We start from the raw sequence: 72,089 nt of genomic DNA, 5'->3' as shown, positions 1-72,089 counted from the left end.
TCCCTCCCCTCCCTCCCCTCCCTCCCCTCCCTCCCCTCCTCCCCTCCCTCCCTCCCCCCCCTCCTCCCCTCCCTCCCCTCCTCCCCTCCCTCCCTCCCCTCCCCTCCTCCCCTCCTCCCCAGCAGCCGATCACCAAACCAATGGGAAGGTAACAAGATAACGGCTCCCTGACACCTGCTTTGCTAAAAATGCTCCCATGCCCCACCTAAATATGAGAATAGCACTTAATAGGAAAACATCCAAGTCCAGTCATGGCTTCCTTCAGTTACATGGGAGTATGAGAAACAATAGGTTACCAGAAAGCAGTGAAGATCCGCTCGTTTCGCAAGGTCGCATCAACGAGCCGATGCGGTCCTTGATCCGACTTAATGTTTTAACCTACCCAATCGATATCTGGCTAATTTCAGGCAGCTACAATCGGCCCGTGTATGGCCACCTTTAGGCACAATGCACTGAGATGGCTGCCTACACACCAATATTACAATTAAAAAAAATGTTGGTTCAAGAATACAATTTTAAATGGTGGAGTGAATTATTTGCAGTTTACACAGTGTAATTTAGTAATGCAAATCATTCTATAAAAATCTTGATAGAATCCCTTTAATGATTGTTTTGGTATGTTGGGTTCCCCACTTAAATCTTAAATTAATGCTACTAAAAAATCGGTTTTTCACTAAATGGCATATTTGACAAAATCATGAAACTAAACAGGTGATTTCTTGTAAACAACTGTAGAACAATCTTCATTAATATAATTGTTACTTTTAACGCTCGGGGGGCAGCACACATGCTTCACTATCCTTTACATTCTAATTACAGCTAAGTCTGATTAACCAGTGCTGCTTTCATTTTTACTTTTGCTACTTTAAGGTTACCTTAATATGTAATTACATTTGTTTCTATTGCACTTTCCCTTCTCCCTCTGTATTTCACTTCTCTCACTAATTATTAGTGCTACTCAGTGCTATGTAATGTAACCTAACCAGCCATACTTCTGATCTGCTGCCGCTCAGCAAAGTTGTCAAATTACAGATGCTCTATTGGACTTCACGTTAATATAAAAATCAATGTTTTATGTAGACTGTTTTTAAGCAGAGTAGAATATAGAAAGATGTGTGATTAGTAGTATGTGGAATCAGCTGCCCTTTGTAACATGTATCTAGCGCTAACATGTAGAATCTTTGACAGTTTTTCTCAGTCTAAAAAATAAAGACAAGATGATAAGAGTATTGTCTTTCCTTGTTTTGAAGGCACAATAAACATGGAATGGCAATCGGGGGTCAGTTATTTACTTTACATGTTCCTACTTGCATTCAGCCACATTACTCTGGCAGGTGAAGAGACTTGGGTTTAATCACTGGAGAAAGGTATCCCCTGCATCACATATAGAGACATTCCTGCTGAATGCAATGAAAGTGTCTTTATGTGCAGGTTTTTATTCAGTAGATAGAAGACATCTCAAGAGTTGCTTAAGTGTAATGCCAGAATAACTGATCTCATCACAATGTTGTGCTGCCCTCGTTCTAGATATAAAAGAAGTCTCTTCCAGTCACATAGAACATGCCATGATTCTTCTCATAGACCTAATTTATAGGTGTCTGTTTTTCAGGATTTGAGCTCTACTCCATGGTGCCTTCCATATGTCCTTTAGAAACACTTCACAACTCCTTGTCCTTAAAGCAAGTGGATGAATTCCTTGCTGCCGTGGCAGCTCCCTCGAGCGACTTCCAGATGGACACACCTACTGCTTCTCCTTGTAGGGCTGCTTTAATATTTCATGCTTCATGTTCTATGTTTTATGTTTGTAAACATCTTGGCTTTGTAGTCAGACGTGCCATTTGATTGATGTAAAGACTGGACCTTAAGGCCTATAGAATTCCCTTTTCATTAATGTTTTTTTTCTGCAGTTATGAAGCATCTTCCAGAAATGGCAGGTCCTGTATTTAATTCGGCTGAAAGGGTCAATGGAAAAGACATTTAAAACTGCACAACACTCCCATGGGCTGATTGCAACTACAATAACATGCTGCATGTTATTCAGAATAATTTTTGTACTAATGGGTTGCATGTATCTGATACTCAGAATATAGGGAGCCAGTGTGCATTATCCTGCAGGGAAATGTCCCTCCAGATATTATGGATGGGAAAAACATCTATTATCATTTAAATAACTGAAAAACCCACTGCTGTTATCACCAGCCCCAAATGTGTTCTGTCATAGCTGCTATTATAAGCATCACTTCAATCTGGTGTTGCTTCTGGCAAATCAGTCCCATGAAGGTCTCAGAGTTTGTGTTTCATTCCCTTCCCTTTACTGGTACTTACGATCATAGAGGATGCTTGGAAAGGAAAGCAGTGATGTTCTCCTATAGTTTTTCTTGTATTCTATTTAGTATCTTTCTGTTGCATTGGGAAATGGATCTGTGTATGTCATTTTTTGCAGAGCTTTTCTTTAACACTTTGCTTTTTAGGATTTCATGTGATTGGTTCTGTAAGAGGCTTTGTTTGATAACATTCATTCCTTTCCATGTGCTATAAATCTATACTGTAATATTTATCTTTTCAAACCTTTAAAATTGATTTAATTGGTATTATCAACTACTAAACGCCAGAAAATCCCCTGCCATAGACAATACTGAGAATTCCCTCTGCTAAAACACATATAGAAACAATTATCAGTTAATGATCAGCATTGTCTATTTTAGTAGCCATGACAAGTAGCTGCTACTAGTAGCTCTGTGTGTCTTCACCCTTAGAATAGGCATAATCTGACCACATATGGAGTGATCTAATCAGCAAATTCTGCAGTTTGTTATTGAAACATTAAATTCACCAGTTAGAAAATCCTGATGGGGTGTGAACTTCACTGGCACATGAGGTAGGTTACTATGGGCAAAACCATATTGTGGTAATTACATTGGTGGGCAGATTTCATAAACCACATGTTCTTTTGGTCAAATAGTTGAATTGCTCAACAATTCCATCAACTTTAGCTACCCTTCAGTTTTAAGGTGTTTTTCTGCTACAGTATTGCTATCTGTTTTATGGCACAGGGCGGTTCTATATTCTAACTTATTTGATTTAATCCTTGCAGCCACTCCTGGATTCTACACTCATGTCGGTGGCAGGAAAATATCCTTGAATACCTATACCCCAACAAAAATACTCCCACCACCATTTTCCCTTTCTACAGATGTTGAAATGTCAGATTCTGTGTTTCGTAAGTAAATACAGCCATAACAGTTATTCAGAAATAGTTGGTTATCACAAGGGTTAGTAATTCCCCATGTTTCAAAATACTTCTACATGATGTTACCATGGAGTTTCTGAGTAAAACCCACTCAGCATCTGAGTCTCATTGGTTTTGTAGCCTGTCATGCTTTGTGAAATATATTTTGTTTGCACTGATTGATATAACAAGTATAATTTTAATGTGAGTCTTTTGGAGAATTCCACTGGCTTTCATACATGTGCTGCAACAAAACGGATCCCAAATGTCAATTCCCCTTAATGAAATTGTTGAAAAGTTATATGTGCATCTTTGGTCTATTTCCTCTCCCATGACTACAGCAGCCGTCTCACTATACTTAGAATCATTGTTACTAAACACAACTCCCTTACAGTGTTCATGTTTTTGATAGAAGATTAGGGTTCATGTGATACCTGCACAGGCTAAGTGGGATTGCTTGCAGCAGCTCTTGTAGGTTCTGTTCATCAGGTTTATATTTTAGGAAAGCTTGAAAAATAATCAAGATTAGTTTGTTTTTATTAGAAACACAAATTGTTATTTTTATTGTACCTGTGTGTTACTTAACAGTCTTGTCTCTTCTTAGAGAGCTGCAGCTCAACAAGTATGGCGCCAAGGCCGGATGATTCTGCTGATCATAATACAGAGGAAACACCATCAGGCACAACATGATTAAAGACCACTGTGCTCGACCAAACCAAATCCATGTTCCGGGGCCAGGTTGCTTCTTCTAAGAACCACGGAATAAGAAAGAGTATCATTGTTGCAGGTTTTTTATATATATATATATACTGCTTATTGTTTTGTATATACAGATAAAATGAATAATTATTAATTTTTGTTTACATTGTAAATAACTTGCAATTATGCCAAGAGACACAAACACATGCCAATACTTTGCTGTTACTTAATTTTAATCTGCAATGGAGAAACTGTAACATTCTCCACATTTACAATAAAATATTTTATTGTATATTAAGCTGCTGGTTGCCAGAGTCCTAATATGATTAGCTTATATGTCTATGAAAGTTTACAGCTAAAATTGTATTCATACTGAAAATTATAAATGTGAGAGAGTACCCTCAATGATTGGTTGCCCATAGTGACCAGTCAGAGAAACCAAGAACGTTTAATGGTCTTATGAAATGGAAGTTATGGAGTTGAGCTCAAGGCATGCTGAGGTTCACCAGGGCCAACCTTTATATAAATGATATTGCAATCCTGCCTCTCCGAATTCTTTCGTACGGTGTTTGTCAAGCAAAATAAACTTCACCTACACTATATAAGTAATATAAATCTTGTTCCTTCGGTCTTGGAATTCACAATCACAGCAAGCAGGCAGGTGCCATTTTGTGGGCACTGTTATTAAGGCAAGGTTCTTTATTTGCCAGAATGTGGGACCTGAAGCACATGTCCATGCACTGGCTACATAATTAGATGGTGGGGGGGGGGGGGGGGGAGTGAGAAGTGTAGTGACATCTTGGAGTGCTGAATGGAAAGTGTAAGTAATTATCTGCCCGCCCTTTCTGCCTAAGGCATAGAAGCGGGGCAGGCAAAATATGACTGACAGCTGGGATTTTTAAATAGTTTGATAATGGGTATAAATGTGTAAATAAAAACAGGAATTTGGATTTTGTCTGGATGACAGGTCCCCTTTAACATGGCATTTCGTACTTTAATATTTTAAAATCTGTGGCATTCCTAAAGTGTCAGTGCATGGAAGGAGATGTACAGCAAGAATCACTCTGAGTTCAGGATTTCTGCGAGGACTGAAAGTGGCGAAACCCAAAAGCAAGGGCGCGAGCTTTTTAGCTGCCAAAGGAGCCTGATTACGTTAATGAAAATGAATGTTTATTTTGAAACTTTAAACATGAAACTCCATGTGGCTGATTTATTCATGGTCAACATCATGTTTTAACAGCCAAAAAAAAAAAGAAAAACCTGCAATTGCAATTTTTTTTCAAGTCATTTTTGCCTTGATCATTTCCTCAGATTTTGTAGTTCCCATAAAGCTTCATTTCTGAAATGTGACCTCAGATTATATCATTTGTGTTTATGGTGATCTAAATGCTTGCTCAGCTCAAATGTTAGATATTCTAGCAAAGGCATTAGAGAATATGACTTGTACTAGATCAAATGCATTAGAAAGATGTAGATGCAAAAAGCTCATACTGAGTTGGTCCCTCTGAAATTTGAGGTGTGAAGTGAATGTGTAAAATCACACTGCAATTTTCCAAGCCAGACACGTGTGGATAATTTCCAAATCATAATTAAGCTGGGGTTTTTCCCAGGTGCCACACCGGCTGCTATTTCATATATTTTGGTTGCCATTTAAACTGCGTGGGTGAAGACTATGAAGAAAGGCACAGGGTTTGGATACCTTCATAAATAATATGCTTTCACTCCTTTTAGACATGTGAATATCAAGCAGGAATCATCAGTATAAAATTATAAGAGAACCAGGGACTGCTATGGACTACTGGGGAGCCCATTCACTTTTAGCGAGGACCAAGGAGGAAAGGGCCCTGGGAAATAAGAGGTGCTTGAAAAAGAACAATTTTATTAACACAGTGGCAGGCACCACTCCATTTCCAAAAAAAAAAAAATGGAACACTGCATAAAATATAAATTAAAAAAAAAAAAAAGGAATGGTATGATTTACAAATAATTTAAATGCTGAAACAGAAATTTCTCCAAAACTAGTATTTATGAGTTAAATGGTTATGATTGCAAGCTCACATGCCATTTGCACTAATCCCATACCATTACAGATGCTGGCTTTGGACTTACCCATATTCACTCAGGAAACGGACTCTTAGGGGCTGATTTACTAAGACACGATTTCGAATCCGAATTGAGAAATTTTCCGATTGGAAACGAACATTTTGCGACTTTTTCGTATTTTTTGCGACTTTTTCGTATTTTTTGCGATTTTTTCGGCGTCTTTACGATTTGTGCGAAAAAACGCGAGTTTTTCGTAGCCATTACGAAAGTTGCGCAAAGTCGCGTTTTTTCCGTAGCGTTGAAACTTAAAAGGCGCGACGTTTCGCGCAAGTTTTAACGCTACAAAAAAATCGCGACTTTGCGGAACTTTCATAATTGCTACGAAAAACTCGCGTTTTTTCGCAAAAAACGTAAAGACGCCGGAAAAATCGCAAAAAATACGAAAAAGTCGCCAAAAATAAGAAGAAATCGCAAAATTAACGATCATTACGAAAAAAACGCAATCAGACGCATTCGGCCCGTTTGTGGGTTAGTAAATCAGCCCCTTAGTTCTACTATAATGTAATTCTTTTGGGTGGTACTAACCACTTGCTACACACACAACTCTCTGCTTCTGTGCGCAAAGACTTCCTAAAAAGAAGGTTTTTAGTTCTACCATAAGCCTCCAAACTCCCTCCGCCATTTTCTAAGAGACTGAACTGATGAACCAGTGGAAGAGTATTAGTTTGTATGTACATTCGGCAAAGGCAATTGCATGAATATAATATTACATTTATTAACACATATATAGCAAGTAAATCAAAAACTCGTCTTTTTATTCACAACTTTATAAATAGGCTGCTAAAAAGTGTTTATTCCCTGCTAAGTGTTGTCACCCCTTCCTGCACCTCCTCATGTGAGAAATGAAACACATCTGGTATCCTTCTACTCACATCTCCTATACCAGCAGCTTGTGCTTCAACTGCCCCAATTTTATCTGAACGGATAGTGACGTCCCCAGATATCACCAAAGGGAAAGTTCAGCTCGCTCAATAACAATGCAATGACGGTTTGACCACAAAATTTTAAAGCTTTATGCATGCAATGTATTAAAGAGGGGAAAGTACCAGAAGCTCGAAATGAATTGAATATACAAATAAGTGCTGGTGTATTCAAATTTGAATTTTTTTGGAGTTTTTTTTTATTCAAACGAGTTTTCCTTATTAATAAATAAGCGAGCATTCAATATGTGAGTTTATTAAACTTAAACTTGAATTTACAAACTGGAAAACTGATAAATAAGCCCATTTCATACCTCCCAAACTTGCCTCCAAGTCAGAAATTCAAAAATAAGCTCCTGCTTTGAGGCCACTGGGAGCAAGAGCCAAGGGGTTGGGGAACAACATGTAGCCCCTGAGCCACTGGTTGGGGATCACTGTGCTTCAGTGTAGGCAGCAGATATGGGAGTGGCTATAGTAATGCAAAGAAAGTAGCTGTACTGGCAGTTAAAGGATACTGACACCAGAAAACTTGTTTTTTCTAAAACTATCATAACATTGGCTTTGCATGCTCTTTATAATTTTAAGGGGGCCACCATATTTCTGTAGCAGCCCTTTGCGAGAAGTGAAAGGTTTAGGAACATCAAGTAGCAATTACTTACAAAAGTGACCTTATTAGCAAAAAACTATCAACATGACCTATAGGTGACTTATTGTACAGCCCTGTTATATACAGGTATGGGATCCCTGTATTTGCTTTGCCCCAACTTTTCTGGAAATGGGGTTGGACATGAATAAGAGTAGTGTTTTAGGGGGGAATTTATTAACGCTTGAGCATTCGGTTCCTAAAACCATGTGTAAGTTCCTACACTCACATGTGGTTTTGCATACAAATACATTGGCTTGCTACTGATTTGGGTTCCCTTCCACCCCCAACAAGAGGAAAAAAAAACTATTTGGACGCAGAAACCATGCCTGATTTTTAGGAACTGCTTAAGCCCAGAGGCTCGACAGCTAATAAACTGGACCCAAAGAGTGCAGCCAGATATGTTGTTTTTGTGCACTGAGTATTTTAGCTACAGAATGTGCAAGGATTTAGGGTAAGTTCAGGCTGGAGAGTACATTAGAGAATATACAGGAGCAGCAGGAACAGGCGAATAAGTGCAGGAGGGTGCAGCTGCCGCTATAACAATGCCACGCACTGTGACTGTAATATTAAATACGGCCACTGAATGAAATGTGATGCTTACACAGCACAAAGTCAGCTGCAGGCAATTTTCTTCTGCAAAGTAATCAGCTCTCTGCAACTTCCAATAGCCGCACTCCCATTGCAGCTGCCAGAGAGTGCAAAGAGCAAGCACTCAGCCCGCACATGGGTTTGCCGCAAACATGCACATACATACTGACTACATGCGTGGACTGAAGGGATCATAAAACAATCCAACTGATGCTAACAAACAATCCCTTGTATTAGCAACAATCCTCTCTCTGAATAGCAATCTCCTTTCTTTTCCTTGTTTTTCTTTCTTTCTCCTTGAAATAAAATATACAAGACATTGCAAAATGAGTATAACATAAAATCAAAAAAGCTAAAAGGAATTAAGCAGCTCCAGGCAACATTTGAAAACTGCAGTGAATTTAATGGCAGTGTCAGCACACTACATGTTTCGGGCAGAGCCCTTTCTCAAGTCACTTGAGTGTGCTGACACTGCCATTAAATTCACTGCTGTTTTCAAATGCTGCCTGGAGCTGCTTGATTCCTTTTTGTTTTTTTGATTTTATGTTATACTGTTGGGGTGGTTCACAGACACCTGGAATCTGCAGCTGTATACTACTGATTACTTGTGCTGAACTATAACCCAAAATGTTGTTGTCTGATCTCCTAGGGTGTGGTCAGATTTGAGGACATCTGCAGTGTTATGACAGTTAATACAACCTTGTAATATGTAGTCATTTTTCCATAGATAAGGGGAACTTGCAGTCTTTAGGGTGTGGGGGCTTGTTTGACAGTAGTTTAGAGTGTATGGCCTATTATTTCAGAAGGCACACGAAAAGCTTCTGGGATGAAAATACAGACTTGAAAGGGGCAACCTATTACTCAGTAACAACCTTCCGATAGATCCATACTGTTCGTCACAGGTTGTAGGAGTATACTAGTATACTAAAAGGGATCCTTCTTAAGATTTGGTTTAAGTCTGGAACCCCCACTTCTTTATCATCTAGGTACAGATATATTGTGGCCCTTGTTCTCTTCATAACCTGGGCTCATGTGGCCACTCATAGAATGTCATAGGTCCTTGCTATGTGTGATTGGTCCAGCCTGCCCAGTTGAACATGCTGTTCAGTCTGTCACATTGGGATCTTTTTATTTATAAAGCTCATAAACATATTCCGCAGCACTGTACAATAAGTGGGTTTCATACATTGGACATACAGAGTAACATATAAAGCAATCAATAACCGATACAAGAGGTGAAGAGAGCCCAGCCCAAAAGAGCTTACAATCTTAGTATGTGATATTTGTAGCTGTCTATTAAAAGAAAATAATTCCCCCAGAATGAATACTTAACCAACAGATAATTTATATCATATTATGTAACCTATTAAAGGTACCAAACTGGAATATATATCTATAGTAAATATTGCCCTTTTACATCTTTACCCTTGAGCCACCATTTAGTGATGGACTGTGTGCTCCCTCAGAGATCACATGACCAGAAATAATGCAGCTCAGGAAGAATGTGGGAGTAAAAGACAGAACTCTGGCCATTAATTGGCTGGTGCGGCCTGACATGTATGTGTGCCTTGGCCTGTTTGTGTGCACCATAAATTGCATGATCCCAGGGGTGGCCCTTAGTAGTTTTCTATTTAGGAGTACCCAATCATTGCACATACTACTAAAATAGTATATTTTTATAAAAAAATAGATTATTTAGATATATATGGTTTATTGTGTTATATTTTTATAGAAACCTAAATTGTTTGGGAGTATAGTTTTCCTATAATGGGTTTTATTGTTTCTATATGGTAAGTAACCTAGAATGCCCCTATAGGAAACAGTAAAACATAGAGCGTCAGACTGATCAGGTTTATACACTGCTAACCCTACAGAATGTAACTTGTGGATAAGGACACTCTTCTATATTATTTCTGCAATTCTGCCTGCAAATTCCTGACTCCTGCACCCTGCACTTGTCACACAATATTGATAAAAACCAGCAAGGGCCCAGTATGGGATCAGAGCTTTTCTAGCAGAGTTGGTGAAGAAGTTTGAATGCCTGTGCATGATGAACTATAATGGTCCAGAGTGATCAAGGGAAGATATCTATCTGTGATTGCAAAAAAATAGCTTCTGAAACACCTCTACTGAGAAGGAGAATCCACCCCTGGGCCAGTCACATGGAAATGGTTTATTATTAATATTGTAAGATCAATAACATTAGCAGTTGGAGTTAGATGGCATGGGGATTACTAGCTGGCAGTTCTGTGAAGGAGTCAGCGGCTATGGGTACTGTGTGTTGCTCTTTGCAGTGCCACTCATAGTGTGTAGGAACATTACAGAGAGAAAATTCTGATTTGCCTCAGTGCCACTAGTAACACTGCACCATCACCACCAACATAAAACTGGCACATTGGCACTAGGTGGAAGTAAAAAGAGCCTGTACAGAAATACCTTTGTTAATGTGCCCTCTAATACAATGATGATTTAGGGAACAGACTGACTGATATTTTAAAAGGCCCTTGTCAACCAAATTGTTGGAAACTTCATATGACAGATGGCAGAGAGCAATTATTTGAGCAAAAGGCTGAACTTGATATAATAAGTGCCAGTGCACCAACCTACTGTTATTGTCCCCATTTACATACAGTGGAGTCCACTGGAGAACTTGCAGCTTACACCAGCATGGTGAATATGTTCCTTGTAATGCATTTACGCTTTCATATCTGCAAAATAACATTGTACCTGCACATCATGAAATCACAACCCGCATCCATGCATTATGAGCGCTGAAGGAGCAGCCAGAATTTGAGAAAAGGATATCAGTAGTGCCCACTGGTAATAAGCACAATAACATACCTCCCAACTGTCCCCATTTCCACAGGACAGTCCCAGTTTCAACAGCTCAGCTCACAGTTCCAGATTCTTATTGAAAAGTCCCTCATTTCCCTTTGATCTCCTGTGCTGAACACTAAAAGTACAAAGTAAAAAAGATACAAAGTTTCTTAAACTTAATTAGATAAGTAGCTTTTGGCAGAGGCCAGAATACTCAACACCTACACTGAGATACAACTGTAACTAATAAGCTAAATAGGTTTCTTGGGGGAACTGAGACTTGCAGCTTAAGCTAGCAGCACAGAGGGCAGGTACTGCTGGGTGGCTGGAGAGATAAATAGGGCAGTAAATAGCACTCTCCATAGCATGGAGCACTACATTAGTCTGCTGATAGGACCCCAGTGCCACAGGACAGCAATGCTAACGACTGCACCCTGGGCACTGTGCTGCCGTATCAGCCCTTGCACTCTGGGGCACTGTGCCGCCATATCAGCCCTTGCACCCTGGGCACTGTGCCGCCGTATCAGCCCTTGCACCCTGGGCACTGTGCTGCCGTATCAGCCCTTGCACCCTGGGCACTGTGCTGCCGTATCAGCCCTTGCACCCTGGGCCCTGTGCTGCCGTATCAGCCCTTGCACCCTGGGCACTGTGTTGCCTAATCAGCCCTTGCACCCTGGGCACTGTGCTGCCGTATCAGCCCTTGCACCCTGGGCACTGTGCTGCCATATCAGCTTTGCACCCTGGGCACTGTGCTGCCATATCAGCCCTTGCACCCTGGGCACTGTGTGCCGTATCAGCCCTTGCACCCTGGGCACTGTGCTGCCATATCAGCTTTGCACTCTGGGCACTGTGCTGCCATATCAGCCCTTGCACCCTGGGCACTGTGTGCCGTATCAGCCCTTGCACCCTGGGCACTGTGTGCCGTATCAGCCCTTGCACCCTGGGCACTGTGTTGCCAAATCAGCCCTTGCACCCTGGGCACTGTGCTGCCATATCAGCTTTGCACCCTGGGCACTGTGCTGCCATATCAGCCCTTGCACCCTGGGCACTGTGTGCCGTATCAGCCCTTGCACCCTGGGCACTGTGTGCCGTATCAGCCCTTGCACCCTGGGCACTGTGTTGCCAAATCAGCCCTTGCACCCTGGGCACTGTGCTGCCGTATCAGCCCTTGCACCCTGGGCACTGGGAGTTGTAGTACAGGGATTACAGCTGGCCCAGGCTGCCTATAACTGATCTGCCCTCTGACTGCAATTGCCTGTTTATTTCTAAGAGTGGGGGGAGGATAAATGATCATTATAAGGAAATCTTCAATCCAGAATGGCGATGCCCAAAGTGTGCCCCCCCCACCCACGAATCATTTGTATGACAGTGTAATAAACAGCAGGGAATCATTATGCACAGAGGCATCACCCTCAGTTGGGATTAGTGATGGGGGCAGGGGGGGCTGTATGAGACAATGCGCTTGGCTGTGGGCACAAAGCATCACATCCCCATAGCAGCCCTGCCCTCAGGGACCCAGCGCAAGGTGCCCACCAACGGGGAGGCGGCGGGGGCAGTGAGTGGCAGCCCGGGAGGCTGTGGGCGGCTTCCTCTTCCCCTCACTCCTCCTCTTCCCTGTGTCTCCTGCCTGCCCTCGGCTCCAAGCCCTGCTGCTCGGCTGCTCGCTCTCTCGGGCGGAGGCTTCTGCTCGCTGCGGGAACAGGTACAGCACCATGGGGGGAATGGGGGCTCAGTGCTGAGGGCTTTGTGGCGGCCACACGGGGTGGGAGACGGGGTTGGATGAAGGGAAAGGGCACAGCAAACTCATTCAGCCCCGGGGGAGGGAGGGGAGCGGCTGCCGGGCGGGCAGGCACCGGGGATGCGGGATGATATGTCGGTGCTATTGTGTGGGGCATGGGGGGGGGGGGGGATTGTGTGCCGGGGGGGGGCATGGGAATATGGGAATCCTTAGCTCCATCTCTGTACGCATTAATGCATTGTCATGTACGAGCCCTAATCTCCAGCGGAACAAGTTCCAGCATGCACCTGGGGCAGCAGGGAGGATGCTGGGAGGTGTAGTTTGACCTAAGCTACAGATTGCATGCTGGGAAAGCTTTTCTGTTCTGAAATGCAAAGAACAAACATTTCCACACCCCTGGCATTATTTCTGCATGGAATGAATGGGGCCCTTTGGGGCCAGACACCAGCTGGGGAGATGAAGTCACAATGATAAGGTTCCTACTGGTTAATTACGTACACTGAATGGATGTATGATGATGATAATAATGAAGGGCTGTACCAATGCTAACAGCATCATGGAATTGTGTGATAGTTGAGGCAAAGTGCAAACACATTGGCACAATCTGCCCTTTTCCCTCTCAATGAAAGTTATTTCCCCAGATCTCCTTTATAATTGTGCCAGTTAGTAAATCACATGCAATTGTATGTGCAACATAATGGATATGACACCTTTATATGCCCGTGTATTTGGGCCTCTTGTTGCTAGTGCCCCACTTACATAGGCGCAATGGGCACATTGGCACCAACTGCAATAAATCTGTGCTTCATCTTACTGTGTGTCCAACTGGCATGCATCCCTGTGCCCAGCGCTGTGCCACTGTACAGCCTGCTCCCTCACACTGTTAGCAGGAGTCCATTATGCAGGGGAAACTGGGAATCTAATTTACCTGCGAGGGCCAAACATAGAGTAGCTTCAGTATCCCCGTTTTCCTGTTTAGCTCAAGAAATAACGAAAAACATAGATTTTTTTTTTGTTTTCCTATTCATTACATTCATGGGGTTTTACTGCTACTTTGGGAATTTTCCTTTGGTTAGTGGAGCCGTCCCTGCTTATTTGCACTCGTTTGCATTAATATTGTGTAACAATATGTGTGAGTGTGAGTAGCACGGAATGTCCATATGTGAATAGAGTGCAGTGTGAGTAACACAGAGAGTGTCCAAATGTGAATAGAGTGCAGTGTGACTGAGTGTGAGTAGCACGGAGTGTCCATATGTGAATAGAGTTCAGTGTGACTGAGTGTGAGTAGCACGGAGAGTGTCCATGTGTGAATAGAGTGCAGTGTGAGTAACACAGAAAGTGTCCATATGTGAATAGAGTGCAGTGTGACTGAGTGTGAGTAGCACAGAGTGTCCATATGTGAATAGAGTTCAGTGTGACTGAGTGTGAATAGCACAGAGTGTCCATATGTGAATAGAGTGCAGTGTGACTGAGTGTGAGTAGCACGGAGTGTCCATATGTGAATAGAGTGCAGTGTGACTGAGTGTGAGTAGCACAGAGTGTCCATATGTGAATAGAGTGCAGTGTGACTGAGTGTGAGTAGCACAGAGTGTCCATATGTGAATAGAGTTCAGTGTGACTGAGTGTGAGTAGCACAGAGTGTCCATATGTGAATAGAGTGCAGTGTGACTGAGTGTGAGTAGCACGGAGTGTCCATATGTGAATAGAGTGCAGTGTGACTGAGTGTGAGTAGCACAGAGTGTCCATATGTGAATAGAGTGCAGTGTGACTGAGTGTGAGTAGCACAGAGTGTCCATATGTGAATAGAGTTCAGTGTGACTGAGTGTGAGTAGCACGGAGTGTCCATATGTGAATAGAGTTCAGTGTGACTGAGTGTGAGTAGCACGGAGTGTCCATATGTGAATAGAGTGCAGTGTGACTGAGTGTGAGTAGCACGGAGAGTCTATGCAGACTGCAGGTGAATGTTTATTTGTGATTAGCACTCACATGAAGAGAATGTTAACCAGCCATGTACTGTAAGTAGCTTGTAGAGTGCTAGTAGATGTCCATTTGTAGGCAGCATATCGGTCAGTATACCGGTTATGTGACACTGGGATAACAATTGTGTGCATATACAGGTATGGGATCTGTTATCTGCAAAGCTCTGAATTAAGGGAAGGCAATCTCCCATGGACTCCATTTTAATCAAATAATTTAAAACACATATTTTCTTTTTCACTGTAGTAACAGTAACTTTTACTTGATCCCAACTAAGGTATGATTCCGTATTGGATGCAAAACAATCCTATTGGGTTTATTTAAAGTTTCAATTATATTTAGCAGACTTATGGTAAGGAGATCCAAATTATGGAAAGAGCCCCAGGTCCCAACCATTCTGGATAACAGGTCCCTTACCTGTAGAGTTGAAATTAAAAATTTGAATCAGTGAGAGAATAAAAACCATGCATTTGCAAATATTAACTCCCAATCACATTTTATTTCACAAACTGCAAAACACAGGAAGAAAGAACAGAAATAGGGCTGATATAAGGGGATGTGTGTGGAAAATACATGTATGTGGCTGGGATACTGAGTGCTGGGCTGGGAGGGGCGTGGGCTCCTGTATTGCTGCACATAGGGCAGATCAGAGAGCGGTGTTGCTAATGATGCCCTGGGTGAGACGAAGCAGAAGGAATAGGTGTGATCCCTCACAAGCAGGGGGTATAAAAGCAGCACTCACATCAGCAAGTTTAAACCAGGAGACTGAGGCTTGGGACCTGCTGTCTGTAGGTCCCTTATATACTATTATAATGTATATTCTCTCTGATCTCAGGCTGATGACGGCAGATATGGCTGCCTCTATATGGAATTTTCGCTACTCACTTCTCACTAAAGACAATCGGAATTGCTGCAAAGATTGTATACTGCTCCAAAGTGAAGGGCAAGTTGTGCCATGTCTCACAGTGGGCAGACATCAGTGCGGCTTGTCCTGGCAATATCATTCAGAGAAATGCTCTTGTTCAGGTCTGGCTTGGCCCATCACAGCCACTTAGTCTGGTTTTTGGTCAGTCAGCTGTCATGGGATAGTGGCACCTTATGATAATCGGAATGTCCCCGGGGGGCACCCACACACCCACCAGGGTCTATATGGTTTGCTTGACAGTCAGGCTGCATGATATACTGTTGCCCTTTAATTGCCCCCCCTGTGAGCATAGTGCTGAATCCCTGGCAGCTGCGTATTTGGTGGATTTTCAAAGTGCCCTTTTTTAAGTGTCAGGAAGGAAGAAGTAATGCATCGAAGCAGCTAAATGTGGAAAGGCAGGAAAGTGTGATTTCACAGCAGGAAAAGGTCACAGTGAGACTGAGAATGAAAATGAGATGTGATTATTATTTGGGCTTCAGCAGAGACCGGGCACAGTTCTGCTTATTGATTCCAGCCCCGTAGGCTGCAAAACAGAGGTAATACACTTTGAAAGCCCTTGTATGTTTGATTTAGCTTTATGGTTTTCCACGCAATGCATCATTTCCAGCGTGTAATAGGAACAATAAGTCTGATTTCTAATTCCTTCATTCATTTAGTAAAAGTATCGGTTTTGGGAATGGGGTTTAATGTAGGGAATTGTTATCTGCTCCCTCTGGGAATCTCAGCTGTATTACATAGTGTCTTTGAAAGAGGCTGAAAGGGCAAGGGTGAGCCTGCCCCCTAGCAAGATGGCAGACAGGTCCATCATGGGCACTTTATTGCACTTTTCCAGGTCAGCAGGCCTGTGTTTTTATGGGTAGGAATCAGCGATATGAAGGTATACAGAGCCTGCAAACTCATTGTAGGGAACTAAACAGGCAAATGCCTGGCCTTAAGGGAAGATCTAATCAGCCTATGAGCATGTGTAAGCAAGTGGGAAGTCTAATTACTCAGAATGCAAAGTGGTCAAGTAACCGGGGTTTTCATTTAAAAACCATTAGTCGGAAGTTATCAGTTCCAGCACTCTGTAGAACTATAGAGACTGACTAAGGATAATTTCTGGTTTTCAAATAAAGGGGAATGATCTCTAAGGAAAAACAAGTACCGGTCAATGTGCCCAATATCAGTGTGATGACTGCAGACACCTCAGTGTGTGACCTTTGTAAAAGGACAAAGTGCACAGGGATATAGAAGACCATGTCCCTTATAATTTTCTATAATTAAGAACTATAAAACAGGATATCCTCCTCTTGTCATATTTCCTGAGAGCTCAGTCTGACAATATTATAGCAGCCCAGCCAGGGGGAAATCCTACAGTGGGCAAAGGAGCATTTCCTCCAGCTCAGCCCTGCTGATTCTGCTGCACAAGGAATGTTCCAGTTAACATGTCCTATATACAGGGAAGCTGCCTGTCACTGTAGGATTCAATGTGGGAGGATGGAAGGAAGGTCTTGACATTTGATGCAGGGGTTAAACATGTAGATTACCATTTTGCTGGACCATGCACAGGTAAAGGAACTATTATCCAGAAAGCATGGGACCTACAGTTCTCCAGAAAAGGGATCTTCTGTAAATTACCTCATATCGGCTAAATCATTTAAACTTAAAATATTGGAATTATTGGAATATGGATCCATCCAGGTTAGTTACCACCAAGCACAAGGTACTTTACATCTGTCATCCTCCCTCTTAGATGCTATGACTTTTTCTTGCCTATTCCAGCATCAGCTGAAGCCTGCAGTGTAGAAATGTCAGACAACAGTATTAAATTGGGCTACAGTTAGAAGTAGTTTTGAATACAGCCTGGGTACATTTATTTACATTTACCTGCAATAAATCTCCTCTTTTTTTAATGCTCCTTCCTCTATTTGGTTCCATAGTTAATTTGGGTTTAAAAAAGACCAAAGTCCATCAAGTTCAACCTCTCCAAACAAACCCCAGTACACATATACACACACACTCCTACTGACCTATCTATACACTCGCATATATAAACTATTTATATCAATATCTATACTAATTGTAGATTTTAGTATCACAAAAGGCATTAACAGAATCTGCCATTACCACATCACTAGGAAGGGCATTCCCCAACCTCACTGCCCTCACCGTGAAAAACCCCCTAAACTGCTTTAAATGGAAGCTCCGTTCCTCTAATCTAAAGGGGTGACCTCTGGTGCGTTGATCGCTTTATAGGGAAAACACAACACCCCCTATCTGCCTATAATCCCCTCTAGTGTACTTGTACAGAGAAATCATGTCCTCTTGGAAGCATCTTTTTTTTCCATTTTATATATATGGAAAAAAGGTCACTAAGTGTGTTGGGATTTAAATAAAGCTTTTTTTATTTTTATTATCCTGTTGAGTGAAATTGCTTTCTACCTTTATCATTATTTTCATTTGCACCCTGGCAGCCATTTTATTACATTAGAGTGTTCCTTTCAGTACCCATAAAAAGTATTTTAATCAAATAATTCACGTTTTAAATGATTTACTATTTATCTGTAATGATAAACCAGTACCACATACTTAATCCCAACTAAGAGATAATTAATCCCTATTGGTAGCAAAACATTCCTATTGGGTTTAAGTAATGTTTTAATTATTTTTTTTATGTTAGACTTAAAGAATGGTGATCTAAATTACAGAAAGATCCCTTTCCAGAAGACCCCAGGTCCCAAGCATTCTGAATAACAGATCCCAGTAGTTAACAGATACCTGTAATTATAGAGAGATCAGTGCTCCCTGTGGCACAGAATTATTGCACTTTGTTTTTTCTTCATCCTTTGACTACATTTACTCTTCATACCAATCTCAGCTAGCGTATTGAGGTTTTTGTCTTTTTACTTTTTATTGCACCAGTTTTTTTTAGCCAGTAACATGATGTTTGTAAACTTTAATTGGCATTTTCTGTTCTTAATTCCAGTGTTTAATTGTTCCCACTAGGAAATCAAAGTGCCTCCATAATGGAAGTGGATATTAATGGAGTTAATAGGACTAACAATTCAGTTCCGAGTACAACAGAAGGGAGTTCTCCGTCCAAGCCAGATCCTGAGAAACCTCGCTGCTCTAGCACTCCTTGTTCTCCAATTCGCAGGACTGTGTCAGGCTATCAGATCCTGCACATGGATGCCAATTTCTTGGTTGGCTTTACTACTGGTGAGGAGCTTTTAAAATTAGCTCATAAATGTGCAACCACTGAAGAAAATCCTGGTGAATCCTTGCCAGCTTTTCGCTCCAAGCAGTTAGAATCTGGACTTTCTCGCTCCTCTCGGATATACAAAGCTAGAGGGCGGCAGTACCAGCCATATGAAATCCCAGCAGTCAACGGAAGGAGGCGAAGGCGGATGCCAAGCTCAGGGGATAAGTGCAATAAAGCTGTTCCGTACGAACCTTACAAAGCTGTTCATGGTCCTTTGCCGCTTTGTCTACTTAAAGGGAAAAGAGCCCACTCAAAGTCTTTGGACTACCTCAATCTAGATAAAATGAACATCAAGGAGTCTGCTGACACAGAAGTGTTACAGTATCAGCTTCAGCACCTTACTCTGAGAGGGGATCGTGTGTTTGCCAGGAATAATACATGAAGACACTTGAGTAATTTAGCTAGAATAAGTCCACGTCACTGCACAGAGAATCACCGGCAAAATGATATTGTGCTATACTATGTGTCTAATAGGTCTCTCCTTGCAGTGAAGGCACACTAGGGTTATATTATCTACAGTGCTGCTCATCAAGATAACTGGAAACCAAGTAGCTCTGGAATATGGAACGTGGTTTCTATCCCTGGGTGGTTGTGATTGGTTAAGATTCAGCAGCTGATCAAGCCATTCCAACACTAACATTCTTCTTGGATTTCAGTAGCACCGTACCGCACCAATAGCGAATACATGCTTCAAGCAGGAGAACGTTCATCCTATAAAGGCTTCTATGAATTTTACACTAGGAATAATGACGTGGGTAGTGCAGTGGAGTTTAGTATTGATTCAGAATCTATGTTGGTGAATAAGTCATATTTTGGTACTGAATAATTCGACTTGTTTTTTGTTAACACTTTGGTCGTTAAAAGCTAATTCTGGTAATTTCAGAGTTAGGTGGACAATGATTTAGCGTAGCGCAGTTGTGTACAATATACCTAGCACCCTTTATCTTGATTGAACTTTGTTTGTTTCATGTGTCCACATTGTTCTCTCCTTTCTAAATTCATAGTTTTATTTAATGACACCATGATTTTTAATATTACAAAATGACTGCAGTTTTAGACGTGTGGATCTAATCAACGTGATATATATGTACATAAATCATATTAGCAGTTGAGAATAGATTAAGACAACTTATAACATTCTGCATTTGCAAGAAAGTGCCCTATATAAGAGGCTGACACTTGTTGTTGGCAGTATGTGTTTTAGAGTAGCATGTGGTGCAGTACAATAAGCTCTTGCAGATCAATTCACTATAGCAAAGCATCCTACCAGGAGACCTCTAAGGCTTGATGCATACAGGCAGTTTTAGAATAGTTTTTTGGCCACCAGTTGGATTGTTTAATTGCATTGTTATCAAGGCATTAGGAATCCATACTATTGGCCCAAAAGTACCAGAAGGGGGTGCAGCATGCACCGGCGTCCATCTAAATGACACCCCCGTTTATTTATCTAGAGCCATATTAATACTGCATGCAAAGTGATTCCTGTGACCACTTGGTTCCACTTTTACCTTGGAAACCAAATTTAGAAATTGCATCTGACTGCTTTGAACCGTAATTGCATGCAGTGGGACCTCCAGTCCTTATGCATGGAAGCCTGCCCATATTCTTTATTTCTATGGCCCACATGCAGCCCAGGAGATCCTTTGACATTCTGCATTTCATAATTATACCCAGAAGAAATATATGAATTTAAATGGCTTACTTCATAATCAGGGAAATGTGCACTGAGTGTATGCCAATCTCTGTAGGTGCAGCACTCTCCAATCAGGCCCTTTTCTGTTCAGATTAAATTGAAGATATGTGCCACTCTCATGACCTCACATGTACAAGATGGTTCATTTATGGCACATGGACCTAGTGTGACCCAAACAGGTTGCCTGTTTAGAAAGGTATAGTATTGGGATCCCACCTGGTGGCCAGGCTTTCTAACATTCCCTGTCAAGACAAAACAACTGGCTGGAACGGTAAATTTTTGAAGCTACAAAATCCACTTAGTGCATCACAGTTGCACTAAAGTTTCAGTCAGCAAAATGGCTCCTTCGGATTTGTATATTTGCTAATAAAAGTCTGATGTATTTCTTCCCTCTGTTATCCCAGCTGTCACTATATAGGAACTGGGTTTTTAACTCTAAATTCCAGATCAGCGTGCTTTTAGATTGGTGTAACATGTCCTATTAGAAGCATAGAAGCAATTTTTTCCAGTACAAGATGCCTGGCAGTGGGTTTTGTGAATTGGTTCCAAGCAAAAGAGTCCCAGAGACAAACTGCCTATATACTTTCTAGACCATGGGTCCCTTACCAACATGGGCACTACTTTTAGTGAAGTTCTACCTCCTTAGCGTTACACTGCCATGGAAACTGTAACTTCATTGCATTACACTGAAAACATGCATAGGTGCTCATTTACTAATAGGGTAAACATTAATAGCTGCCGTGTTTGTACCTATAGCGCAACCTTCTTTCCTTAATGCAAAGCTCAATTGCATGATTCCCAAAGTGCAGCTTTCTCCTGCAAGCAAACAGGTGGCACGTGGGCATGCATTTACTCACCCTTCTATTGCAAAACACACAAAAAAGACTTAGAACTTGGTCAAGCCTTGTGGTAGATATGGGGTCCATTGCCCTGATGCACAAAAGTAGACACAACCAGCAAATGGGCACATGGTAGATGAGAGCTAATAAGAGTGAGCACCTAGCATATTGTGTTTTACTGTGGCAATTCTGCACCTATTATTGTGCCTAGCGCTGTGTTTAACGTGAAAGTAAATGTCTATATGATCAGCACCCATTTCTCCACCTATTGTCCTTAAAACTTGAATAACAGGAGGTTCCCTAAAGGGTGACCCGAACTGTGTGTGCTGTGATTTACTGATTACCAGCTCGACATCTACTGGAAGGTCCTGATCACCCTTTTGGGCACCCCTGTTCCACACATCACTTTCCACCCTGATTGGAACAGTAATAATGCGTAGCTGCCCAGATGTTGCTGAGCCACTGCTTCCTCTCGCCAGCTACCTTATTAATGACCTGAATCAGTTGCATATAGGACATGCAACAATTCTTCTAAAATCTTCTTAATACAAATGTAGATTTTTAAAAATACATGTTATGGCTCTTATGCTGATTAGATCCATATTTTCTCCTTTTATGAAACACAAACTGCTGAACAAGTTTGCTTACACGGTCAAATTGAACGAGGAAGCATCTGTTTTGTTTTTTTTAATTCCATATATTTATGTCTAATGAAAACAAAGAGTGACCACTTTGGTACATCGCTTGCTTCTGTTGATGTGCAGGCTGCAGGTTTGGTATCCATGATTTTCTTGCACCCTGTTTCATACCTATAATCACTGGAAATTAGTAGTTGATATAAAGATTAATGAATTATTGCAGAACTGCAAAGTTTGCACGGGGTCTAGTAACCCATAGCAACCTGGTGTTTGTGTAAATTCTACCTGCAGTGTTGGTGTGGATATCTAGACCTGGTGCAAACATTGCCATTTTTATTTCTGAAATATTGTGTAATACAGTAGGAGGAATGTAAGGCACAGGATATTCCCTTTGCTTTAGATGAGCTCTGTAACAATCGATATACATTGCACTAAGAATACTCCAGGAAGGGTAGTGGAAATAACCAGGCAGCATGCTGTCTGTGCTGCTCTATAACATAGCCATAAGCTAGGAGTTTCTCTTCTTTCTAGGTGTTTGATATAATGGTTGCACTGATCATTTTCAGTGGGACTAGCTCGGGTGAAATTCTGGGAATAGGATCTTTTGAGTGACATGCAGCTGAATAAATATTCTATAGTCATATTCAAGCATGCCTTTGTCATAGTGGTAATGGGAGTATGGGTTTGTTTCCTGCTTGTGTCTAGAATCAATAATGTTAAATGATTACATTTCAGATAGGCCTAATGCTGTTACGAGCATCATATTGCAAGGATGGATTGAATGGATTTTGTCCTTTTTTATAAGCAGTATTGATTCTATTTTATTTTAACTCAAGGAGACCTTAAGGAATGAAGGTATAGCTTGTATTTCTTTGTTCTTGGTACATTCTACATGTGCAAGGGGAGCTGTCATGTTATTTTCTATAGCCAAGCTACTATTTATCCCTTAGTCCCTTCACATAAATAGTAAATGTGGCGCTCACTAGCCTAATGAATTCTCAGCATATCCCAGAAATATATATAGGTTCATTTGATCAAAATGACTCAATATCAACTTTTTTTTGTGTGTCAAAGAGTGTTGATCTTCAGCCATTTTTATTTTAACCCCCAGAAATCCAGCTTTGAAAATGTGTGATATCAAGATTATTAAAGGCTAGGCCATTGTTTGTTTGTGTGTGTGTGTGTGTGTGTGTGTACAACGTCTTGCTGAGTTGATTGGCCAACACAGAAATCAGGTGACTTAGGACTTGGTTCAGTATATGTATAAGGGTATGTTAACCTACATTAGCTTGGACCCATCTCTGGTTGTTATGATTGGATGAGTATGCCAAGAGGTGGCCTGTGTGTGACTAGGCATGGATTTGTAGCTTGCTCATGTGTGGAACCCCCTTAACAACCACAGCAAAGGTATCACTTGCATAGACAATTGAACCTGATATGAACAGGGTATTTTCCATTTATCTAAACTGGGAAGAATATGGATCACATGTAGAGTAGATGGATTGGAGCCAGTGCAGTGCTGTGAATGTTTCCTATTATATGTATAATATTAGACATAAGACACTTGGGAAGCTTTATTTTCCAGTTCATAGACTGCTTGCACCTAGGACTCTTGCAGTACCGGAATGATTGTAGCACTCATACTCGAATATCTGTATTTAGACTGAGGCACTTGTATAAATATAAGATTTCTTTTTTTTTTTTTGCCGATTTATTATTTATTGACTGGTTATTTCCAGAAAAGCCCAAGGCTAGTCTCGGCTGCCATGCTCACTGGATCCTCTCCTCCTGACTCCTCTACAGGAGATATTTGCACCTTTCCTAGCTCATTGTACTGCTAAATAATTTGACTTCTTCGTTTTTAGGTTGACAGATAACAAGCAATGCCAAATTTAGGTGAAGTTTTCAAGCTTTTTCTGACTTCAATATTTCTTGAAGGTTTACAATAAAGCTGTTTTCTGTTAATAAATAAAAATCTGTCTCAAAAACGCGTGGAATTTATTATTCATTTTGTAATACATTCATGGACTGTATGTTTAGCTCCTGTTTGTTTTCCCTAGCCATGAATGAATAACCTGCGGGATAAAAACCAAGAATTAAATGTGTGTGGGTGTTCCCTTCATGGAGTTGAGGCTTAAGGTACAACAAGTTCTTAAATGTATCTTGTGTGGACAGAATATTCTCAATGGTAGTGTCTAATACATATTATTTATAGCTGCTTTCCTGACCATATTGCTACTTTGGCAGTTGATACTTTAACTTAAGTAAAAGGTGAATTATTAGTGATTGGTGCTCCTACTGCAAATCATTGGTTTGCAAATCAACATGGTTTGCTTAACTGCAGGTCTGTAAAACAAAAGAAAAAGGAAATGTAACAGATGATAATCTGGGCGAACCGAAACCTAACTAAGGAAGTATGGCAGAAATGTTGTACATCGTGTTTTAGGCTTCTATATCGATAACCACTGCCCTTTAGCATGGAAGATCTGGGCCTCTGAATATGCCTCCAGTAGCTCCCCATCTTCTTTTCATTAGTTACTGAGTTTAGGGACCGACTCACAATAAACTGTATATACAGAATATAAATGTTACCATATATGCCTGATTAGTAATCAATACAGATAATTACATGACAACTCAAAAACCAGTTCAGTTAGCTTCAGAATTTAATAATCAGCCCTGCAGCATAAGCACAGCTTCTCAGCAGCTGCCCAGAGCGCACTGAGCATGTGCGTGTCATAGACACTTTCCAAGATGAGGCGCTCCTGTGACAAGTTTGAAGGTCTGGATCATTGCTGCTAATGAAATGTGGAAAATTTAGGCTGGTGCAAAAAGTTCAGTAAACAAAATGTCATTTTTAGCCATATTCATTTTAAAGGTTTAGTTCTACTTTTGGGCAGAATTGTAAAATATGAACATACAGTGATTTTTTTGTAGATGGTTGGAAAATATGAAAAATACTCAGTTGAAAACACTTAAAAATTAAGTAAATTGTTTAATTCTAAATCTCTAGAACAACTCTATACAGCCCCCGAAATGATATACCTCTCTCCCAACAGTGAGTCTGATACATGCTTCAGAACCAGTCACTCTCTTATGTAGTGTGAGGCTCCCCTTTAGTGTACTGAGCCTTCCTTCTCCTTGAAAAAGTCAGATGTCAAAGAGCTACTATATCTACTGCACATTCTTGCTGCCTCCTGCTCCAGTGGATATCAGGCAAGGGTAGTAAATCGCATCTCTGACCAATTCGACTTCCTATTCAAAGGAGAAGGGAGGCTAAGAATACTAAATGGGGCAGAACTTCACAATAGATAAAGAGACTGATTTCTGTGGAATGGTTCCACTTCCAACTTAGAATGGTGCAGGAAGGGAGTAATTTTGGGGGGCTGTTTAGAGTAGAGTTTCTCAACTAAGCATTTTCACATTTTCCAAATATCTACATAAAATCGCTGTATGATGATAGTTTATAATTCTGCCTTCATTAGAGGCTTAGTTATACTTTAAAGAAGCTAAAATTCAGCAAAGTGGATATGGTGCATGTTGGCCTAAGTTTCCTGGAGAATAGTAAAGCCTTGTAGTACTTTGGGTAGAGAATGGGTAAAATAACAGACTAATGAATTAATATTTTTAAAGTAAGTTGTTTGTCCATTATTTGGGCTCATGAATTATAATTTGTAACATTCATGCGCCAATGCAGTTGTCAACCTATGGGGCTTTCTGTTTGGCCCCTTCTATTGCAGAGGTGAATGTTTTGTCCCATACAGCAAAATGCTTATAGGCTGCCAAATATTAATGAAATACAGTATCGTTGAAATCCTATTATTTCAATGACATCCCAACGTAGCAATGGTTGGTAAAATAGCAGTGAAGTTTCTCATTTTGCATAAAAGTAGTTATTCTATTAGCGAAAACAGCCCATTGTTTTAACCGGTCAGACACATCTCCGCAATATTCTCGTCAGAGAACAAAAGTGCTGTAGAGATCTTTGGGCCCCTGCCCCCCAATAATAAAAGGCAGAGCAGCACAGCAGGAATAGCAGCCCCTAATCTAATCTGAATCTCAAATTTGAGAAAAATGTTAAAAAAAATTGTTTTAGTATTTAGTTTGTAAGCTTAATGATTTGAATTCGGTTTCAAATGCAAAGTTTGCTATGGGTGCAACTAGTAGGTGCCATTTACTGCTCACTGGTTTAGTTGCTATGGGTTACTGCACCTGGGCAAAATGTTGTAAATATAAAACAATTGTAGCACATTTATCAAAATGTGTGATTAGAGCTCACCATGGAAACTAATTTCACTAATTACTAATCACTAATTTTCTGTTAATTCTTATGGGATTTTCAGAAGCATAGTTATCAAATGGTTAACTCTAACTTCCCCATTAATAAATATGCTTCTAAAAATCCCATTGGAATGAATAGAAAGTGGGTTCTCTGCTGAGTTCTAACCTCACATTTTGGTAAATTTGCCCTCAATGTGTCAATATCTCCAATCAAGTTTGTGTGTTGCCATCTTTCTCTTTTTTATTTGCCCCATTGTGACCCAATCTGAGGGCTGACAGTAGGGGGCACTCTGTGCTACTTTACACACCTGAGCAAACTGAACTTTTTACCTTTCATCCTAAATGAGGGTTAGTATTTGGCTGAATTCTGCACAAAGCACTAGGAATCAGCTGAATATTGGGATCAGTGAATCCCTAACGTTTAGCAAACGTGACAAAAAGCAGAAACCATGATAGACTGAGGGATTTAGTCTGCCAGTAACTGTTGTTCTGCCTCTTTATTAAAGCCGTGGTTTTCAAAATGAGAATATCTTTTCATATCCTCGCAGCAGCCCAGCAGGAGGTTGTGCATTGTGGGCACAGGCCTCTAACAGACAGAGATGTCTGCCTCCAACTCACCCGTTACATAACATCAGGTGGGTGTTACTTGCTAGCTGCAATATTTATGCTGGAAGCATCGGGCAGTGCTCCTGGCGCAACTGCTCTGGCGGAGACATCAAACATCACAAATGTATTTTTAATGCAGTGTCCATATGATATAAGGGCTTCAAAGCTAAAAAACATTTGGTATTGTTATTCTTGTTCAGGTACCTCACCTACCTTTTGTAGGCCTGTGCTATTAATCAATAACTTAACACAGCAGACACAGCAGAATTCTGACATCACCATATTTGAGAAAGCTGAAAGGCTCTTCTGAGCACCTTTGCAGTTTATGTTAATCATTACATTTTCAAATTTAGCTGTTAGCAAATAACATTCATTTGAATCAAAGCTGCCACTTTCCGTTCTTTTTGGCCAAATGGACACAGTTGGTAGAAAATTAAGTTTATGAAAAAAGCTAAGTCTTGTGATGTTACTTTGTACAGAAAAGCAAAGTTAGTGAGCGGAGAAGATTCAACCCACTTTCCTCTTTCCAAGCAGAGTCATTGCAACACTTTCTATTTTCTCACTAATTTTATTTTCTACCTACTCTGTTTGGTCACTGAAATGAACAATAAGGGCTCTGGCACACGGGGAGATTAGTCGCTCGCGACAAATCTCCCTTTTCACGCGCGACTAATCTCCCCGAACTACCAATCTCCCCGTGTGCCAGAGCCCTAAGGGGCACTGTTTGAAATTCATAATAGTGGTGTAAACCCTGATCATATCTTAAAAACTAGACAATCTAGAATGCTAGATTGATATGGACAGAAACATCAAGGCTGAAACTGCATCTGAGTTAGGATTTGGCTTAGGGTTCCACCTCAGAGCAAGCCCGTTAAAAAGGTTCCCTTTGGCTGTGCAAGAAATGTTTGAAATAATGAGTGTTTACTAGAGACCCGCATCCCATCAGCTGTTGTTGCACAACAACCTCTCCTTGCCATGTGTTCCTATACGTTAGAAATTCCCTTTGGAACTGGAAGGAGGGGGTTTAAGTCAAAATAAAGAATAATTACTATGGTTGCGGAATAGACTCTACTTTGTGCCAGATACAGATTTAGCCACATCTTTAGCATTTAGCTAAACTATATCCAGACCCTGAATACTATGGAATGTTACATGAAAACTATATATAAAAATATATTGCATAAAACAGCTCATATGCAAAACCTTCATCAAAATAAACCATTTTAATAAAAAAATACTTGTTTAGTAGTATGTGTCACTGGGAAATCCTAAATAGAAAATTGCCATTTTAAGAATTAAGGGCCACCCCCTGGGATCATAGGATTCATGGTACACACAGACAAGCCAAGGCACACATACATGCTAGGCCCCATCAACCAATTAATGGCCAAAATCTTTTATTTTGCTCCTGTAACCCCTTTTTTGGCTACTGTTGTACTTATAACACGCAACTCCCTGCGTGTCGCGCTACAGGAGCCCTGAGCCCCCGCTTATTATGGGGGACAGGTATGATATAAATGAATGGCGTGCCTCCACCCAGGGTAGGTATAGGTAGGACTATATGTCTCCTCCCTGGGAAAACTCTATGAGGTCCTCTGTGGACCCGGACTCCCAGCAACTCCCGGTACCTTGCCCCTCCCTTGGGGTAGCTGCTTACCCGGTAGTTGAGGATCCTCAGTATATGAACAGCCAAGACACCGGTTAAAATGGTGAACCAGATGAACTTGTTTATTGTTGATGCAGGCAGAACACTTCAGAGGATGTCTCTCTCCTGTTGGGGCTATCTCTGCCCGTTCTCTCTAGCCTGCCTCCTAGAGTGACCTATTACAGTACCTCCTGTACTAGAACACTAGCCTGTTGTTCACCTCCTTACAGAGGGGTCCCAGGCAGAAAGACCTTCACAAAATGGGTGTCATCCCGTTTTATATTGCAGCACACTGCCACCTTGTGGTTGCTGCTGAATAACAGGGAAACTCTCTTTTCACACATAAACATCTAGGACCACCTTTAGGTGTCCATATCCATAAGGCCACCCTCATGGTGCCTGTCTAAAGGGGAACTAATCCTGAAGGGGGTCCAATTCTTTGGGGTCCCTACACTCCCACACTACTTCCTGTTACAGTAAGAGCTGCATTATTTCCTGTCACATAATCTCTGAGGGAGCTAAATGGTGGCTCAAGGGAAAAGAATGTAAAAGACAGTATTTACTGATATGATATATATTACAGTTTTTTAAGATTCTTGATATAACCTGTTGGTTAACTATTCTTTTTGGGGGTATAGTTTTCCTTTAAAGGGTCAGACCATTTATTTTCAGAGATGATGCAGTTTTTTTCATTATACCAGAGTTTGGAGTCAGCTATGTATTTGGCCACATTTGTGGTGTTTCAGTGTATCCCTAATTTCAGTTCTGTCTAGATGACCCAATAGGAGCTTTCCAAAAGCAGAAGAGGCCATAACAAAGGTCACCGACCCATCATTTGTTGCTAATTTCCCTCAGAGAGACACAATGGTGTGATGAAATGATTAATCTAATTGGATCAAGTGGTGATCAGCTCATAACCCCCCAGGCAGAACTCTGATAAAGCCTTCTGGGAGTCTGCATGGATTATAACTGAACCCTTATGCTTTAGGGCTCTGGCACATGGGGAGATTAGTCGCACGCGGCAAAACTCCCTGGTCGCGGCGGTGCGATTTCGTGCAAATCGCCGAAAAAGACTCGCAAGTCTTTTTCAGCGATTTCCCGAAATCGCACCGCCGCGTCTGCCATCCCACCGGCGACTTACATGTTCGCCGGTGGGATGGCAGGGGAAGGCAACTCGGGGAGATTAGTCGCCTGCGAACAGGGAGTTTTGCCGTGGGCGACTAATCTCCCCGTGTGCCAGAGCCCTTAGTGACTATTTGATAACTGCCCTCTAAGCCTGCAATGATGCACTTCACCATGATCTATTTCTTAACTGCACATTTGATTCTAAAATATTTAGCTTCTAGCTTAACATTTATTAGGGATGATATATGATTTTATTGAAAAGCACTGGCGCTCGGGAATACATTTTCCCCACTGTCAGTACCTTCTATAAATGAAATGAGCAAAGCTGAGTGCAAAATAGAGCCACGTGAGATCCAGAAAACTCCATTCCCTTTAATGTGAACTCTTGCAGCAAGAGATGTTTTAATTAATAACATTCTGCGTGGGGATGGGCGGCTGCTATGCAGTGAGGGTGCAGAAATGAGATTTCAATTACTGCTGCCGTTCTATATTGAGGCCAAGCTTTTTTAATAGCTGCTTTTTATGTTATCAGGAGAGAGCTGTGGAAAGTAGGTCACTGTGCATAGATTTCCTATGCTAGCAGGAGCCGTGCTGCTCTATACTGGGTGCCCTTGGAGTGCATTATGGTTGCTTCGTGCAGCTTCACGCTGCTTGCAGTGAAATCAGTGGAAAAAAGATTTCAGCCGACTCTTTTCCAGGCTCTGATCGTGATTGAACAAATCAATGGGGAGAACAAAACAGACATCTAAATTAAACAGACATCTAAATTAAAGAAAGATTTCAGGGTATACTAAACCTAAAATACCAAATTGCTTTCTACTGGCACTAGCCCCTAGTAACATTCACAAACATGGGATCAGGGATGCACAGGTGACAGAACGAGTACTTGTTAAAGATGGCCTTCCAAACCAAAATTTGTTAGAGCCCCACAAAACAGAGAAACCAGTAATATACCTATCACTGTAATCTGTTCCTTCAAAAAGTATGAATAAATAGCATTTTTATTTGCTGAACTCCAGCTGCAAAACAGTTCTCTTTCTGCATCATTTGAAATTCTGGCAGGGGGGAGGGACTAAAACACTAATGTTACAAATTGTAACAACTTCTTACACAGCTTACAGACAGCATGCAGGAACTACATAACCTACAATGCATTGCACTGTGATGTTCCTTTCCTTATTGACATCATGTGTGCAGGGAATTGTGGGATTTGGAGTCTCAAAGTAGCCAGCCATATAAGCAGGAGAGCAGGGGGCGAGGCTTAGGTAACTGTTCCAAACCATATTGTTACGTTAAAAATCATGAAAAGGCTGCATATTTTTAAAACTAATGTATGTTGAAAAGTTGCTTTAAGTTATGTTTATGTGTCAAAAAGCTGTGTTTGGGTAGAGTTCCGCTTTAAGGCTTTTTTTGTATTAAAAAATGGCTGTCAAGATGGCTTCATTCTGCAGAATGAGACCTGGGAACAGGTCCTGAGGTGCCAAAGACCAAAGTCCATCAAGTTAAACCCCTCTAAATGAACCCAGGTATCCATATATAAACCTTATACATCTATACTAACTGTAGATATTAGTATCACAATAGCCTTGGATATTCTGATTGATCAAGAACTCATCCAGGCCCCTCTTATAGGCATTAACAGAGTCTGCCATTACCACATCTCCAGCGCCGGATTTCAAACCGGCGCGCCCCTAGGCCGCACCCCATTCGCGCCCCGCCCCCCACACGCATGCGCAAACAAACCCACCTGCCCCGTGCCGCGCCGACGCAATCGCGCATGCGCGGGCATTTAAACTCCCATACAGAGCAGTGGGGAGAAGTCCCCATTGCTCCATATGGGAGCAAAATGTCACAATTTTGTTGCGGCGGGGCGGCATGCCTCCCCTAAATTTCTGCCGCCCTAGGCCCGGGCCTTTGTGGCCTCGCCACAAATCCGGGCCTGCACATCTCTAGGAAGGGCATTCCACAACCTCACTGCCCTCACCGTGAAAAACCACCTACGCTGCTTCAAATGGAAGCTCCGTTCCTCTAATCTAAAGGGGGGGCCTCTGGTGTGCTGATTTTTTCTTTTGAAAAATGGCTCCCCTTGAGGAGGTGAGGAATTGGAGGTAAGAAATACCCTAATGAACTGTACTGGCTACCAGTTGGTTTGTTTGGTGGAAGCTCATACACCAGCATGACAATATATAATAAACTATCTGGCCAGGAAGTAAGGAGTAAGTGAAAACTGGGGAGAAAAGCTAAAAGAATGTGGGTTAAATATGTGTAATTTTCTGCCCTCACAGTAGCTGGGGCACTATGTTATTTATTACTGATGTGCGGGTCGACATGTACAGAATGGGGGTTGTGGGAAGGCCATGGCACAGTAAGACCTGTTACCCCACCACAATCCACTTTTTCACAAGAGTGCTAATCTGTTTGTTAACATGCTTCGTCTTGTGGAAACCCAGCTAAAGCACAGGAATATACATTCTGGGAATTACTCTGGGTGTCACTGAATAGGGTATTGCCATTTCCACAGCATGTATATATTGTCCCTTTCTTAGAAAAACAGAAAAGAATAATAAAGGAAAATAAATGAATACAGGAATGGGACCTGTTATTCAGAATGCTTGGGACCTGGGGTTCCTGGATAAGGGATCCTTCAGTAATTTGGATCTCCATACCTTAAGTCTGAGAAAAAGTAATTTAAACATTAAATTAACCCTATAGGATTGTGTTGCCACCAATATGGATTCCTGCAGCTTAGTTACCATCAAGTCCCAACTAAGATATAATTAATCCTTATTGGAGGCAAAACAATCCTATTGGGTTTATTTAATGTTTAAATTATTTTTTTTAGCAGACTAAAGGTATGGAGATTCAAATTATGGAAAGATCCCTTATCCAGAAAACACCAGATCCAAAGCATTCTGGATAACAAGTCCCATACAGACAGGGTCAGACTGGGCCGCCGGGACACTGGGAAAAATCCCGGTGGGCGCGTTCAATTTATACGCGCTCGGGGAGGATGTCAGGTGGGGGCCCTGCGGGGGGGGTTAGGGGGGCCCCTGCAGGGGGGGGAGGTTAGGGGACACGGCTGGCTGGGGCACCTGCATGGCCCCTGGGGCGGGAGCCCCGGTGGGCCCTGCACCCCCCAGTCCGACCCTGCATACAGGCAGGAGTAGTTTGTATTATGTCTTGGCTACAATAACTGTCATGTCATTGCCCTATTTTGTGCTTTAATTGTAATTTATATGTTTAGGCTAATTATAAAACTGCCGGCTACAAGTCCTATTTTACCTTGTGCTGGGTTATTTTTACAAATTCAGTATGTAAACTTAGTTAAAATAATATTGACTATAAATACTGTATATGTTACTGGATTGCATCAAAAAAGTTTTATTTTCCTTTAACACACATTTAGTCCTTCTTTGTAGACAATAATACAGTGCTTATATACAAACATTTTAGAAATGGCTGACAGAGCAGATCTAACCATAGGTCACTTAATACAAATCTTGTGTTTCTGTACATATAAATCCCATGGTTCTAATCCATACATTAAAAAAGCGTCACTGGTACAAGGGTTTCCTCAGGATCTTCCGTTATAACTGTATTTTAATGTTCCATTAGTTCTAAATCATCCGCACATACACTCCTTCACATCCTAGTCTCCTCCAGAGGTCGGCTCATAAAGTCCTGAATAGCTTGGTGAAGGGGTAGCCACTTATTAATTGACATTTTCAATGCTGTAATCCAGCTGTAAAGATAGAATTTCCATGAATAAAAGCACACACAGGAATAACAATGTTATTTGCGAGTGTAAGGTGATAGGCAAATTGGATGTACAGTTGCCACAGGAACAGTTTACCACACAATGAAACCATGAGACTGTTAATCTTAGGAGTGGGCCCTTACATAATGCTGGAGGAAGGGTGTTGTACAACTGTACTTCAAAAAATTGGCATCAGTGGTTCTTGAAACAAACAATAAAGAAAAACTTTCCTCATAGAAGCACCAGGTTGCTCACTAAATACCCTTTACCTCTCACTCCTAGCACAAGCTATAACAAAAATATCCTCACAGCTAACTTTTCCTACTGGGCCTACCCCCACCTAGGCTCTAATCTTCTTCCACCTTCCCACCCTGTTGGAATCCAAGAAGAAAGCGAGCCCTATAAGGGCAGGTATGAGATTGGAATGGCAGGACCAATGGCTCCAGTGTTTAAAATGACAAAAATCTAGGTACAAAGCACTGAACTTGTGTACAATAAAAATATTTTCTGAACATTACTGCATTGCTGTAATAGGTGCAGAACTGGGGGTTAAAGTTTTAACACAAATGTCAATAAAGCTGACCATACATGCACCGATAAAATCGTAAGAAACATAGTTTAGTTTCATACCATGGCGGTTGGTCATTAAGTCATTCGGACAGATTAGAAAATTTTGGTTGGAAAATGATCAAATCTGCGCATGTATTGTGTATCTGATGATACAGATGCCTACAAAGCACTTCCAGGAAGTCAACTATTTCACGTTCCGAACATCCTCCTGTTATTTTTAGGGCTTTATCCTACAGTTTCAGTCTGAATGTTAGTTCTAGATTGTTGCATTTAAATGTACAATCAATGTTTGTCTGAAGAAGTCTAAAATCTGAACCACCTTTATAATAGTTACTGGGTGTGTTTCTATAGTGACTGTGCCTTTTGAGCCCAGGTAGGTAATGTTGCAGGTTTTCTCGCCCCGTGCACAGTTGCTGTGCTGAGTATTTTTCTTCATAGACTCTCCATGCCTTGTATAGCGGTGCTGTGGTTATTGTGGTTGCAGTTCAATAGCACTTTAGAGTAATGAAAAGAGTCTGCAATTCAGGAGATGTTACAGGTTCCCTGCACCCATGTGCTCCACTCCCATTCTGCACAACACAGCATGTACAACTGAACAAACCCAAACTTGTTCCTCTTTGTACTCTCGTTTCCTTCTAACCTACAGCTATTGCTTTAATAATTGTCCCTAATAATAAAAGCCAAACGTTACAGTGGTTACTTTGAATGTGATGAACATATTTGTTCTCTTAGATCAAGTGTGCTTTGTGAGAAATAAAAGCAAACAGATGGAAAGGGGCCGAAGGTGAGAAAGGGAGAGCAGAAGAAGAGAACAGAGAAGTGAATCCGAGACAGAGATATGGAAGGGATAAATACCGTTTGTTTTCAGCTGCATTTCCCGCACTCAAGTAGAACGCTTTAAATTCTTCTGATGGAGGCCTGAGCTCAATTATACAGCGGCGGGAATTCAGGGATTGCTCCGTTACTGTGTATCCCTGCAGGTAGATCCCACCTGGAGTTTAAAAAAAGAATGAAAATGTCAGTGTCAGTAATATGCAACTTGTGTGCCCAATCTGGCTGCTCATGGGCTCCATAGACTTCTTTGTTGGATCACAATATAACATGATTGAATATAATCTGACCCTAAGACATTTGAAATGGCAAATAAACATCCCATTTCAGCACAATAAACATACACATGGGGGACTCACTGATGTACTCCCCTTAACCCTACCAAAGTGAAGCACTCCTTGTTGGCAAACACTGTAGATAACATAGTCTCCTCTTAACTACATATAACAATCATTCCGGGTATATAACAATCATTATTTATATACCATTTTTCTAAAGAAGATTGTTAGAATATCATGCATATAATAGCTGTGCACTTAATCTGGGATCAACTCTTCCGTACTGTGTAGAGGTGGAGCTGATATTTTTATCAAATGAATATTATATGGAATTAAAACAAATCTAACATTTCCTCCTATCCTAAGGGTTAGGGCACACAGGATATATGGCTTACTGCGCTGTGCCTGTGTTCGTAGGCAGGCAGAGAAAATCTGATCCATTCCTATATGCTCCTATGTGCTTAAAGGAGAAAGAAAGGTAAAAACTAAGTAAGCTTTATCGGAAAGGTCTATGTAAATACAGCCATAAGCACTCACAGTAACGCTGCACTGACTTCTGAACTTTTTCACAATTTTGGAACCAAAAGGAGAATGCAATGTATGCCTTTGCAGGTTCACATAATAGAGTTTATTATTCTGTAACTTCCAATAAATAGCTTAATAGGTAAGGCTAAAGGCACATGGGTGTTTAACCAGGGAGGCCAAAATGCCCCTATCCTTCTATTACTACAGGCCTCCCCCTGCTACTAACCGGCCTCCCTAACTCCCATTTCCCCCCTACAGTCTATAGTAAATACTGCTCCAGAATTCTCCTCCTCTCATCCAGGAGAGTTCAGGCCCCTCCCCTGCTAAAGTCCTTATCGTGGCTTCCTATTAAACAAAGAATATCTTACAAACTCCTTCTCTTAACCTTTAAAGCCCTCCATTCCTCTGCTCCTCACTGCATCTCTTCCCTTGAGTCTCCATACGTTCCTGGCCAACTCCTTCGTTCCTCGCAGAGCAATCGTTTGGTTGCGCCCCCCCACTACTACTGCTGTTTCCCGCCTTAAACCTTTCTGCCTGGCTGCCCCTTACATTTGGAATGCCCTCCCTGATTTCCTCTGGAGAGAATCCTCCCTCAGTCTTTTTAAAACCAAACTAAAAGACTACCTTTTGGAGCACTCACCCAGCACCTGATCTGGGAATCAGCACTTATATTGTACTGTCACCCACTGTGACCTACAGCACTTATAATTGCCTATTTGTATCTGTAAGTTACCCTCCCATATAGATTGTAAGCTCTACGGGGCAGGGACCTCCATCCTCTTGTGTCTTTGACTCTTAACTTATTGCAACTGTACCTTGTATTTATTTGTATTTATTGTTATACTATACTGTATTTATCTATTATCTTATTAACCCCCTGTTTGTATTAATGAATTCTACTGTACAGCGCTGCGTACATAAGTAGCGATTTATAAATAAAAATATACATACATACATTACTGTTTCCAATACAGATCTAATGGAAACAGGCCATCAAAACTTAGCTGGGCCAGGCCTGATAACAGTGACAATCAAAATGCCACATGCCCATAGGATTTAGTTTGATTTACTGACAATGGGTCCAGGGCTGCAGGCCTGGGCTAGGATTCAAAATAGGCCCTGGCATTTCAAGTACAGAGAGGCCCTAACAGCCCCCCACCCACCAGCCTAATAAATAGTGACAATCTATGGCATCCTACACCAGCCCCTCTGGCTGCCAGAATCCTCTGACTGCCAGTCCAGGCCTGTAGGGATGTAACCTTTAGCCTAAAGTAAGTTGAGTTCATTGCTATTAGATACTGCACAGGGGTAAATTCGCCCACTGTTTATAAAAAATGGGTCTGTATGTGAGTGTATAGATAGGTCAGTGTGGGTCTGTATGTGAGTGGATAGATAGGTTAGTATGGGTCTGTATGTGAGTGTATAGATAGGTCAGTATGGGTCTGTATGTGAGTGTATAGATAGGTCAGTATGGGTCTGTATGTGAGTGTATAGATAGGTCAGTATGGGTCTGTATGTGAGTGGATAGATAGGTCAGTGTGGGTCTGTATGTGAGTGGATAGATAGGTCAGTATGGGTCTGTATGTGAGTGTATAGAAGGTCAGTATAGGTTTCTGTGTGCTGGGTTTACTTGGAAGGGTTGAACTTGATGGACCCTGGTCTTTTTTCAACCCAATGTAACTATATATATAACAATATTGTATGGCAAAAATACAAGGTAAGTACAGAACTAGAAGTCATTTCCAGCGTACCAAGGGCACTGGTCGATCGAATGCTAGAGTAGAAATATAAGCAGCCATCTTTCAGAATGCAGTAGTGCTGCATCCACACGTCTTTGTTCCGGTCCAGCTGGTGCAGGAGACCTAAGCACTCAGGGTTTTTGATGGCAAGAGGAGGCAGGCTGAGGTTGTGCATGGTGACATCTACCCACACGTGGTTCTGAAAACAGAAAACAAAACAATTTTATTTCAATTTATATGACATTGTATTTAATTTGGTTTCATTTCTCTTTGTGTCTGTGGGTTTAATCCTATGCTCCAGGCAGTTTGATTGGCTCCTGATGAAACAAACCCTAGTGTGTGTGTGGGACTATAAATCCAACCGGGACAGGCACTTGTGTTAAAGTGATAAACAATGGGGCAGATTTATTAAAATGTGAAATACAAGCTCACCACAGACTAATTCACCCACTTTCTATTTACTCCTTCGTGATTTTTAGAAGAGTATTTAGCAATGGGTAAAAGTTAGAACTCACCATTTAATACGCTTCTAAACATCCCATAGAAATGAAGCGAAAGTGGGTGAATTTTGCTGTGGTGAGCTCTAATCTCACATTTGAAAGTAACAAAGTATATGTATAGGTCTTGTGCTTGTATCCCCCTCCATATTGTGCTGCAGGAGGTGGTGCCAAATAAATAATAATAATAGTGCAACCTGTAGTTTGTAACTAATGACGGAAAATAAGAAGACTGCCAGCAAACTGTCATATTAGGCTTAGTATTAAATGTTATTCAAAAACCTCCAAACCTAGGGAAAAACCATCTCAAATCCGTACCTGAGTGAGGGGATGAACTGCTTTATCCATTGCCTCAAGCCACCTAGAACACAAAAATAAAAATGAATATAACCGTGATTATAGTGAGTATTATAGTAGTAAAACTGTATATATAAAAAAAATAACTTCATGCTACAGCGCCATGCTACAGTCGTATGGTGAGCTTTGTTCCTTCATCTACACCCGACAGTCAATGTATTTTAGTGATATCCTTTCTGATTTTAAACTGGGTAACTATAGGGTTTGGTTAGAAAGTAGGTCAGTGAAGAGAGGTGCTTTGAGATAAAGAATGTGCACTAACTACATTATACCTGCCTGCCCTGCATCTTAACTAACTAAGTGTTCCCTTCACTGTAACAGCCACTATATTTTGGGAAGGTTTTCCACTAGAGCTTTGAATATTGTTGGTGGGGTGAGTTTCCAATCAGCCACAAGAGCACCGGTGGCACCAAGAAGCGCTTTGGCCCAGCTGCCCCCTCTATCCACAGGTGTGCAACTGAACTTCCACTCCCATCCCAGCAAACCGATTCTGTATGAGCCTTGCTTTGTGCATAGGGGCATTACTATACTGAAACAGCAAGTATACAATGTAACTGTATGTTATAATATTATAGGGCACCTGTCGCTCTAATAATGTTTCCATGATGACATGAAAGTTTAGATATTTTAGGCAATATAGTATACATGTCTGTTTCAGAACATGCTTCTATAGCTAAAGCTACATTTTGTATCATGCTGCACGTGCCATGTAATACACGCAACGAGACAAAGGGCCATATTTGTAAAATTGTGTAAAAAGCAGCACATTCAAAATGCATTTCATTGGTTGTGTAAAAAAGGTGTAGAATCTTGAATGTCTATATACATAAAATCAAAGTGGTGGTTCACATTCAATTTAACTTATTGTATATTATAGAATGGCCTATTCCTAGCAACTATGCAACTGGTCTTAATTAATAATTTGCCTTACTCTTCTACATCTTTCCAGCTTTCCACCCCCAGTAGCTAAAACTATTGCTCTGTGAGCTTACAATTTTATTATTATTGTTACTTTGTATTTCTTACCTCTCTTTTCAGGCCCCCTGCTATTTATATTCCAGTCTCTCATTTAAATCACTATCAATGTCTATATAATACTAAAAGTTGATTTAAAGGTGAATTACCCCTTTAAAAACATACAGTAACTATCCCCCAAGCTGTAGCACATTGAAGCACCTTTTCATCTCCTGGTTTGATGTTGCACAGAAGTAGAATATGCGATTTGCAGACTGCGGGACACATTTAAACACAAACGGTTTCCCCAAAGTGGTATCCACGCCAATTTCCGAGCCTTCCAGTTTAGTCACCTCCAGAGGTCTACATTTTCCTTCATCCTGAGGCAAAAAGAGAGAATGTTCAGCCTCAGTTATCCACACACAGCCAACCAGTAAACCATAAGGGCTAAACTACACGGGAGATTTAGATCATAGACAGGTCAGATTTTACCTGACCCAAAAACTCATGTCATGCTACAGCGTGAGATTTTGTAGGATGCTACAACATCTAATGGCCATAGCTGTAATGTAAAGTTGGATCATATAAAGTCAGATGGTGGGCTTTGTGCCTGCATCTACACCCAACAGTCAATGTATTTTAGTAGAAGAAAAAGTCTTTTGGACACCATCTTGTCAGATGCAGACGCAGCATGCAGCGTTCCCTTCCCACAGGCATTGTGCCTGGTAACAATCCTTCCATGTAGTTTTCACATCAGATTTTTCTATCGGTCCCATTTTATTTTAGCCCATGCAACTACATTTTCGCAGATGGCATTTTAAGGCCGAGCGCTGGAAATTACAGCATCTGGACATACAGTGGCTTGCAAAAGTATTATGCCCCCTTGAACTTTTCCACATTGTGTCACATTACAGCCACAAACATGAATCAATTTTATTGGAATTCCAAGTGAAAGACCAATACAAAGTGGTGTACACGTGAGAAGTGGAAGGAAAATCATACATGATTCCAAACATTTTTTATAAATAAATAACTGCAAAGTGGGGTGTGCGTAATTATTCAGCCCCCTGAGTCAATACTTTGTAGAACCACCTTTTGCTGCAATTACAGCTGCCAGTCTTTTAGGGTATGTCTCTACCAGCTTTGCACATCTACAGACTGAAATCCTTGCCCATTCTTCTTTGCAAAACAGCTCCAGCTCAGTCAGATTAGATGGACAGCGTTTGGGAACAGCAGTTTTCAGATCTTGCCACAGATTCTCCATTGGATTTAGATCTGGACTGTGACTGGGCCATTCTAACACATGGATATGTTTTATTTTAAACCATTCCATTGTTGCCCTGGCTTTATGTTTAGGGTCGTTGTCCTGCTGGAAGGTGAACCTCCGCCCCAGTCTCAAGTCTTTTGCAGACTCCTAGAGGTTTTCTTCCAAGATTGCCCTGTATTTGGCTCCATCCATCTTCCCATCAACTCTGACCAGCTTCCCTGTCCCTCTGAAGAGAGGCCCCCCAGAGCATGATGCTGCCACCACCATATTTGACAGTGAGGATGGTGTGTTCAGAATGATGTGCAGTGTTAGTTTTCCGCCACACATAGCGTTTTGCATTTTGGCCAAAAAGTTCCATTTTGGTCTCATCTGACCAGAGCACCTTCTTCCACATGTTTGCTGTGTCCCCCACATGGCTTGTGGCAAACTGCAAATGGGACTTCTTATGGTTTTCTGTTAACAATGGCTTTCTTCTTGCCACTCTTCCATAAAGGCCAACTTTGTGCAGTGCACGACTAATAGTTGTCCTATGGACAGATTCCCCCACCTGAGCTGTAGATCTCTGCAGCTCCCCCAGAGTCACCATGGGCCTCTTGGCTGCATTTCTGATCAGCGCTCTCCTTGTTCGGCCTGTGAGTTTAGGGGGACGGCCTTGTCTTGGTAGGTTTACAGTTGTGCCATACTCCTTCCATTTCTGAATGATCGCTTGAACAGTGCTCCGTGGGATGTTCAAGGCTTTGGAAATCTTTTTGTAGCCTAAGCCTGCTTTAAATTTCTCAAAAACTTTATCCCTGACCTGTCTGGTGTGTTCTTTGGACTTCATGGTGTTGTTGCTCCCAATATTCTCTTAGACAACCTCTGAGGCCGTCACAGAGCAGGTGTATTTGTACTGACGTTAGATTACACACAGGGGCACTCTATTTAGTCATTAGCACTCATCAGGCAATGTCTATGGGCAACTGACTGCACTCAGACCAAAGGGGGCTGAATAATTACGCACACCCCACTTTGCAGTTATTTATTTGTAAAAAATGTTTGGAATCATGTCTGATTTTCGTTCCACTTCTCACGTGTACACCACTTTGTATTGGTCTTTCATGTGGAATTCCAATAAAATTGATTCATGTTTGTGGCTGTAATGTGACAAAATGTGGAAAAGTTCAAGGGGGCCGAATACTTTTGCAAGCCACTGTAGAAACCTTTCAGCACAAATTTGTTTCATGGTTTATGTTTTGACGTATCGGGCACAGTTGCGTCTGACAAAACTCCACCAGGACGACCACATTTACACTGGAATTGCAGGGGGAAAACACTGCATCCTGGCAAAAATCATTGCACTTTTCACACTGTGCTTGTGGTTGTAAATGGTTTTAAAGTAAAAATGTAAGGGAAGAAATACATGAGTGAGTAAAAAAATACATTTATATATAACACAATTATATCATATAATTGCACTTGTGCACTTTTGAAGAAATAAAAGTAATTACCCATTCTGACAAGAGACAAGAAAGCGTTCCTTACAACGGCATGCTCATTCGCTAGTGAGGCACGCCACCTAGTGGATATAGCTAGCAACACCATTATTGTAAATGTACTGGGACTCTCACTTTAGACTTATATAAATCATCTCAATTCCAAAATAATCTTTGTACATCTCATTGCTACATTCTTTAGGTGCAATACTAAAAGTTTTCTGCTTGTTGCTTATTTTATCTTTTCCCACCTTTTTGTGCTTATAGTACTGCAGGCTACCATCGTGTTTCAGAACGAACCATCGCTTCCTCCAGCCTTTCAGCAGCCCTGAGTGTGTTCTCTTATGTAGATATCCACGGCATGATGGCCTCGGGGTGGTGGGAAAGCGACTGATATCAGATCCAACCACAAGAGTCAACAGATCTGGACCTGCAAAAGAAATATCACAAATGATTACAAATACTCAAGTAATCAGAAATACAAATTTTACCATATTATACATGGTATTGGTCATGTGGAAATTGATTGATGTTTGCGCTAAAGTACATAGCAATTCAGCCTGGGATAATAAGACGCATTTAGAATTTTAATATAATTACAAAAAGACAAGAAATGGGTACATAAAGAGAGACACATATTTTTTTTTCGCATGGAAAGAAGCTAGTGAATAGTCCCTTGCTTCTAGTTTTATGCTCTCAGGCCTTGTGTGTCAGAGAGAATAGTTCATGTAGGGTTGCCACCTGGCTGATATTTCACCGGCCTGGCTAGGTATTACAAATTTGACTGGCCAGCCCCCTATCTGCCCAGAACCCCCTGAAACGTACCCTTTCTCTTTCTATTTTCCTTTCCCAAGTCTTCTCATAATGTCTCTAATAACTCCGCCCCTTTCACCATCACCCTTCCCCCCATATAACAGACTGTCCTTTTTGTCTCTGTCCCCCCCTGCTGGCCAGTAAATTCATTCTAAAAAGGTGGCAACCCTAAGTTCATTCCCTTGCCTTGGGTCGCAGGTTATGGGTATAATTCTTTTCTTGCATCTGGCAGTGCCAAGACCAAACAGTATTGAAAATTTGGTGGTGATGAGTCCTTCAGCTGTTCTGAGCACTCTCTATGTGATACTGCCATGCCACGTTGATATGTTGCACTCCATGAAAATGATATATGATAGCCCTGGTGCTTCCATGAAATAAATCATGAATATGACATTAATGCATGTTGTAGAGATGTAGAGTTGTTTGAAGGGGAATTATCACCAAAATTAAAATGTAATATAAGCTTCATCTCACTGAAATAAGAAACATAAATATAATCAATTAAAATGTTGTACTGTTTGCAAAATATGCAAGTTACTCTGCACTCTGCCTCTCAGCAATCTTTCTCTCACTATTTTCATTTCATGCAAGAGGTGGAGTAAGATGTTGATTGACAGATCTAATACATCTTTTTTTTTTGGGGGGGGGGGTTGCACCCTTTGCCTAGAAGATGTATTAGAGTTGATGATTGAGGGAAATCCTGTTCCTGTACATGTAGGATTTGTTCAAGAGTCAGTTATTTTGTTATATTTTGCTTGTGCTGGAGTCGGTTATTTGAGTTAACTCTAATATATCTGTTAGGAAAGGGAGCCCCCTAGACCTCTGCTTTCAATGAAAATCTGTTTATTTACATTAAAACAAATAGTGGTCTCCAGCCTAACAATGATTGGCCATGTCAGTTTCAGTACAGTGTAGCACCTTGCATTATTTATTTGCTATGATAATGTGCTATGCACGGAATAGCTTTAAATGCTGGGAACTCAAAGTGAACTTTGTTTCTGGGAGTTGCTGTATTGATTTACATTCCAGACTGGAGAAAACATGTAAGAAATTATATAAAATGAGTCAACTGTATTTAATATTGGCATTGGTTAGTGGTAGAATGGGGGGCGTAGGATACCCAAAATATCAGCAACTCACTTCCTCTGTCACTATTTACACTTTTATATGTCACTGTTATAGGATTATTATTAGAACACTTTTTGTAAAACAAAACTCTATTACCCTATAAAAGTAATATTATGACATAGTGGCCCTAGAATTTAATGACAGTGACCCCAGATTTTCATGACACAGTAACCTTACTATATTTTCACACAGAGCATAGTAATCTCAGCAATATAAGATACAATAACCAAGCATGTCATGAAACAGTAAGCACAGACCTCAGTAATATAAGATACAGTAGACCTAGAAGTATATTATTTAGTGCCCACAGCATTTGATGACACAGTAACCAAGAAATATATGGAAACGTTGCCCTTGTATCCCAGTATTTTATAACACAGTGGCCTCGGCATACCTGCCCTAGCCTCTAGCTCAGGGGTAGGGAACCTATGGCTCGGGAGCCATATGTGGCTCTTTTGATGGCTGCATCTGGCTCGCTGCCAAATCTTTAATAAAAAAATAACGGGGGTGTGGGCTGCACACGGCATATAGAAGACGTGTTCTAAGCCTTAGAACACGTCTTCTATCCGCCGAGCGCAGGCCATGCCCTCCTCTGCATCCGGCCTCCTTGGCACCCACCCTACCTTGCCCTGCCGCATCCGCGGGCAAACATATTGTATGGCTCTTACGGAATTACATTTTAAAATATGTGGTGTTTATGGCTCTCTCAGCCAAAAAGGTTCCCGACCCCTGCTCTAGCTGCTCCCCATGGGTGCCTTGCCATCCACATACCCTTTCTGAGAGGACTCTATTTGTGTATTCTCCTCAGTTTAATGACAGAGAGACTCATAAAGTGGCACATCCTATTCCACTTCCGCCACAGACTTGGCCCATAATGCAGTAAGGACATTTATAAACAAGCTGTTTGAAATGAATGCAATTGGCCTTCTTCCTTAAGCTGCCAATCAAAATACATGTATGGCCAAGATGACTGTCACTATATTGTACCTATGACTGCATTGCCTGTGAATAGTTGAGTGGTAAAGAGTATACTGTATAGATGTTCTCTGTCAGACTCATAGCAAAGAAAGAATGCCAGTGCAGTGAAATCAGTTCATTGGGACATCAGCAGATGCTATACTAGCCTGAGGTGCCAGGGGAAGCAAACATTAAACTAAAAAAGGAACAGTGACTGTTTAACACTAATATATTGGATGCTTGTCACACAAGGTCTTATTCCACTCTTGCTTCTTGTAGAGGCCTCAGGTGCTCAGATACCTAAGCTACAGATGGATCTCAAAAGACATCTGGCACAAAACTTCACAGATTTTTTGCATTAGAATAAATTGTGAGCATTGTCTCCAACTGATGCATTAATCCATTTGATTGGTACCTTTGCCTTTGGTACTCATGTACATAGTCCATTTACACAATAAAGCCTTACTTGGTATATAACTTTCTAAGCCTGTGCTGCAGAACTATAATAAGGTATTGTTGGATAGTGGCGCCAGTATGATGCTGGCCATTGGAGCTCAGTATCACCTGAGTTTAGAAACACACTAATGCGTATATTTAATTTGCTGTGTAAAAAGTTGATGATGTTGATGTAAAGACCGGTGATGTTGCCCAGGGCAACCAATCAGCAAGTAGATTTCAACAGTTGGAAAACCAAAGCAAAGCATCTGATTGGCTGCTATGAGCAACATCACTGATAATGTTTCACTCCACTTTTTACACAGCATGATAAATATACCCCTAAGCTAGTAGGTTCTGCACTGCCCATATGTTCTTCCTAAGCCAGATGTTGCCCTTTCTAACTAATTAAATTAACTTTCTTTCTAATACTACAAATGCAGTGTGAATTTTTACATTCAGACTGGGTATTTCACTAAATGGCACTTTTAGTAATATATGTACCTTAATCCAAGTATCATGTGCTGGCTGAATTTTTCATAGCACTGTGCTGGGAGCTGGCACACCAAAATCATATCTAATATAAAAGGCTGGGTGCACATTGTAGATGGGCTAGAGGCCAATGTGGACAGGGTGCCAATGTGGGCTGCAACCCCTGACCCTTCCTAACTTGCACATCTGAATGATGTGACAGTAGTACTCCTTTTGTATAGTTGAAATGGTGGGATCAGACGCAAATTGTGCTATACCCTCATACTGTACTACCTAAGGAAAACAATATAGCAACTCCTACATATAAAATACAAATATAGAGAGAAGGCAGTCAGTTATAAGTGAGTTATAACTATGTACCAGCTTTGCCCCCCCATACACAGTGCCCCCAATGGCCCAATAGACAGTACCCCCCATACACAGTGCCCCCAAAAACAGTACCCCCATAGACAGTACCCCCCCCAGAAAGTGCCCCTAATTGCCCCCACAAACAGTACCCCCATACACAGTGCCCCCATAGTAAGTACCCCCCATACACAGTGACCCCATAGAAAGTGCCCCCCATACACAGTGGCTCCAATTGAGACAGTACCCCCCATACACAGTGCCCCCCATACACAGTACCCCCCCATAAACAGTGCCTCCATACACAGTGCTTCCTTCTTCACCACCGCACAAGGAGAGGAGCTGCTGAAGAAGAAGGAGCACCCGGCTCCAGCCAGCACCTCCCGCTGTCCTGGATAGTTCAATGAATGTTCCGCATTTCCGTAATCTATTACGGAAATGCGGGACATTCATTGAACTATCCGGGACAGCAGGATGCACTATTAAAACTGGGACAGTCCCGCGGAAAGCAGGACAGTTTGGGGGTATGTAAAGGGACCCTGCTGCAGAGCCAGCCAGATCTAGAGAGTGAGAGTGCAGTGTGGAAAGTAAAGGAGCTGCCAGTAACCAGAGAGTCTGCGGTATACTCAGCTTTGGATAGCTTTGAGCTCCAGCCCTACAGAGAGAGACTGTTCTGCATCCTGTTCAGCTGCCTGTGGGTGCATATTGCCATCCTTGGTGTCCCCTGTGTAAGGGCAGGCGTTTTTCATGAGCAACTGCCTATCCAAAGGGAGAGGTACTTTGGATGGAGGTGTACTCCTCAGTGCCCACTAAGTTGAAGCACTGTGCTGTAAATCCCAGTTCTCAGTTTCAACATAACAAGCAAAGAGGTTCATGGTCTACGGGATTGTAAATATGTAACAGGCAAGTGAGTGTGGTCCTTCTTATTCTGCTGGAGTGCAGTAAGAAAAGGGTTACATTTTTGAGGCACTGCTAAGATTCTGCTTAGATTCAGCTGAGACCTGGTTGCAGAGAAAGTGAAACAAGAAGGTGTCACCCACTGAGAGTCCCCAGAGTGTTCTGGAGTGGTGCAAGAGTTAGGGCCTAAACCTGAAAAAGACTGCTGCGGCGGCCCTATGATACAAGAATGAAAGATTAATTAATTTATAAGATCCTAGATACTTCCCCAAACAATGTGGGTCTCTACAAAAATATATTTCATGCAACAGCTCATTTATAAAACCCTGCTTCATCTAAATACACCATTTTAATAACATTACAGTTAATAGTATTAGGTAATCCTAAATAGAAAATTGGCAATTTAAAAATGAAGGGCCGCCTCCTGGGATCATATGATTCACGCTGCACACAAACAAACAAACAAACAAACAAACAAAGGGCACACAGACAAGTTAAGTCACATCGGCCAATTAATGGACAAAGTTCTGTCTTTTACTCCCACAGCCCATCACTAAATGGTGGCTCAAGGGAAAAGATGTAAAAGGGCAATATTTACTGATATATATATATATTCCAGTTTACTTAATTAGATATATACTATCTGTTGGTTATGTATTCATTCTTAGGGTATAGTTTTCCTACAGTCACATGCATCTCTCCCATAAGTAGAGAATCAGAGGTCTGTTTCTTGGAAGTGAAGGGGTTATTTACTGCCACTGCATTTTCATACAACATACTTGCTTTAAAAAGCCTGATAAGTCCTTCCCCACTTCAAATCACAGCCACAGGTAGGTAAAAGATTTGGTATATATAGTTTAGAGCTCAAAGTGATTTAGAGATTTATGTAATAAAAGGCACTACATTTGCCCAGGAGCAGTAACCCATAGCAACCAATAAGCATGCAGCATTTACTGGTCACCTGTTTAAAAGCAAACATCTTATTGGTTGCTATGGGTTACTGCTGGGCAAACTTTTATTATATATGAGGGTTAGTCTACAAAATAACTCACAAGCATGCTATATGCAGAGATGCCAATGGCATGTTTAAACATAAAGGGAACTATTGACTGTGTTTGGAAAATGCCAAGAATGTGTATTAATATTTTATTAGCTATTTATCTAAGTGGCAAGTTATATCAGGGATATTTTATTATGTGTGCATTGTATACTTTGTATGGCAACATGCAATGGCTTTTCTTTAAAGGAACAGTAACATCAAAAATTGAAAGTCTTTTAATGAAATTAAAATGTAATGTACTGTTAACCTGCTCTGGTAAAAGTTGTGTGTTTGCTACAGAAAGACTACTATAATTGATATAAATAAGCTGCCGTGTAGCCATGGGGGCAGCCATTAAAGCTGGGAAAAGGAGAAAAAGCACAGGTTACATAGCAGATAACAGACAACTTCTGTAGAATAAAATGGTGTTTTATCTGTTATCTGCTTAGTAACCTGTGCCTTGGGGCTGCCCCCATGGCTACACATCAGCTTTGTTTATATAAACTATAGTAGTGTTTCTGAGGCAAACACACCAGTTGTACCAATGCAGGGCATCCGTTTACAATCAGTGATGAAGCACCCAAAGCCACTGGAGGAGGCTGTAATTAGTATTAATGGAAGCAGTGACAAACAGAGTTTGCCCAGAAAGCCCACATTTGAGTATTTTCCATCAGAACTAATGACAGTTTCCTTTGCAAAACTCAGGTGCTTGGCTCAGTAATGACCAATGTAAGGGGGGTCCAGATGTTCTTGAACTACAACATCCAGGTCTTTCAGTGGCATGCTGGGAGCTGCAGTACAACAAAATCGTGAAACTCACCCATAACACACACTTACTGATTCCTATATTTGCTTTCTAAAATGCACAATATGCACAAATGGTATATCAAAAAGGGGAAATAGGGTGCAATCTAACTTCTCTCTCTCTTTCCAAGAGCTGTCACTTATATGGGGAGGCATTTGGAGTGCAAAGGTAGGAATCAAGAAAATCTCCAGCCTTACCATGGTTAATGTCGAAAGTAAAGAACTGATGTATGTTTCCTATTTTTGGACCATACATGGGGGATACTCGTTTTGAAAGCACAGCCAGCACTGTTCTGTAGCTGCAGCTTTTCTCTGATAAAAAAAATGAATGTAATATTAACAATGCTATCCTTGTACTTTCTGTCCAAGTCTGTGTATGTGTGGGAAATGGGAAAATCATGTGAATCAACAATCATGAGTGGCTATCATATCTTTTTTTTACCGATTTAGTTTTCTCTGTCCTTGTTAATGATAACTCTAATGTAATGGGGTCTGTGTATAACATTTTTCAGAACTTAGCAAATTAGGCAGCCAAGATATGAAACAGACTGACTTGCCTAGAAGGGACTAGAAATACATTCTACAATAAGAAACTTGTTTAATATATAAATATGGCAGAAACTTAAACATATATATGATTTGGATTTATAAACACCTTTAATATATACATATGCCAGAACTGTCATTTCCAAGAAACAGAATTCATTTATCCCATAATCACAGGAATAATTTATTATACAGTAATTTTGCAGGATCATTAAATTCATAGATCAAGAACTTCCATCAATTTGGTCATATTGTACTAGGGTAAAATCATTCCTGTCTATATGTCAATGTCTAATAATAAAACAAAATGTGTATATAAATATGGTACAAAATAAAATACACTATAACCATGGCTATAAAACAAGTCATGGCGGACCCTATATAAAGCTTGGATACCAGACACTTAGTGCTGTTTACTGTATTGAGTATCATTAGTCGACTGTGCAGTCCAGTAGTGCTTTATTTTTATTTATCACAAATGTGCACCTCTGTGGATTTTATGAATAATTCTTTATTTTTGTGTGTGTGAGTGTATCCTTTATAAAACTGTAAATATTTTTTTTATTCCTGCATATTATTTCTTTTACTTTTTATACACATACATTTTGGATGCATATATATACCCCAGCTAGTGAATTTAAAGGTAAAGTTTGGAAAACTCTAATTGAAAAGCAATCCTATTGTACAACTCCCACATACATTCTGGGCTCCCCCAGCACAGCCCTCCTTCTCCAGCCCCTTGGCATATAGTATTGCAAGTGCTGTGTGTGGCTATGGTATACAGGACACTGGAAATACGTATGAATACTGATTGCTGATACAAAGAGAGGAGTACTGTCCATGTCATAGGGGCTGATTTACTAAGACACGATTTCGAATCCGAATTGGAAAAATTCCGATTGGAAACGAACATTTTGCGACTTTTTTGTATTTTTTGCGATTTTTTCGGCGTCTTTACGATTTTTGCATAAAAACGCGAGTTTTTCGGGGTCTTTACGATTTTTGCGTAAAAACGCGAGTTTTTCGTAGCCATTACGAAAGTTGCACAAAGTCGCGATTTTTTCGTAGCGTTAACACTTGCGCGCAAAGTTGCGCCTTTTTCGTAGCGTTAAAACTTAAAAGGCGCAACGTTTCGCGCAAGTTTTAACGCTACGAAAAAATCGCGACTTTGCGCAACTTTCGTAATGGCTACGAAAAACTCGCGTTTTTACGCAAAAATCGTAAAGACGCCGAAAAACTCGTGTTTTTACGCAAAAATCGTAAAGACGCCGAAAAACTCGCGTTTTTACGCAAAAATCGTAAAGACGCCGAAAAAAACGCAAAATTACCGATCATTACGAAAAAAACGCAATCGGACGCATTCGGCCCGTTCGTGGGTTAGTAAATGTGCCCCATAGTCTTAGAGGGAGAAAGCTCTGCTAGACAAACTCAGAAGGTGAGTGGGGAGTAAGTGGGAAAGTGAATGAGGGGGACGGGAGCTGTCTTACAAAGTACAGAGCTGCTGACTTTCGGAAGTAGAACAGCCACCTTATACCATACAGATATAAAAATTATGGGTTTAGCTGTTTAAGCACCAGTGGTCTCATTGGTATAAAAATGTGGAAAAATAAATGCTATTCACTCTGTATTAGATGTGCTTGTACTTGCTTATTCTGGTTCTAGATGCAAATACAAGGGCATGGAACAAGGGACCCTGGCCCTGGTGTTATTTCCCTTCACATTTTGCATTTTTACACATACCTGACTTGCTCCTAATGACTCTCATGCTAATGACTTTTCTGACCCCACAAACATCCAAATGACACAATCAAAATGTACCACTTTGTCCATATTTTATCAATGTGGATGCAAAGTTGTAGCACACTCTGTTCTGTCAGTGCCTTCAATTATGATGAAGATAACGCAGCATTGTGGCTAAAAAAATAATGATGAATTACGTGTGAATTTTGCACTTGTCCTTGATTCCTAAACAAGACTTCCTGTGTGTGTATAAAGTCCTTGATCTACCTGCATTAGTTTAGATTTGTTTGTACAGGTAGGAGATCATTTAGAATGAATGATGGGAAGTAGGGGGCTCACCTTGCCGTGCTAGGCATGCAGCTTCAGAATGTGGAATACTGGTTACATCAGTTCCATTGACAGCCATTACAATGTCTCCAACCTGGAGCCCCGCTTCTTCAGCTGCGCCATCTAACATGGAATAAGATAGAATAAGAATATGCAACAACCGCTGGTCCCAACTCTGAATTTAAGGGGAACTTAGCACAGCTCTAACATGGGTTTATGTAATAAAATTGAGAAGGCCACGTACCACCCAGGAGTCAACAACCAAACAGATTGGTGGCAACCTACCCACAGTGAAAAACACTTCTCATAAGGCCTAAAGAGATCAGGTAAGAGCTAAGGCCTAAAGAGATCAGGTAAGAGCTAAAAGTTTAGGTTTTGTTATATATGTTAATATTCGGTTATTCAAGAGACATACATGCAAAATAAGACGTTACAAAAGGCAATATAATAGATATGTCTGAAAATAAAAACAAAGTTTAAAAATAAAAATTGCGCATTGGATATGGAGGGGGTTGGAATTATTTAACAAATATAATATTTTACTTCTTGTAAGGGAAGTATTTATATACAGTTCTAAAGGCAAACTTGGTGGGTAATGGTCAGTTGCTAATTCGAACAAAATAATAGAATATTAACAGATGACTTACTTGTATCAACCTCAGTTACAAGAATAGGTTTTGAAAACTGAATTCGGAATCCCCAAGGGTAGTCCCCTGTCCCTTTGGCTATTCTCACAGTACGTTCACGAACTGTTTTAGAAGAATATAAGAAAATGTATTGTATTGAAAATTTGTCTTCATTAAAAAAGTATAACCGTCGTACTGTATACTTCTACACCAACACCACTTCTTTGCATATGACACTGCAAGGTTATTTAACAAAATATGTATTTGTGTAATTTTTTTTCAACTTCAAATAACCTTGAAATTTTTAAAATTGTGTATATTACCTTGTTTATTAAAAAAATCACTCATCATTTTTAACTGGTTGACAGGTTTAAAAAAAATATTAAAAACTCAAACTGATTAAATAGTTTAAATTTTGCCTAGGACAGATATCATTGACTTCTAGATGACCTCACAAGCTTTCAGATGCCAAAGTTCTACATTCCAGTTTTTTGCTTAATTAATAGCGAAGTCATGTTTTTTTTCAAACTATTCAAATTTATAGTTTTTAGCACAAAAAACCCTCATTCTAAACCTCTTTCTAAAACCCAAGTGGCCTGGTCTAGTTCACAAGTTGATAATGCCTTTACTTAATGTGGCCAGTTAGATGGGAGATAGGATTATGGGAGAGAGCTCTCAGTACAAGTGAGGGAATACAGGGGTAGGGGAGATAGCTCTCAGTACAAGTGAGGGAATACAGGGGTATGGGAGATAGCTCTTAGTACAAGTGAGGGAATACAGGGGTATGGGAGATAGCTCTCAGTACAAGTGAGGGAATACAGGGGTATGGGAGATAGCTCTTAGTACAAGTGAGGGAATACAGGGGTATGGGAGATAGCTCTCAGTACAAGTGAGGGAATACAGGGTTATGGGAGATAGCTCTCAGTACAAGTGAGGGAATACAGGGGTATGGGAGATAGCTCTCAGTACAAGTGAGGGAATACAGGGGTAGGGGAGATAGCTCTCAGTACAAGTGAGGGAATACAGGGGTATGGGAGATAGCTCTCAGTACAAGTGAGGGAATACAGGGGTAGGGGAGATAGCTCTCAGTACAAGTGAGGGAATACAGGGGTAGGGGAGATAGCTCTCAGTACAAGTGAGGGAATACAGGGGTATGGGAGATAGCTCTCAGTACAAGTGAGGGAATACAGGGGTAGGGGAGATAGCTCTCAGTACAAGTGAGGGAATACAGGGGTAGGGGAGATAGCTCTTAGTACAAGTGAGGGAATACAGGGGTATGGGAGATAGCTCTCAGTACAAGTGAGGAAACAGGGTAGGGAGATAGCTCTCAGTACAAGTGAGGGAATACAGGGGTAGGGGAGATAGCTCTTAGTACAAGTGAGGGAATACAGGGGTATGGGAGATAGCTCTCAGTACAAGTGAGGGAATACAGGGGTAGGGAGATAGCTCTCATACAAGTGAGGGAATACAGGGGGTAGGAGATAGGCTCTCAGACAAGTGAGGGAATACCAGGGGTTGGGAGTAGCTCTCAGTACAAGTGAGGGAATACAGGGGTATGGGAGATAGCTCTTAGTACAAGTGAGGGAATACAGGGGTATGGGAGATAGCTCTCAGTACAAGTGAGGGAATACAGGGTTATGGGAGATAGCTCTCAGTACAAGTGAGGGAATACAGGGGTATGGAGATAGCTCTCAGTACAAGTGAGGGAATACAGGGGTATGGGAGGATAGCTCTCAGTACAAGTGAGGGAATACAGGGGGTAGGGGGAGATAGTCTCAGTACAAGTGAGGGAATACAGGGGTAGGGGAGATAGCTCTCAGTACAAGTGAGGGAATACAGGGGTAGGGGAGATAGCTCTCAGTACAAGTGAGGGAATTACAGGGTAGGGGGGATAGCTCTCAGTACAAGTGAGGGAATACAGGGGTAGGGGAGATAGCTCTCAGTACAAGTGAGGGAATACAGGGGTAGGGGAGATAGCTCTCAGTACAAGTGAGGGAATACAGGGGTAGGGGAGATAGCTCTCAGTACAAGTGAGGGAATACAGGGGTAGGGGGGATAGCTCTCAGTACAAGTGAGGGAATACAGGGGTAGGGGAGATAGCTCTTAGTACAAGTGAGGGAATACAGGGGTATGGGAGATAGCTCTCAGTACAAGTGAGGGAATACAGGGGTAGGGGAGATAGCTCTCAGTACAAGTGAGGGAATACAGGGGTATGGGAGATAGCTCTTAGTACAAGTGAGGGAATACAGGGGTAGGGAGATAGCTCTTAGTACAAGTGAGGGAAACAGGGGTAGGGGAGATAGCTCTCAGTACAAGTGAGGGAACAGGGTAGGGAGTGCTCAGTACAAGGAGGGAATACAGGGGTAGGGGATAGCTCTCAGTACAAGTGAGGGAATACAGGGGTAGGGGAGATAGCTCTCAGTACAAGTGAGGGAATACAGGGGTAGGGGAGATAGCTCTCAGTACAAGTGAGGGAATACAGGGGTAGGGGAGATAGCTCTTAGTACAAGTGAGGGAATACAGGGGTATGGGAGATAGCTCTTAGTACAAGTGAGGGAATACAGGGGTAGGGGAGATAGCTCTCAGTACAAGTGAGGGAATACAGGGGTAGGGGGATAGCTCTCAGTACAAGTGAGGGAATACAGGGGTAGGGGAGATAGCTCTCAGTACAAGTGAGGGAATACAGGGGTATGGGAGATAGCTCTCAGTACATGTGAGGGAATACAGGGGTAGGGGAGATAGCTCTCAGTACAAGTGAGGGAATACAGGGGTAGGGGAGATAGCTCTCAGTACAAGTGAGGGAATACAGGGGTAGGGGAGATAGCTCTTAGTACAAGTGAGGGAATACAGGGGTATGGGAGATAGCTCTTAGTACAAGTGAGGGAATACAGGGGTAGGGGAGATAGCTCTCAGTACAAGTGAGGGAATACAGGGGTAGGGGAGATAGCTCTCAGTACAAGTGAGGGAATACAGGGGTAGGGGAGATAGCTCTCAGTACAAGTGAGGGAATACAGGGGTATGGGAGATAGCTCTCAGTACAAGTGAGGGAATACAGGGTTATGGGAGATAGCTCTTAGTACAAGTTGCCCCAGGGACTGGTCCGATTGCCATCTTGGAGTCGGGAAGGAATTTTTTCCCCTCTGCGGCAAATTAGAGAGGCTTCAGATGGGGTTTTTTGCCTTCCTCTGGATCAACTAGTAGTTAGGCAGGTTATATATAGGCAACCCAACTTACTATGTTACTATGTTACTATATAAGCCCTATCATACAGCAGTAGGAACAACCCCACCTGTTTACCAGTATCCAGTATAGACAGACACCATAGAACTATGAAAGAAAAGGCATTCTGTACTGATCAGCACAATATATCATGAAAATGTTGAGGTGTATGTTCATTTAATTAGGTTTATTATGCATTTCTAATTCATTTCATTTATAAATAAAAGCTGGTGAAATAAACTCTATATATTTACTAGGGATCAAATACCACATTTTTCGACTTCAAGTTTGTACTTGAGATCTGGTTTAGCTGAAGTGTAAGGAATCTGCCAAAACCAAATCTTTCAAATAGTTCTGGGATTTGGCCAGATCTTAAACTGAATCCTGAATTCAGTGCATCTTTATTATTTATACCAGGAAATTGTTATCAGTTTCTGCTGTGATTATTTTAATAATATTTTCTGCTGTGATTGTCAGGCTGTCATTTATCTCTACAGGTAAATATCATTGTACATTATTCTTACTTACTTGCTACTGATCTAGGCCTTTTACTCAGGCATCTGGGGCTATTATCTGGGCTGCAGTCATCTCCTCTGAAGATCCATGAAGTGGAATGAAAGCTTTCTGTGTATAATCCTTTATCCTTGCCGTCAGAACGCACTCCAAGGTCCACTGAGCGAGTTTCTTCTGAGTTTCCTAAAAGTGCAAAGGAAATATCTGTATGCCGGAATCACTTATTGCACTTTATTTTGAATCCACACAAGGGCAATTTTTATAGCAATATAGAGAAATAGTTGTTTAGTTACATTAATTACCACACTGGGGTTCACTTACTAATACAGTACATGGGAATGTAGTGTGTGACACTGAGTTTGATATACATCGGGCACGCAAATTATCAGTGGGGCCCATTCATTAAACCACAAATTTTTTTTTTTGAGAATTTGTAGAACTTTTTGTAATGTCCATGATAATTTTTTTAAAATTCGACGAAAAAGTCGTATTTTTCGTGACCATTTCACAATTCATTCAAGTTTTGGTATGGTGACTATCTTTTGGCCAGGTTGGATCTATAGAGTGCCATTGAGTCCTATGGAAGGCTTCCAAAATCATACATTGAAGGTTTCACAGCCAGAAAGATTTTCGCACCATTTACAAACATTCGGATCCAAAAATTTTGTGACTTTCGGAACGCATCCGCAGGGGGTAAATTTGTTGATGAGAGCAGGAAAAAAACAGAGATTTTGAACTTATATTTTATCTCTTTATGCAACTGAGGAACCAGTTAATGAAAAGACCCAATTTTGTTACTGTTGATAGCTGGTTGACTCAGCTCAGTAATTGCCAAACAACCTTATTTAATTTTCAGGATCCTATTAGGTCTTGCATGGTACAAAGATATTGGTGAATTGCTAGTGTGGTGCTGCTATTCAAAAAGGAATCCCATTCTCAGCCAGAAAATTACAGACCTGTTAGTTTGGCTTCAGTGATAGGAAAGCTTTTGTAGGGGATAATAAGGGGTATGACACTGGAATACATGCAAATCACAATACCATGAGTCTGTGACAGCATGGTTTTATGTGTAATAAATCTTGCCAGACAAGTTGAGTTGTCCTCTATAAGTAGGTGAGAGTAGGCAGATTTTGTTAAGCCTTTGCTACAGTATCACGCAGACGGTTACTGATTTGTACTTGGCTAGAGAACTGTAAGAAGGATGGATTTAAATGTGCAGTGGTTCTTGGTCCTTTGCTCTTAAAGTTGTTTGTTAATAACCTTAAGGTTGGCATTGTAAGTGCTACCTCTATTTTTGCTGATGATATCAAATAGTGCAAAAATATAAGTTCTATGCAGGATTCTACCACTCTGTAGAGAGAGATTTGACTAAATTACAAAGCTGGGCAGCAATTTGGCAGATGAGGTACAATATAGTTAAATGTAATATTATGCATTGCTGCAGAAATAAATGATAGTGGCCAAGAATTCCAGGCAGTCATATACCTTTAAAAATCAGCTTTGAAAAAAAGTGTAATCCAGGAAAAAAGCCCCCGTCACAAGGGGCCCAAGACATCAAAATAAGTTTAAATAGAGCCAGTATCTTTTTCCACCAAGAAACAGAGAGCATATACGTAAGACACCTCCGTCTGACATTAGCCTTACATTGTTTTAAGGGTCAGACACAGAGAATATAAAGACATAAACTAACACTTCACTATTGAAAATGTTTAATTATCATATATTGTAAAGTTGCTTTGAATTACAATTTCTTTTGTTATGAAAAAAAAAAAGTTTTTGCATGTAAGACCCATTAAATGCCCCCTTGGTGGTCTAAGGTCCCTTCCTTTTGTTTCCCCTGTACTTATAACATGGTTATACAGTATAGAAAATAATAATCATAATAGTGACTCTGCTATAACTCAAGGGCAACCCAAGAAAACTAATGTAAGCAATGGCCACCTGACCCCTGACTGGCATTTAGTATGGGCCACTGCACTGGGGCCAGGGGTGCTCAGTCTGTAGCAAGAGAGGGATTAATGTGTAAATGCAGAGGTGAATTGCTTTTGTGATCATCATATATTGTTATCTTGGAAGGAGTGAATCCCAACCAGCAGACTTGTTTTAAATGGTGATGGTAGCTTTTTAACAAATAAGAGTAGTGTATAAGATTTGGATGTAATATTGCTACTAATGAAGAAGTAGGCTGAAGCCTGGCCAGTATACAGCTGTATACACGACAACAGCAGCAACACGAAGCTCTTATAACAAATGCCCCAGGCCCCATCTACAGCCCCTTGGTAGGAACAGTGCCTATTTGTGCCTCTTACCTCTATCCATGCCTATTATCATAAAAGGTTAATTTTTCTCAGCCCCTGCTGTGAGATTCAGCTTAGCTGATGTACAGTAATATGAGTAATTTAGGAAGACACTGCACCCACACAGGATGTATCCATTTCACTCACAGTCTGTCTGCCTTATTTACGTTTATATTTACAGTTCTAGGTGTTACTCCAACGAACCCCCACTGACCAAGCATATATATATATATATATATAATGTGTGTAATTATAGATTAAGTGCTGTATAATTGGTGCAACATGATTATTTGTGCTTTCCTGCTTATCATGCTGCTATTATGTGATGGCTAGATCTGATCTTAGTATACTAAAATGCTTCCTGCCCTCTATTGTCCAATAAACAACAAACATCATGGCCCTGTGTAGAGCATCTTTCAGGAGTGACTAAAGCCAGTGAGCAAGATCTACCTACAGTCACCAAGACCTCAACACCTAGGGAGGGGGAGAACGAGATTAGCTGTCACTCTAGGTCAGTGATCCCCAACCAGTAGCTCCGGGGCAACATGTTGCTCCCCAACCCCTTGGATGTTGCTCTCAGTGCCCCCAAACCAGGGAGTTATTTGTGAATTCCTGACTTGGGGGCAAGTTTTGGTTGAATAAAAACAAGATTTCCTACCAAATAAAGCCCCTGTAAGCTGATAGGGTGCATAGAGGCTGCCTAATAGCCAATCTTAGCCCTTATTTGGCACCTCCATGAACTTTTATAATGCTTGTGTTGCTCTCCCAAGTCTTTTAACATTTGACTGTGGCTCACAGGTTGGGGACCCCTGCTAGGTTGTTGCTCTTGCACTTTGTATACATACAAAGCTATGGAGGACATGTTCACCTGTATGTCTCCAGCTGTTAAAAAATATTCCCCAGTTGTCACAACAGCTGCCTGTGAGGGTTATTTTGGGGGCTGTAGTTCCATAATGCATGTGGGACTTAATTGATGGGTTCTGTAACTGACAGACTTTGAACTAAGCATTAGAATAACTCATTCTCTGTGTTTTTATTAGAGGACAGTCATTAGCGGCTTCACAGAGGAGGTCCATCCAGTACATTTAAGTATAGCAAGCCCACTGCATCTTCAAGTACAAAAAAAAACCCGTCAGTCATATTGAAGAAAGAACATAAGTCATTTTACTACCAAGTACTTTTTAACAGCTGAATATACTAATGTTAAAGGTTAGGTTTAAAGGTACTGCATTAAAATAAGGCAAAAACATTTATGCAATAAATTTGTTTGGGTGAATCAAACTGTGAAGTTTTTAGGCAGCTGCCTGGGTCAAGTTAAAGATATGTAATGTAACTTACAATGTGATACTTAAACGGTTAACTGCAAGCACCAACGAAAGAAAATAGTATAAATTAAAATATGCTTGCTCCATCCGACTCCTGAAATAAACTTTTTTGCTAACAAAGAATTAGAACCTTGTAACTAAATAATAGGCAAAGGTACATCTTGTGACAGAGTTGTGGTATCAGTTGTAAATATATACATTTCCTCTCTGTTGTATACAAATTTAAAAAAAATGAAGCAAAATGTACTTAATATGACAAAGTTTTTGATAATAGCAATGTGTTGAAATACAATGAAATACAAGATATATATATTATAAGCCACAGTTCTATCTACAATTAAATGCATGGATATCACCCAAGAATGGAGACTCGAGGCTTTGACATTTGCTACATCCTTATAAAATGAACATTACAAAATTCATCGTTTGTGTGTTGTGGCAAGCACAGCAGAGGCTACAATGCTAACCTGGAGACATAAAGAGCAAAACAAACTCCCCCTAATTGTCCTGTCATGCACATTTCCACACACGCAGAATCGAGATCAGACCAGAAAACAGAAGCACAAAATAATTACCTTGATGTTCATCCTGCAATGAATAATTCTCCATTGAACATGGTTAAGGCATCATGCCACCTTTATATCCAGAAAACTGCTACTTTGAAAAACAGGTATATTTATCCTATATCCGTGCTGTGTTTATTTCATTTCTACAGAAAGCATTATTTGGATGTATGAATCATCAGGGATCTGGTTAAAAACACAGTGCTAATAACAGATGGTTACATAAGCTGCAAAGTCCTTTGAAGCAGCCAACGCATTAGCTATACATGTCACAGTAAGACAGTCAATTTCTCAGATTTCTCTGATGATTTTTTAGCCATGGGTAACATGGAAAACAGATATATGCATGCGTGCAGTTTACATGTTGGAATATTGTTGGTGGGATTAAGTGGATAGACTTAGATCATAAAGAATATTTAAATGTAATTATAAAAAGAAATCATTAACAACAATGATTTACTTTTCAACAACAATAGAGGCTAAAAATATAAAATACAACACTGCAATAATATACATTTGTTTTCTGTCTTTTACACATGCCCTTTTGGCTCTCCGTTATAGCCCTTGCAAGACACCAAATGACTATATGATCAATAAAGAGAAATGATACGGTAGAACATATAACCATCATGAAACAACTCCAGAATTATATTGTAAAACAGGATGTTTCCCAGTTGCAGAACATGGTAACTGAAGTTCAAGTGTGGAAGACTTGCCACCTAACTGTAAGCAAACAATACAGATGATAACCACACCAAAACAACTTGGCCTTGTGGCTTTTGTTTCTATGTACAAAGCAGTAAGAATATATATTTATAGGATTTGCACCAATGTATGTGATAATGTAAGATACATGACATGTACTGTAAGCTTTTACTGTATGTTCCTACATTTGCCATGGAAATCCTAATTAGTTCTTCTTTTATTTCTAAGCAGGTTGACAACAAAGGGATCAATAGTTGTTATCAGACTGTAACTTAAACAGGTCCTGACAACAGAAATTAAAATCATAACATTACCTTTGCTTGCTATTTATAATGTTGCCTTAAAAGTATTTGTCCATCTGATCCCCATGTTCCTCTATGAGGGGGCGGCCATATTTGTGCAGCAGGAGGCCGTTAGCATTAGAAGCTATAACTGACAGGCTGAGAAGGGACAGTCAGGTTGGCAAAACAGACAGGTTTAGGAACTTCAAGTAAAATTACTTACAAAAACAAACCTACCACTGGAAAACAATCAACAGGACCTATAGGTAACTTTCAATGTACATTCTGAAAAAGTAGCTTTTTAGTATCAGTTTTTTTCCAGTATATGATATTTATGTGGCTCTGTCATTAATGCAAACTTAGATGGCCTGTAGTTCATAGACATGCTTGGGGTGATGATAAACAGGCCTCTGCATATAAATAATAGCACTATGTTAAAAAAATTATAATTGTGTTCTACTATAGATTTGCACAAAAATATTAATGAAGGTAAGCCGAAATTAAAATACGATTGTGACTCAGTAACAGTTATTGCCTAGGTGACCAATCATGCTAGCAACTAAGCTCCAAAATCCTTTGTGATTCCCACGGATCTTGTAGAACACGAGATAATTTTAGTAAATGCTAAATAGGCTAATCCCTTGCCAAATGAGTCCTATCCAGACTTGTCTGGGTCTGTGCAGATAATTTGGAGACAGCTCTCTTCTACTTCCTTCCTTAAAAATAATGCTATGAAATCTATTTTACATGACCCAGTTCTACTTTTTTATTCATCCGAACTCAGCCTTGGGCTCATTGCAGAAGTAGCAGCACATGACAAAAATGACTAAACCTTGCACAACATTACACTGAGTAACTACATGGCATTGCCGTGTGTTTATCAGCAAACTTGATTTTGGAAACTATTATTGTCAAAATGTGCCTAGTATAGGTGTCCCCTGTACTATGGCAATTCTAATGTTGTGTCTTCCTAAAAGAAAGGCTACTAACCAGATTCTTCTGTGATGTTGCTTGTAACCGAACTCCCTCCTGCAGAATTGCAGTTCTTGGTTTCTTTAAACTGTTTTCTTTTCTTAGCCCATCGATCTGATGCTTCTGATCCTTCATGGGTTATTTCACATGCCCTTGATTCTTTTATCACTGACTCCTTAGGTAATCTCAAATGTTTGTTGACAAATTCTGGTTTTGCATCTGATATTTAAAGAAAAGCCTGTTACGGTCATGAGTTTAATTTTGTTTTATGGCTTTACCGTAAACATTATATATATTATATACAAATAAGCGTAGCTAATACACTGTTACATGTCATGTACCAAAATATAGAAGCAGATTCATTAATAAAAATAATATGAGTTTGGGGGAATTGTATCCTTATTTATTATTCTTTATGTGTTTTATCTGAGTTAAATAAATTGAAATGAATTACTCTATTACAAGATTTTCCATTGAACTTGCACTGTAATAATGTTTCCTAAAACCATTCATGACTTTTTCATCTTGGTCGGCTGATTTTTTAGCCCATTTGGTTTTTGCCCATAGGATAAAATGATTCTTGACTGCTAGCCAGACAACACTTCCTAGAGAAGAAAAACAATGGGCAATGGGGGGGAAATGCTTTGATAAATGAGTCACATTATTGGTTTTCCAAATGTCAGGGAATGCTTTCATATATGTGAAAAAAATCAACCAGTTGGAATACACAGAATTTTACTTGAAATTTGTCCTTTGATAAATTTGCCCTAAAGTACAGCAATGCAAGTAAAAATTCAGAACACAGGTATCAACTGCTGATGTAATAAAACAGATGAAAGAGGGCTAACACAGCACCCCAAAAAGAAACCTATGTTATTGCATTGTGAGAAATTTTGGGGTTTTTTGGGGGTTTATAACATAAAACAATTTTGTCTTATTCAAAACTGGTGACCATTTGATTAGATCAATGAGAAAATCAATGAAAAAATATTTGATAAATTTTCTAAACTATTTTTTTCAAATGTCCAGAAATGTTCATAAAATTTAAAAAAAAATTCTACTTTTGGGTGACAATGTGAAAAGTTTTCATAAATGTAAAATATATAAAAAATAAAACAAGTAGAAATAACATTTAGGTTTGTCAAAAATCAAAATGTAAAATATAGGAGTTTTTTTCTAATTCTAGCTAAAAATTTTTAAAAAAGTGCAATCAGCATGAATCCTCAAATTTAAAAAACTTGTTCATTTAAAAATATGAAAAAACAACTTGATAATCTCAAATAGAACACAAGCTTGAAAAAAAGGGTACAAAACTCTCTATACCATATTATGTTACAATTGTTACTGCAAGGGATAGAATTACTGTGTTCAAAGAAAAAAAACACTACAGTAGTGTTTTTTTCCCATTCTTTTGCTGTTTTGTCCAAGTTTTATACTTTTTTTTAAATTTTTTCAGATACAGGTATTGGACCCCTTATCCAGAAACCCATTATCCAAAACATTTCGAATTACGGAAAGGCCATCTCCCATAGACTCCATTTTAATCAAATAATTCACCTTTTTAAAAATCCTTTTTCTCTGTAGTAATAAAACAGTACCTTGTACTTGATCCCAACTAAGATATAATTATCCCCTATTGGAGGCAAAACAATCCTATTGGGTTTAATTACTGTTTAAATAATGTTTTTAGCAGACTTTAGGTAGGAGATCGGAATTACGAAAAAAACCCTTATCCGGAAAACCCCAGGTGCCGAGCATTCTGGATAATGGGTTCCTTACCTGTATAATCAAAATATGTGGAAAGTGTGAGATTTCATTTTAAACAAAAAGTTGTAAGCAATATTTACCTTTTTTAGCAAACTGCTTTGGTGTTTCAGATTTTTCACAAGAATCGTCCCTTTTTTCAACACATTTGACTCCATTTTCTTCAGAATCTGATTTTTTCAAAGATGAAAGTTGACCTGCTATTGACTCAAAAGAGGTTCCGGGTATTGCGCTATCAGAACTATTTCTTGGAGATGTGTCATCAGCTGGAAAGTTCATATCACTACCTTCTTCTACTCGACTAACAGTCTCTTGTGTGTCCTCAAAGTTGCTTTGATTTTCCATCGATAAAAAAGGGTCAAAAGACTGAGATGTCTGAGAAGAAATATCCTTAAGTGTCGGTTGGCTCTGCTCCTCAAAGGAACTAAGTAACTTGTTTTCTAGTTCTGCTTCATCAACATCTGAGACAGGTGTTAACACAGAGTTTCTTTGTACAAATGGAGATTGTTGGATATCCTTATGCAATTCACAATATCCCCGAGATGAAACAGAATCACTGACAGCTTGGTTATCTCCTTGCACTAATAGTCTTTGCTCTAGGTCCCCTGTTACGACAGTAACAACAGACCCTCTTCGCTTCCTCTGCGACATTTCAAGTACTGTGGAACTTGATTGAGGTATTTCCATTGTCTGTGATAAAGAAGTCTGCACACAATCATTTGGGAGATTACTATATACATTTTTCTCAATAATAAATTCTTTCGAAGAACTTCTTGAGGGTGGTGTTACTTGAATCAAAAGACATTTATTTTGCAATTCTGAGTAGTCTTGGGTTTCAATAACATTATCCCCATCTTGCATTTCCTCATCAAATCCACTTTCAGTAAAGTCAATCTGATCTTCATTATGTTTTAGGTCCTCAGTGTCCTCTTCTTCATAACTGTGTTTATTATTAATGTCTAAATTATGCAGAGACCGTACAGAATCCATATCTGTTGGCATTGTATTCCGTTTTGAACTAGGAGTATCTGAACAACTACCGACAAAGTAAGGATCCTCAATTGTATTTACAAAGTGTGAAGCTGCCCTTTCTGAATGAAGTAAAATGGATTTGCACTCTGGCTCATGATGGTCATTTACACAATTCCTACAAGGTAAAGCGGTAAATGATCTGCGGAGCTCAATAGAAGGAACATGGTTTAGACATCTTTCAGTGCAAGAGTTAGAGGTTGAGGACTGTTCTGGAGAATGGTCTTTGCAATTTGCATGTCTAGAATTGTAAGAATGTATGTGTGGATTATAATAGATTTCCGGGAATGTTTTTCTTCTGACTACTGAGTCAAACACAGAGTTTTGGTTTGGATGGTGAATGCAACCAGATGTGTTTGAGTGTATTTCTTGTGGGGAGATTGATGAAATATGATTGCAGCTCATTTTATATGGCTTTACAGTGAGGTGAGAGCAATTGGTACAGTTGTTTAAACAGGGCATACAAAGTCTATTATCTAACAATGGCATGTGTTCAGTTTTGTAACACTCATCCTTAATTGGTCTCCTCTCAGTTTCTGACTCAGAATGGGAAGAAAATATTGATGATATAGAACAGGATTTTCTTAACAAATCATGAATTAAGGCCTCATTTCCAACATTAGTATTTGGGGACACACATTTTACATCAGCAAACTCTTCAGGGGGAGGAATGTCTATACAGCAATCGGAACATATCATCTCTTCTCTTTGATAAGGGCTAAAATCTGAACTGTAAGAGCTCCAAGTTCCTTCTTGCAAGTAATCATTGCTATGAAAATAACATGTTTCTCTTTCTTCCCTTTCTTTTCTTTCATTATCTCTTTCAATGTGAACTGTTAGATGACGATCAATAGTTTTATATTTCACTTCAATCCCTGCTCCTATGATCTCAACTTTTATTAAAGGCATTTCAGAATTCTGCTTATTTGGGTTTTCTTGACTCTTTCTATTTACATCATCTACAGATATATCTCTGTTGTGAGCATTGTGTTGGCTTTGCTGATGCTGGCTGTCATGGTAACTGCGACTCTTCTTAAGAGATTTCTTATTTGTTATTACAACTTTGGTTCTATCTGAAGAAGAAACATTCCTGATTTCCAGGTTCAAATGTAGATTGTCAGATGTTACCTGGGCTGTCACTTCATCACTATCATTAATTTGTTTTTTAGGATTATGACACTCCTCATTTCTTTCGCTTAGTGACATGGCAATGACATCTTGTAAAACACCCTTTTCTGATTCCTTTGGCACTGATGGGTTAGGAAGCCCATTGTGTTCACAAGGTACAGTTTCTTCTTCACATTGCATTTCTTTTGCAGTTTCTTCATGTTTTTCTACTTCTGTTGCGGTTTTAGACATAGACAAACAAGAATATTCACTTTCATTTTCTAGCTCAGAATCCAAACTAGAGAAGACAGACATTCCAGGATTTTTTAATGCCACATCAGCTTTCTCATTCATTGATTTTCAAATGGTTTTTCTGTTCTTCTAGAAAGTAAATAAAATAAACAAGGTTAGTCATTTTTGATTATTACAAATGTAATGTGAAGCCATTTTGCACCAAGGCAGTCGAGAGAGAGAGTAAGAGAGTATAGTAACTGCACCAGAATTCAATATTTATCTCCTAATGCACCTTTCAGAAGCTCCTCGTGTTTCCATAAATGCTTTTATGATACTAAGTAATAAGGTGCATGGTAAGTAGATTTGCAGTCTGCCAACTCGGATTCTTCCCTCTCCTTCATTCTCTTCCCTTGATTTATTAATCTTGTCAAACACGGGCAATTAAACCCCTCAGTACACTGTGTAAAACCATGCATAGTTATAAGTTATGTAATCATTTTATATTAATGTTTAGACAGTTGCAGAATTAAGGCATAAAAGGGGCATTGATTTTAAAAAATAAGCTGCATGGCCTATGATTGTTAATAAATCTTTTTTGTATTTTTGTAAGTGAACCGTATTTTTACTTGTTCAGAAATGTACTTTATCTTAGAAAATACTAAACAGGGGTCCCCAACCATTTTTTTTACCTATGAGCAGGATTTACATATAAAAACAGTTGGGGAGCAACACAAGTATGAAAAAAGTTCTTAAGAGGTGACTAATAAGAGCCATGATTGGTTTTTTGGTAGCCCAGATTGAACTGGCAGACTACAGGAGGTTCTGTTTGGCACTACACATGGTCTTTATACTTCCAAAACTTGCCTTTAAGTCAGAAATTCAAAAATGGGCACCTGCTTTAAGGCCACTGGGAGCACCATCAAAGGGGCTGGTAAGCAACATGTTGCTTGTGAGCCAATGGTTGGGGATCACTGACTTAGACCATAAAACTGGTGCACTAATGTAGGATTCGGGAAGGGAGGTTGGTCTTTACAGGAGTGTCAAGGTCTTATAGGTCCCAAGCAAGAGGTAGTATATAATTGCAGACTTGTTAAAGCTGAAAAAATGTAACGAAAATAAACCCAAAATTCAAGAAATATGCATTTGTAAAGAGTTTGTAGTAGAATATAGTAACATAGTAACATAGTAACATAGTAAGTTGGGTTGAAAAAAGACATACGTCCATCAAGTTCAACCATAATGCCTATACCTAACCTGCCTAACTACAAGTTGATCCAGAGGAAGGCAAAAAACCCCATCTGAAGCCTCTCTAATTTGCCTCAGAGGGGAAAAAATTCCTTCCTGACTCCAAGATGGCAATCGGACCAGTCCCTGTATCAACTTGTACTAAGAGCTATCTCCCATAACCGTGTATTCTGATATGTCTGATTATACCCTTGGATACAACTGTACACTAAAAACATTAGTTTGTTTGTGTAGAAGATTTTCTATTAAAGATAGAAGTATTTCCCCTTTATTTTTTCTGAAATGTATCTGGTCTTGCCTCTGAGCCTATGGATTTACTACATTTCTTGGCAAAAGGCTTTTTTCTTGATACCAGGAAGTTCGCCCCATTAGGATCACTCCTTGCTCACATATATCTATAGTCCATTTGATAGACACCAGATGATGATGGGACTCACATCACCAAGGTATGTTACCCAGAGGCTCATATCCATGGAATGAGATATTTTTCTATCTGCCTAGTTAATCTATGACTCAACTTGAGAAAAATCTGCAGACTTTAGTTCAAAGTCTCTTTTATACACATTCTAACTGGATTCTTTAAAAAAGTTCTGTTCTAAACAACCTGCTTGCCGATATATATGTATTTCTTCAGTATTTGTTTTTTTCAGAGCCTCTTCTCATTCTTTTCCTGTTTTTCTGGCGTTTTCTGCTCATTTTCCTTTGATCAAGCAATGCAAATTGAACCTAAAACGGAGAAAAGGATCATCATTTTTGTAGACTGGACATTAAAAAAACTGCATCAAATGATTACAATGACATGTATATATTACAACATTATGGGATTTTGGGAAGCAATCTCATGCTGATAGGTGCCCTTTAAGCAGGGAGGCCCGATATATGGAACCCATACACTATATTCAAGAGCACTTGTAAACATTACACTGGTTTTTTTTTTTGCTTCATACTATACGATATTTCATGGACTTGCTCACAGTCAGTTTTTGTTACTTGATCTGCCATAAGCCATGTACAAACTGAACAAGCAGCATGGGACAATACTACACACTGAATTAGTAGGAATTTTTCCCGGAATCCTGACAGCCCAGTCCGACCCTGGAAATGTGCTGCAAAAGCTGCTGATTTAGGGCTGATTTATTGAAAATTTTTGCAAAAACCTAGTCCTGCCCATCTATTCCACTTCCTGCTCTCTATTCCCAGGCTGTGCAGGGGAGCCGGCATTACTCATTATTGCCTAGAAGAGCTGGAGAAGCTGGAGGAGATTTTAGTTATACTTTATATCTCCTTCAATTCGTTCATTAATCTGCTAGCGTCTATTGGTATGCATTTACTATAGCGTGTGTTTACGTTTTATAATAATAATGATCCTTTTCAGAGTTATCAGTAAAAGGTCAAGTTTAGATTAATGAAACCTGAAACTAAAAAGCCTACTTGTTTTTTGGGGGTTCTCTGCCCCCGGCAATCAGACCAATCAGAGAATCTTAGTTTTATTGCAGCCCTCAGGCTCAGAACAACTCTCTAGTTGCAACTGCTTAGTTACCCTAGCAACAAGGAATCCATTTTGTAATTATTAGACAATTCAGAATGGACTTAATAGAAATGTCTAATTGATGTTAAAATGTAAACATGTCTTGAAAGAGGCACTGTAAAAATGTAAATAATCAAAAAGACACTAAGTAAAACAAAGAAAAAAACAGTTGTAAAACTACTATGAGTTAATTTTGGGGTGAACTATGCCTTTCATGCATTTTTTGCTGCATTTCAATGTGTTTATTTTTTTTTTATTTAAAATGCTTTCCTAACCAATTGGAAAGGCCAGATATGAAAAGATCTGTTAGCAACAAATGCCCTAAAACCTTAGTTTTAGATAATAATTTAGAGCTGTCTGCCCCAACCAATAGTGATTTAAAATTCCTGGCTTATCCCTTTAAACTGGACACATAAAAGGGATTCTGTGATGGAAAAACATGGTTTTTAGAAAATGCATCAGGCTAGATATACTTTTAGTTTCCCAGGTGCCCTCAGTTATGTGACTTGTGCTCTGATAAACTTCAGTCACACTTTACTGCTGCTCTGCAGGTTGGTGTGATATCACCCCTCCCTTTCCCCCCCAGCCGATCAGCAGAACAATGGGAAGGTAGCAAGATAACAGTTACATCTGCACTGCAAAAATGCTCCCATTCCCCCCTAGTGTTACATATAAGAATAACACTCAATAGTAAAAATCCAAGTCCAGCTCAGCCAAGTCATGACTCCTTCAGTTACACTAAATAGGAGCAACAATAGCTTTTCTAAAATTAGTTCTATTCTATAGTGTTGGCTCCATATAAAAGTTTTGACTCAGGCACAATGCACTGGGATGGCTGCCTACACACCAATATTACAGCTAAAAAAAATTGTTGGTTCAAGAATAAAATTTTTAATGTGACCAGTATAATATACAGGTATGGGATCCCTTATACGGAAACCCGTTATCCAGAGAGCTCCGAATTACGGAAAGGCTGTCTCCCATAGACTCCATTATAAGCAAATAATTCTAATTTTTAAAAATGATTCCCTTTTTCTCTGTAGAAATAAAACAGTACCTTGTACTTGAGCCAACTAAGATATAATTAATCCTTATTGGATGCAAAACAATCCAATTGGCTTTGATTAATGTTTTATTGATTTTTTTAGTAGACTTAAGGTATGGAGATCCAAATTACAGAAAGACCCTTTTTCTGGAATACCCTTGGTCCTGAGCATTCTGGATAACGGATCCCATTCCTGTAGTAATAAAAAACTATAACACCATAAAAATCATGACAGAATCCATTTAAATGTCCTAAATGTAATATCTAGTCATTCTTTTAAATGAAGAAAAATACAGTTTAAAAACACATTAAATATGCAGATATCATTCTGCATTATTTAAGAAAGTTGCCAAACATACAGCAATGCTGGGCAAGAAGAGTTACTAGTGAATTTGCAATCCCTGCAGCTCTGCCGATTACATATTTTAAAACTGTCCGGAAACCACAGGATTATCTGGTAACCCAAGGCATAAGGATTGTATGCATCCGGATTTCAAGGGATAAGATGACAACTATACTTATGGTAAATAAATGTTTTTTCCATTGATCCATGTGTGGTAGGATACTGAGCTGTTGCTTACTAAAACTATGCACTGTGTGTGCAACCTTTCTCTTAGCATTGCTCACAGTGCTTTTACCTCTCTATTAATAATGAGCACCTATTAAATGAGTTTGTAGAGCCCTACATATAGCTTAGCAATACTGTACATTGTAATTAGCTAATGTAGCCACAACTTTTGAAAAAGTGAGATTACCAAACCTTTGTAATTAACTTTAATAAGCAATCTCAAATATAACATCTATTAGAAACTAGTTTTTATGATTGAACTATCAACATATCTGTATTCTACTGAAACTAGATAAACCATGTTTTGCCAGGACTGCTTCCAAAAAGTTTCCAATTTCATAAAGTCTCAGACAGGGATTTAAAATAGACCCTTGTATTTCAAGTACACAGAGGCCCAAGCAGCCCCCCACCAGCCCACTAAATAGTGACTTTCTATGGCATCTTACAGCAGCCCCTCTGGCATTTGCCAGAAGCCACAGATTGCCAGTCCAGGCCTGCTCCCTATTAGATTCATAGTAAAGTAAAAATGGCCATCTCCAGTGCCAACAGTACTTGTACTGTATGGGATTTATCTGGAAGCCTTTTATGCAGAAAGGTCTGAATTATGAGTAGACCATGTCCCATGGAGTCCATTATAAGCAAATCCTAGGTAAACAAGCTGCTGTGTAGCCATGGGGGCAGCCACATATTGTGAAAAAAAGGAGAAAAGGCACAGGTTACTTAGTAGATAATAGAAAAGATCTGTAGAACACAATGGGATTCTACCTGCTTATCTGTTACCTGCCTGTGCCTTTTCTCCTTCTTTCAGACTGAATGGCTGCCCCCATGGCTACACAGCAGCTTATTTGTCTAAACTATAGTAGTATTACTGAAGCAAACACACCAGTTTTACCAGTACAGGGCGAAAGTATGTTATATTTCCATTATCTAGAAAACCCCAGGTATTTTGTATAATGGATCCCATACCTGTATCACCTTAACAACAACAGCCCTGTGCTACTAAAGACAGACTTTGACATGCAATGCACCTACTGTCCACATTTATTTAAGACAGGCCGTTTCTACCTGTTCTGCTAAAGGTTAAGAACCTGTTGCCAACTCTTGGCTTAATTGGTGATCTGTTTTATATGGTCCAACTGCACAAAACACTGTATCCCTGGATTTCCATGTGCCATTTAGGACTGCCAACTCTTTCTAATATTTCTCACCTCTCCTGCTATTGTAAATGTAGGACATCAACAACAACTGGGAGTATATGGCTGCTATAAATACCAAATTAACAATAATTACATGTAAAAACGTGCTCATATTTTCCAATGTCATACATAAACATATCAGTTCAGGCTGCCTTTGAGATATATATATATAGAATGCTTGGGTGTCATGAATTTCATTAGATAAGTGGTATTTCTGTAATTTGAAGCACTATAATTTTAGACTACTAAAAAAATAAATTTTTTCTGATCAGCATGGATGTAAGATAGCTTAGCTAACAACAAGAACATGATACCATATTATTATAGAGGAAGGGTAAATCAATCATGAATTAAGAACTGTTTGTTTAAATGGTGTATTATAGCAAATAACA

General features: G+C 40.1%; 3 protein-coding genes across 12 annotated transcripts in view; 2 read left to right on the top strand and 1 right to left on the bottom strand.

The window, feature by feature from the left end:
• Positions 1–4,226, top strand: part of ppip5k2 (diphosphoinositol pentakisphosphate kinase 2) — a 58,501-nt gene extending 54,275 nt beyond the window's left edge. For all 8 annotated transcript variants that reach the window (NM_001374817.1, XM_018097143.2, XM_018097104.2 and 5 more), the window contains 3 exon segments: positions 1,610–1,756; positions 3,095–3,220; positions 3,834–4,226. In NM_001374817.1, the coding sequence (NP_001361746.1) occupies positions 1,610–1,756; positions 3,095–3,220; positions 3,834–3,919 (359 nt within the window). In that variant the 3' untranslated portion in view covers positions 3,920–4,226.
• An 8,303-nt stretch (positions 4,227–12,529) lies between these two features.
• On the top strand, positions 12,530–24,041 carry c5orf30 (chromosome 5 open reading frame 30). 2 transcript variants are annotated; one of them, XM_012957934.3, is made up of 2 exons: positions 12,530–12,704; positions 18,628–24,041. In XM_012957934.3, the coding sequence occupies exon 2, from the start codon at positions 18,648–18,650 to the stop codon at positions 19,263–19,265; it is 618 nt and encodes a 205-aa protein (XP_012813388.1). In that variant the 5' UTR covers positions 12,530–12,704; positions 18,628–18,647; the 3' UTR covers positions 19,266–24,041.
• A 9,034-nt stretch (positions 24,042–33,075) lies between these two features.
• On the bottom strand, positions 33,076–66,237 carry LOC116407614. 2 transcript variants are annotated; one of them, XM_031893284.1, is made up of 12 exons: positions 63,829–66,237; positions 62,000–62,200; positions 55,854–56,021; positions 52,128–52,229; positions 51,493–51,603; positions 49,066–49,179; positions 42,209–42,387; positions 39,441–39,598; positions 38,226–38,268; positions 37,423–37,609; positions 34,893–35,028; positions 33,076–33,452 (listed from the first exon to the last, which is right to left on the bottom strand). In XM_031893284.1, exons 1-12 carry the CDS (start codon positions 66,233–66,235, stop codon positions 33,353–33,355), a joined length of 3,906 nt encoding a protein of 1,301 aa, XP_031749144.1. In that variant the 5' UTR covers positions 66,236–66,237; the 3' UTR covers positions 33,076–33,352. The 2 variants fall into 2 exon arrangements, with proteins under 2 accessions (XP_031749144.1, XP_031749145.1); XM_031893285.1 differs by lacking the exon at positions 49,066–49,179.
• Positions 66,238–72,089: the final 5,852 nt, after the last annotated feature.

The sequence above is a fragment of the Xenopus tropicalis genome, chromosome 1, assembly GCF_000004195.4.
Source record: "Xenopus tropicalis strain Nigerian chromosome 1, UCB_Xtro_10.0, whole genome shotgun sequence".
Lineage (NCBI taxonomy): Eukaryota > Metazoa > Chordata > Amphibia > Anura > Pipidae > Xenopus > Xenopus tropicalis.
Note: the sequence above shows the minus strand (reverse complement) of the source record. Positions and strands in the feature narration are given on the sequence as shown.

Coding starts and splice junctions, on each gene's coding strand:
- c5orf30 (XM_012957934.3), top strand. CDS start 18,648: ATGGAAGTGGATATTAATGGAGTTAATAGGACTAACAATTCAGTTCCG.
- LOC116407614 (XM_031893284.1), bottom strand. CDS start 66,235: ATGAATGAGAAAGCTGATGTGGCATTAAAAAATCCTGGAATGTCTGTC. Junction 51,604..52,127: donor TGTAACTGAGGTTGATACAA/GTAAGTCATCTG, acceptor ATTCCATGTTAG/ATGGCGCAGCTGAAGAAGCG. Junction 35,029..37,422: donor TCGATCGACCAGTGCCCTTG/GTACGCTGGAAA, acceptor TTTAAACTCCAG/GTGGGATCTACCTGCAGGGA.